The sequence below is a fragment of the Trachemys scripta genome, chromosome 6, assembly GCF_013100865.1.
Source record: "Trachemys scripta elegans isolate TJP31775 chromosome 6, CAS_Tse_1.0, whole genome shotgun sequence".
Lineage (NCBI taxonomy): Eukaryota > Metazoa > Chordata > Testudines > Emydidae > Trachemys > Trachemys scripta.
In genome coordinates this window covers 27123557-27190620 of record NC_048303.1, presented here as the reverse complement: position 1 = coordinate 27190620, position 67064 = coordinate 27123557, and the positions used below count along the sequence as shown (strand labels likewise).

Sequence of the window (67064 nt, the reverse complement as noted above, 5' to 3'; positions counted from 1 at the left end):
GGTCAAATGCAGTCCCACACACTAAGTTTATCTTTTTGGCTCTTTCCACTGTATAAGGGGTAGAAAGCTTTCCTTCCCACCCAAGACCATACTGCAGCTTTGGCTGCAATAATCCTTGCTACTGCAGTACTTACACTTAACATATTGTTGGATTTGTTCCTTCCTCCCATCTCATCTCAAACCTATTGTAAAATTCTTCACCAAGTTGACCACAATGTCACAATTGCTCCATAGCCACCAACTCAACAACAGATCGTTCTTACAGTAAATTCAATCAGTAGAGCACTATTTATCTGTAAAGTGGGGATAATGATAAAGTGACACAGTTTACAGCACACTCTGGATAAGAACTCTGTTTCTGAGTCCTAGTCCAATGCCATAAGCATAGAACCATCCTTCCTTTAAAACAAATATTCCTGGTATTTTAGAGAGAACAAAAATCCTACAAAGATTAATAATCCAAATTTGTATCCACAGATAGACTGCTGCAAAATAGCACCTGGTGTGAAATAAAACTAATTTATAGAACTGGCTTAAATTCAGGTATTTCAATTTGCAGGGGATTTCAGTATTTATGAATCTTTCTTTCCAATGTAGAATGAAAGAAAATTTGCAAAAATGTCATGGTGAACTGGAGATAACTGAAAATTTTGTCTTAGAAATACCAAAATATGGTGATCCTAAAACAAAATATGAAATGGACACTCTTGTCAATTTCATAGCTGCTTGTCACTGAATAGGTTCCCTCAGAGGACTGGTAGACTTCAGGGCAGGGAGCCTAACAGCCCAGAGAGTCCCGGCTCCAGCGTGGTTTCCAGGGCTGCTGTTGCAATGCAGGGACCTTTCAGTCCTGACTCTAGTCAGGGCTTCAAGGACTTCCTAGCTGGAGCTGTGGATCCTGAAATGCTGATAGTGTTTTGGCAGAAGGTTTGTTACTCTGTAATAGATTCAGAGAAACATTTTGCTACACCAAATTGGTAGTGTCTAAATTATGTTCATCAGAAAACTTCCAACCAGATCTATTATTTAGTCAGATGCATTTTTGTGTAGAAAAGTCCCAGATTGAAAAAGTATGTGGGGAAACGCTATTGGATTTTGATTACCTCCTGAACCACTTCCTTAGCACCATCCTTTCTCAGTCTCATCAAGCTATACCCTTTTTTTTTTTTTTTTTTGAGCTGTTACCCAATTCTTAATCTTTTTAACATGTGCTTTATCGATATTGTATAGAGCTAATTTTTTTTTTATCAGAATGTTGTATGGTACTAAGTCAAATGCTTTGCAAATGTCTTAAGTACACCCCTACCCCGATATAACGCGGTCCTCGGGAGATGAAAAATCTCACTGCATTATAGGTGAGACCGTGTTATATTGAACTTGCTTTGGCCCCCTTCTTCCCTGACCGCCCCCTCCAGAGACCCCTGTCCCTAATCACCCCCAGGACCCAACCCCCCTGCTCCCTGTCCCCTGACTGCTCTGACCCCTATCCACACCTCCCGTCCCCTGACAGGCACTCACCAGCAGCGGCAGGAAGCAGAGCAACATGGCCCCAGCCTGCTCCACTCCACCACCTCCCAGCCATGGCGCTCCGCTTCCTGCCGCCGGTGAGTGCGGGGAGGTTGGGGAAAGGATGCCCCCTGTATTCACCTGCTGCACTCCGCTTCCTACCACAGCTGGGAGCTGGCGGAGTAGAGCAGGCTGGGGCCGGGCTGCTCCACTTCCCGCTGTCGGTGAGTGCAGGGAGGTTGGGGAAAGGACGCCCTCTGCACTCACCGGCGACGGGAAGCGGAGCAACGTGGCCCCAGCCCGCTCCGCTTTCCTTGCCCCAGCCGTGTCACTTCGCGGGGGGGGGAGAGGGGTTGGGGAAAGGTCCCACACTCACCTGCGGCGCTCCGCTTCCCACCGCAGCTGGGAGCTGGCGGAGTGGAGCAGGGCTGCTCTGCTTCCGCCGCTGCTGGTGAGTGTGTGTGTGGGGGATCCCTTCCCCCAAGTCCCCTCCCCCAAGCGACACAGTTGGGGCCGAGGCGAGGGAAGCAGAGCGGGCTGCTCCCGGCCCCCTGCTAAATCCCCGGGCCACTCTGGGACTGCAGGGGCCCCCAAAATTGTCCCCCACGGCTCCTGCCTCCTAGATCCTGGAGGGGGATCCCCTGACTGCCCCTGAGACCCTCTGCCCTTTATCCAACCCCTCGGCCCTGGCCCGGCCCCCTTAACACGCTGCTCAGAGCAGCATGTCAGAGCTTTACTGCATTGTATGCGAACGTGTTATATCCGGTCGCGTTATATTGGGGTAGAGGTGTACATTACATCTCTGCAGTTACCTTTGTCAACCAAACTTTTAATCTCATTAACTAATGAAAATGGGTTTGTTTGACAAGACCTGCTTTCCAGGTTGAAAGGCATTAGTTATATTCCTGACCTTTACTTCTCTAGCAGTTGAATCTCTTTTCCATTATTTTGCCCAAGATTGATGTCAGGCTAGCCAGTTTATAGGTACTCAAGTCATCCCACTTTATCTTTGTAGAATATTGGCACAATATTAGCATGCTTACAGTCTTCTGGAATTTCCCTGGTATTCCAAGATTTATTAAAAATAACATTAAGTGGTCCAGAGCCCTTCTCAGCCATCTCTTTTAGGACTCTTGGGTACAAGTTATCTGGGCCTTCTGCTTTAAAAATATTTATCTCTGGTAGATAACATCCTTGTCAGCTACTAATGAACTAGAAAGTACTTCATCTTCATATGCTACAAGTTCATCATCCTACATCCTTTAAAATACAGAACATAAAAACTAGGGCTGTCAAGTGATTAAAAAAATTAATAGCGATTAATTATACTGTTAAACAACAATAGTATACTATTTATTTATATTTTTGGATGTTTTCTACATTTTCAAATGTATTGATTTCAATTACAACACAGAATACAAAGTGTATAGTGCTCACTTTATTTTTAATTACAAATATTTGCACTGTAAAAAATAAAATAGTATTTTTCACTTCACCTAATACAAGTACTGTAGTGCAATCTCTTTATCATGAAAGTTGAACTTACAAATTATGTACAAACAATAACAGCATTCAAAAATAAAACAATGTGAAACCTACAAGTCCTCTCAGTCCTACTTCAGCCAATTGGTCAGACAAACAAGTTTGGGTACAATTTGCAGGACATAATGCTGCCTGCTTCTTGTTAACAATGTCACATGAAAGTGAGAACAGGTGTTTGCATGGCACTGTTGTAGCCGGCATCACAAGATATTTATATGTCAGATCCGCTAAAGATTCATATGTCCCTCGATGATTCAACCACCATTCCAGAGGACATGCGTCCATGCTGATGACAGGTTCTGCTCAATAACTATTCAAAGCAGAGCGGACAACGCATGTTCATTTTCATCATCTGAGTCAGATGCCACCAGCAGAAGGTTGATTTTCTTTTTTGGTGGGTTGGGTTCTGTAGATTCCCCATCGAAGTGTTGCTCTTTTAAGACTTCTGAAAGCATGCTCCACATCTCATCCCTTAGATTTTGGATGGCACTTCAGATTCTTAAACCTTAGGTCGAATGCTGTAGCTATTTTTAGAAATCTCACATTGGTACCCATTTTGCGTTTTGTCAAATCTGCGGTGAAAGTGTTCTTAAAACGAACATTTGCTGGCTCATCATCCGAGACTGCTATAACATGAAATATGGCAGAATACGGGTAAAACAGAGCTGGGAACATACAATTCTCCCCCAAGGAGTTCAGTCACAAATTTAATGAACACATTATTTTTTAACGAGCATCATCAGCATGGAAGCATGTCCTCTAAATGGTGGCCGAAGCATGAAGGGGCATGCGAATGTTTTAGCATACCTCTACTCCAATATAATGCTGTCCTCGGGAGCCAAAAAAATCTTACCACATTATAGGTGAAACCACATTATATCAAACTTGCTTTGATCTGCCAGAGTGCGCAGCCCCGCCCCCGGAACGCTGCTTTACCGTGTTATATCCGAATTCATGTTATATCGGGTCGCGTTATATCGGGGTAGAGGTGTATCTGGCACATAAATACCTTGCAATGCCAGCTACAAAAGTGCCATGCAATTGCCTGTTCTCACTTTCAACTGATATTGTAAATAAGAAGCAGGCAGCAGTATCGCCCGTAAATGTAAACGAACTTTTGTCTTAGCAAATGGCTGAACAAGAAGTAGGACTGAGTGGACTTGTAGGCTATAAAGTTTTACGTTGTTTTGTTTTTGAGTGCAATTATGTAACAAAAATATCTATAGTTGTAAGTTACACTTTCATGATAAAGAGATTGTACCACAGTACTTGTATGAAGTGAATTGGAAAAAATATTATTTCTTCTGTTTATCATTTTTAAAGTGCAAATATTTGTAATAAAAAATATCACATGAGCTCTGTACACTTTGCATTCTGTGTTGTAATATAAATCAATATATTTGAAAATGTAGAAAAACATCCAAAATATTTAATACATTTCAATTGGTATTCTATTGTTTAACAGTGTGATTAATATTTTTGAGTTAATCACGTGAGTTAACTGCGATTAATCAATAATCCTAATAAAAACATATTGAACTTTTACCTTTTCAGCATCATTATTAAAAATTTTACCATCTCCACTTAGTAAGGGACATATACAATTTTTTTTTTTGGTTGGGGTTGTTTTTGTTGTTTGTGTGTTCCTAATGTACTTACACTACTTTATTGTGCTTAGCTGTGCCAGACATTTTCCCCCTGATGTCTTTAGCTTCCCCTGTCATTTTTATGTCATAATTTCCAATTTTTATATTGATTGCATTCTAATTCTATTCTCCTGTTTTCCATTTGTAATATACAGTATTGCTTTTTTGTTTCTAATTGCTGCCTTCTGAACCAGCATGGGCTTTTAGCCAGAGTTGTCCTTGATTATGGAATTGTAGGTTTTTGGCCATCTCATAAACTCTTCTTTAAGAACTCCCAATTTCATTCACAGTTTTTCTGTCTAAATTTTTATTCCAGTCAATTTGACTCATAATTTCTCAAAGCTAGGGAAAATTAGCTTTTTGAAGCATCAGGGTATATATGTTACTGGTTGGGACTTTCTTCTGTTTGACCAGATTCTGTATAATCAGGTCATGATCATTAGTCCCTATATATAATATATATAAACTAAGAATATTTTACTACTGGCTACATGAAACCTCTTGTATATGTCTCCCAAACTGAAGTTTTGCCCATCATGGCACAATTTTGCTTTCTATATATTAGACAGGTGCTTAAAAAATAACTCACCCTATTTGCTGGTCTGTAGCGGATCCAGAAACTAAGGTTTCCCCCTCCCAGCCTTAGCAACCCCTGTGATGTATCACTCAGCTGCCACCTTAAACCATTGAAATAGAGAGAAATTCAAGAAAGATATTGATAAACTGGAGAGGGTTAAGAGAAGAGCCACAAGAATGATTAAAGGATTAGATAACAAGCCTTATAGTGACCGATTCAAGCTCAATCTACTTATTTTAACAGCGAAGGTTAAGTAGAGACTTGATTACAATCTATAAGTACCTGCATGGGGAACCAATATTTAATAGTGGGCTCTTAAATCTAGCAGAAAAAGATATCCTGATCCTGGAAGTTGAAACTAGACAAATTAAATTGGAAATAAGGTAAAAAAAATTAATGGTGAGAGTAGTTAACCATTGGAGCGATTTATCAAAGGTGGTGGTGGATTCTATATCACGGACAATTTTAAAATCAAGATTGGATTTTTTTTTTAAATATGCTCTAGAAAATATTTTGGGAAAGTTCTAGAGCCTGTGCTACACAGGACAGATTAGATGATCACAATGGTCCTTTATGGGCTTAGACTAAAGGATGGTTCTGCAACTCCTACTGCAGCGATCGTGATGTTTAGTATCATCCCATCCCTAGCAGACACCTAGAGAACATGTTGATCAGTGACAATATTGACAACCAGGAGTGCTCAAAAAGCAGGCTGCCCCAAATATAAATATGCTTTAAAAATTATGATATATATATATGGTTCTTTTTACTTATATTCTGTTTAACACCTTTTTACACTCAGATCATGTGTTCAGGCTTTCCTATGCAAGCATGAGGGATAGAAGACTAATATTTTATAAAAAATGAAAGTATATAGTCACATGCCTTCAGGAGCTGGGGCTGTAAGAAATACACTGAATATTGGAATAATCCATTGATGTCACATCCATTACTGAAAAGTTGATTTGTAAACTCTGGTTCAGTTCATGTATCCCCAGTAATTTCTTTCATTTCAGAAATGGAGAGTTAGCACAATTGTGGAGAATATACTTGACTATAACAGCGTTTAAAAGAGAACTGGATAAATTCATGGTGGTTAAGTCCATTAATGGCTATTAGCCAGGATGGGTAAGGAATGGTGTCCCTAGCCTCTGTCTGTCAGAGGATGGAGATGGATGGCAGGAGAGATATCACTTGATCATTGCCTGTTAGGTCCACTCCCTCTGGGGCATCTGGCATTGGCCACTGTCGGTAGACAGGATACTGGGCTAGATGGACCTTTGGTCTGACCCGGTATGGCCGTTCTTATGCACTTTGCATAGGTGAGGCAGTGTTGAAAGCCTACCATTTCAGTTCTTTCTCTTTTGACATTTCTGCAGTAACAGCTTCTACTATTCTGCACTCTTTACAACTATTTTGATTATTTCACAGTAACCCATATCCATACCATATATGTAAAACAGCCAGACCCTGAAAGCTAGTTTTAGGAATAGTATAATTTCTATCAATGGGTGGACTAGGTCCAGTATCATTATATACAGACATGTCACATGCTGATGTCTTCAAGATCAGTCTTTTCTTACATGAGTAAAGTTCCTCCTGGGGTGTCCACTGTTGACCAGGGGTGTGATAGTATAAGAGAGGTAGTATGAGCAGAGGTGTAGGAACCTAGAACGGATGCATTTCCACTGCAACCATGTTCCATTCCCTGCTCCTGTTGTGCTCCCTCACACATTCAGCTACAGACAGTTCCTGCAGGAGGCTGCAGTGCCAGGCCTCAGCCCCATGCACCAAGCATGGCAGCTCTCTGCTCTCGCGCTGCTCAGCTCAGCCCTAAGCAGGGCTGGCTCCAAGCACCAGCTGGTGCTTGGGGCGGCAGATTGTTCAAGGCGGCATTCTGCCCAATCCTAGGGTGGCACGGCTGCTTTTTTTTTTTGTTCTGCTCTGGCTGCCCTGTAGGGGGCGGCACGCGGAGAACCAGAGCACCATGCAGAGCAGTCCTCTTCCTTCCCTCCCCGCTGACCGGAGCGGAGCCCTCGCAGCAGGAGGCGGCGCAGCGGGAGGGGCCGCATGGCAGCGCCGCTGCTGTAGCCCTGGCCGCCCCCTTCTCTCTCTCTCCTGCCCGCTCCCGCCCCCTCCCCAGCCGGTCCCCCTCCATCCGTGCTCCAGCCGCGCTGCAGGTGTGGTTTTTTTTTGCTTTGCTGTTCTGACGCCCCGTTTTTGGTTTTTTTGCTTGGGGCGGCCAAAAAGCCAGAGCGGGCCCTGGCCCTAAGAACCTACCCAATCCTGTTTTCCAGAGCCATCCCCAGTGTGCTAGAACAATTTTGACAGTTGGGATACTGAGAGCCATTGAATCAAATGGTAACCTTGTATTAGGGTAACCAGAGGTCCTGATTTTATAGGGACAGTCCTGATTTTTCATATATAGGCTCCTATTACTCCCCACCCCATCCCAATTTTTCACACTTACTGTGGGGTCATCCTACCCTGTATATAACTGAAATCACTTCAAGCCAGGGGGTGCAGCATTACGCTCTGCACCCCTATTTCAAGCAGCAATGGCCACGCCTGTAGCGACACCTCAGAGGAAGACAAGGGGAGCGAGCAAGCGGCAAACACTAGTAAGTGCAAAATGAAATGACCCCCCCAGGCGAAGGGACGGTAACGCCCCAGCGGCTGAACTAGGGCTACCATATGTCCGGATTTCACTGGACATGTCCGGCTTTTCGGTCTATAAATAGCCGGCCGGGGGGGATTTTTAAAAATCTAAAAATGTCCGGGATTTCCCCCCGGTCGGCTATTTATAGATAGAAAAGCAGTGGCCAAGCGGACCCGGCCCAGCTCGGGCCCCAGCAGTGCCATCCAGGCTCGGGCCCCAGCACCCTCGGCCCGGACCCGGCCCGGCTCGGGCCCCAGTACCCCTGGCCCGGACCCGGCCCGGCTCGGGCCCCAGCAGCGCCGGCCGAGCACCTCTGGCCCAGCCCCAAGCCCCACAACCCCGTCCGGAGCGCAGCCCGATTCCTGGGCTCTTTAAAGCTGGCCCTGGTCAGGAGACAGGGAGGGGGGGTTGGATGGATCGGGAGTTTGGGGGGGGGGCTGTCAGGGGCGCAAGGGTGTGGAGAGGGGTTGGGACAGTCAGGGACAGGGAGCGGGGGGCATTAGATGGGTCTGGGGGGGCTGTCAGGGGGGCAGGGGTGTGGAGAGGGGTTGGGACAGTCAGGGACAGGGAGCGGGGGGCATTAGATGGGTCTGGGGGGGCTGTCAGGGGGGCAGGGGTGTGGAGAGGGGTTGGGACAGTCAGGGACAGGGAGCGGGGGGCATTAGATGGGTCTGGGGGGGCTGTCAGGGGGGCAGGGGTGTGGAGAGGGGTTGGGACAGTCAGGGACAGGGAGCGGGGGGCATTAGATGGGTCTGGGGGGGCTGTCAGGGAGGCAGGCGTGTGGGGAGGGGTTGGGACAGTCAGGGACAGGGAGCAGGGGGGGTTAGATGGGTCTGGGGTTCTGGGGGGGCTGTCAGGGGGCAGGGATGTGGAGAGGGGTCGAGGCAGGTAGATAGCAGAGGGGGTTGGATGGGTCAGGAGTTCTGGGGGTCCTGTCGGGGGCAGGGAGCAGTTGGATAGGGCATGGGAGTCCCCGGGGGTCTGTCTGGGGGCAGGGATGTGAATATGGGGTGGGAGTGTGGATAAGGGTCGCGGCAGTCAGGGGACAGGTAGAGTCGTAGGGCATTCTCAGGAGGGGGCAGTCAGGGGACAAGAAGCAGGGGGGCTTAGATAAGCGGTGGGGTCCTAGGGGGCAGTTAGTGGCAGGGGTCCCAGGAGGGGGCAGTCAGGGGACAAGGAGCGGAGGGGCTGGGGGTTATGAGGGGGGCAAGCGGGGTGGGAAGTGGGAGGGAGTGGATGGGGTTGGGGCAGGAGCGGGGCTAGAGCAGGACTCCTCCCCCCCCCAGTGTCCTCTTTTTTGCTTGTAGAAATATGGTAACCCTAGGCTGAACAGGTCACAACGGGTCCGCGGCTTGCTCGCCGGCCTTCTCCCTGCGCGCGCCCAGCCGCAGAGCGAGCCGGCGGCACCACACAGGCAGGGCCGGGACAGCCTCCAGTGGCATTGATCGCGCACGAGAACCCCGCCATCCAGCGGGTGTGCAAGCCCCGCCCACTTCCGATAGCCCCGCCCGCTACACGACACCCCGCCCCCTCCTCGTCTCATTGGGCCCCAACTGCAGCCCGCCGGATCCGCCGCCGTTCGAGCGGGAGCCGCTGAGCCAGGCTCACTGGAACCCCGAGGCGCGGCGCTTCCCGCTCTGCTCCGGCTGCACGGTCTGAGGCAGCGCCCGGCCCTCCGCGCTGCTCGGCGCCCTTATGCGCAGCGGCGTGCGCCTGGGACGGGGGGCAGGGTTGTGGCTGGCCTGGGGGAGCTGTCCTTGACTCTGTGTGGCCCTGGGATGGGAATAATACAGCTAAACTCCCCCAAGTTCTGGGGCTGAAACGACTCCTGTAGAAAAGTGTGTTATTCTCCCCCCGGTATAGTGCCTGCGGAAAAGGCACAACGTAGCTCAGAAGCATTGTCAGTGCTCCTCTGTTGGCCTGATGATGTTGTGTACCAAGTGTTGTTAATAAGCAAATGCTAAGTGTGGTGAAACAAAAGGCACCTGAACTAAGTCCTACACAGAGCGTTTCAGCCTTGACAGTCAGCAGAATTAATTGCAGTTTCGATATTTACTTTCTTCCAGAACTGTTGATATTTGCCTTGGGACATACTGAATCTGTAAACGATACTTTAATACGGGGTGAGTATTTGTGTATTTATACATATAAAGTGGAGCTTATGCTGTTGGTTTTGTCTATGCATGCTATGTAAAGTAAAAACTTGCTGCACCGCCCCATGACGTGATAGATTTGTTAACTGTGGATCTACGAATTTACTGTAATCCTTTTTTATAGACCTGCTCCTGTTTCATTATTTGTACATGTGTATTAGGAAGACTACCCTTATAGCCTAAGTCTGTTGTTCCTTAATGTAGGCTCTCTTCGACATTTTCCTTTTACTGCAATGAAGCCTGAAAGTCTTATGATTCTTTATGAGGATGACTCTGTAGAGGTGCACTATATAGATGGATCCAGACTGCTTCTTTCTCCCTGTGGCTCTGAATTCCTTTTTGAAAAGGCACTTCCTGTCTCTGCCCATCCTCTGCAGCCAGCTGAAAGGATTCGCCAAAGGACTCAGTTTGTTATTAGTACCTACCGAGTACGTGAGTTAAATTTCTTTTTCTATTCTATCTCCAAATAGAGCAAAAATAAAGGAGAGGAGCAGGTGGGATAAGAAGGTAGTACCAAGGCATATTTTTATTCCTTCCATTGTAGCAGCAAACAACATAAAAATTTTATAAAAAAAGGTAGTTGAAATACTGAATGAACTGCCAGTGTTAGCAATCAAAGTAAACATTGTCAGTCAGCTAACATGTTCTTCTCAAATGTATAGAAGCCCATTGTGGATGGACAATATATCTGGCCCTTAGTATTCCGAAAGGCTATGTAGACACCTTAATGTTGATTGGTAGTTCATACAGTGCCTTTGCATTTGGTAGTTCATACAGTGCCTCTGCATTGTAGAGAAATTGTGCTGGCATTGTTGGTTATCAGTATACAAATGATGCTGAATTATAAATCACTATTTTCCTCTCAAAAAGAGGAGATAAAGCAACACTGAAATGTTCCCACTGCGTAGCCAGTTCTATGATAATATGTCTCATACCCTTTCCTCAGGAGCAACTTCTACGAGCAGTAGATTTCCGGAACCAGTTTTGTAGTTCCTTGTATTTACCTTCAAGTATCATACCTTCTGAAAGGAAAAATGTAAGTTTTACGTACCTGATAATATTTTTGCAAAATAAACTTCAGTGAGAGTCTGATTCAGTGATTTATTTTATTTATTTATTTTGTTTTACTTTCCTTGTATGTGGGGATTTTTTAAGTTCTGTAAAATGCAGTTTGGTTGGTAAATTAGGTTTAGAAAATTTTGATTTTCAAGTTACATAAGAAGAACATAAGAACGGCCATATTGGGTCAGACCAATGGTCCATCTAGCCCAGGGGTAGGCAACCTATGGCACGCGTGCCGAAGGCGGCACACGGGCTGATTTTCAGTGGCACTCACACTGCCTAGTCCTGGCCACGGGTCCGGGGGGCTCTGCATTTTAATTTAATTTTAAATGAAGCTTCTTAAACATTTTAATAACCTTATTTACTTTGCATACAACAATAGTTTAGTTCTATATTATAGACTTATAGAAAGAGACCTTCTAAAAATGTTAACATGTATTACTGGCACGCGAAACCTTAAATTAGAGTGAATAAATGAAGACTTGGCACACCACTCCTGAAAGGTTGCCGACCCCTGATCTAGCCCAATATCCTGTCTTCCGACAGTGGCCAATGCAAGGTGCTTCAGAGGGAATGAATAGAACAAGTAATCCATCCGGGAAATAAGGATGGAAACTATTTTATTTAATGTATTTGGTTTGGTAAAAGCACCCAATATTAAAATGATGGGCACAGTGGAAAAAGTTATACAAGAATGTAAATTGAAGCAAGTTGAAGAATGTAAGTTGTACTTGTATGTAGCTAGGTAGTTGAGGTGTAACTGATCTAACATCAAATTTTGACACCTTTTTTGCAAATAGGTTTAATAAGTATGGTTTCAGGTACCTCTGAAATGTGATACCATAAAAGGTCTAAATTCATTATTATATTTTAAAATTTCCTTCGGGAATATATTCTAGACACTTTCCAAAAGAGATCCACATCACTAAATCACCAAAGCTGCTCCCCTGTTGGTAAAATTGGAAGGATTAGATTTTTTTTTTTAAATGTTGATTTCACTGTACACAAACTGAAATAAACATTTCTATCAATCATAATTGAAATTTACAAAAGGCAAAGTTTAAAAAAAAATGCCACTTGAGAACTTTGATTAAAGGATAATTACTTTGTATATTTGACGTGATGTTGAAAAATGTGTTTTTAACGGTTAAAAAGCTTTAATTTTTTTGAGTCCCAGCATCTACTGTTATTAAATAACTATTGTCTGACCTCCCTCCCTATAATTTTGCACAATTGTGAAAATTTAAATGGATAAAAAATTGCTAAAAATTAACTAACTCTAGCCATTGAAATTATTTAAAAAAAAAAAAAATCAAATTCTGCCAAGCCTACTTGTTGGCAATCTCAACAGAGAGGACAAGGATTAAATGAGCCTGAGCATAGTAACTAAATTACTCCTTTAGCACTGAGTATGGTTCTGCTAGAACAGGTAGAGGCACACTTGAGAAGTGAAGTGAGATGTCTTATTTTATAGATAAATAGGAACATTCACTCTTCACCACTGTCACCTTTCAGAAGAACTAAATTCACTTAAAATAGATTCTACTACCTTCTGTTCATTTCCCTCTTTTTAGATTCTTCTCTCTGATATCTCAGAAATCAATTGGCCTAGCCCCAGTGTTACTGATGCAGCAGAATGTATGGATAATGGCAGTGTAAAAATCTCATCCTTAGATGGTCATGCTTATCTCTGCATGTCAGAACTGCAGCAAGAGTTTACAGTGGAGTTTTTATGCAAAGTAAGCCAAAAGTGTGCTGCGTCTTCATCTTTCTCTGAAAAAAACAGCAATAATCAAAACAAAGGTCAGCATGGAAAATCAAGCAGAAGTTTTATCTCAGAAATGTTTCCTAAACAAATGAGAATGGAGAATAAGAAAGAGGAACATTGCTGGACTATAAACAAATGCAGGGAACTGGACAAATCAAAAGGCTATTTAAACCAAATAAAAGGACAAGATGAGGCCCCATTGTCTCTTACATGCTGTTCATCTGAATACGTGTGGGTTATGCAGCGCTGGTCTGTTTCCTCATATCCAGAAGAATGGAAATACCCTTTGTCCTTGGCATTAATATTCCACCAATTGCACATTGATAACATATGTAAAACATATGTGGAGAATAAATGCACTAGAAATGGAACTGCAGGATCTGATGCTTTAAAGGAAAGTGAAAAAACAAAGGCAGTTTCTCATTTGCCTAGAGCTTTGCCACTCAGCTGTAGTGCACCACACCTACACAGGTAACAGGAAATTTGTTTGCTTTTTAGTTTTGTGCAATATATTTTACAGTTCCGAAGATCTGAATGTCAGCTCTTCAATAGCCTGATTGACTATTAACCATCATAAATGTCTATTTAAAATAAAATGTGTAACAAACACACTTTTCTTACGAACTTCATGAAATGTGGTGTTCATAAGACCAGCAATACATAAACTGGTGTAAGAAATTGTAATAGTAATCTGAAGAAAAATGCTAAGCTGTAATATTTGGTATATTGTGGAGAGAGAACCTCTAATTAGACAAATATGCAAGTAACAGTAATGGGGATATTGAAAAAACACATTACAACTACTTTGGGTTTTGGGAAAATAATGCTTGGGAAATTTGCCAGTGGCATGGGCTACTTTTTTTTAAAAACTGTATCTTCAGAAAAAGGAAGTGGATAAGGTGTGTGTGTTTTATGTTCGTTTGTACACATCCATTCTTGTTGTCTGTTCACAAAAACATGATTCATATTTGATTATAAGTGACTTGTTCCATATAAAGTATGAGAGGGAAAGTACAGCTATAACTTAGAAAGTCAGGTTAAATGGTAATAATTGAGCAGACTGAGTTTCCTTGAAACAAATTTTTTAAGGGTCACAAAGTTTGAACACTGTCTCTCACACCAGTTTACTCTGAGACCTTTCATTGACTGAAGAATAACTTCTTGGCTAGTTGGGTGGTTCTCAGTTCATCCATTTGCAGTTCCTGAATATGCGCTGCTTTTTTATGTGAGTTGAGTATTGCATTTTTATAATATTTTATCAAAAATTAAGCAAGTTATGCGAAGATTTCCCTGGCTGCTTTGAACAGTGCAAAATATTAATAATAATACTGATAAACTGCAAACTTACTGCAGCTTTTCTGTCTTTTACTTTTGCCCAGGTGGAGTTTCTGTGACTTCTTTCTACAGAGGAAGCAAGACAATGAACATAATTCATGCCCTCTACTAATAAAAATTGTTTGGTGCCAGGGTATTATTTACAGGTAAGAAACAAATAATTTGTTCACTTTTGGAAGCTTGTGCACTTCTATGGGAATTAGACTTTTAAAAAATTAAATTTCCAGATTCAAATATCTATTTTACATGTTTTTGCTGTATTTATCAGGGTTCATTACTCTGAAATAAAACTTCATAGACTGTGACTTGGCCATTGTGGTATTAGCTTGGGAGTAAACGTTTGTCACTGAATTGAAAAATGTTTTATTCAATCATTCTTTAATTACATGAACTTTAAAAAGGTGCTTCAGAATTTCTTGTCTTTGAAAATTCTGAGGTGGGTATATATTGTACAAATAAAGTTAGGACTCTGAAGCCACATTTAAAACTCCTAAATAAGAGGACTGTTTGGGTTTTTTTGGAGGGGGGAGTATTGAGCTCCTGTAGCTCCTATGGACAGCTGCCAGAGTTAAGGAGTTTGGCTCCTCTGAAAATTTATGCTGCTTGTTTAGGGCTAATTTCAGGCAGCCAAGTTTTAATATGTTGGTCCCAGTTTCTAAATGAATCCAGATTTCACAATCAGCCAAATTCTACTATGGATTAATTGTATAGCTATATATGCAAAACATTTAAAATAGGGCTGTCGATTAATCGCAGTCAACTCATGCGATTAACTAAAAAAAAAATCGCGATTTAAAAAATTAATCGTGATTGTTAAACAATAGAATACCAATTGAAATTTATTAAATATTTTGGATGTTTTTCTACATTTGAATATACATTGTATTCTGTGTTGTAATTGAAATCAAAGTGTATATTTGATTATAAATATTTGCACTGTAAAATGATAAACAAAAGAAATAATATTTTTCAATTCACCTCATACAAGTATTGTAGTGCAATCTTTTTTGTGAAAGTGCAACTTACAAATGTAGGTTGGGTTTTTTGTTACATAACCACTCAAAAACAAAACCATGTAAAACTTCAGAGCCTACAAGTCCTCAGTCCTACTTCTTGTTCAGCCAATTGCTAACACAAACAAGTTTGTTTACATTTACAGGAGATAATGCTGTGCTCTTCTTATTTACAATGTCACCAGAAAGTGAGAACAGGCATTCTCATGGCACTGTTGTAGCCAGCGTCGCAAGGTATTTATGTGCCAGATATGCTGAACATTCATTTGTCCCCTTCATGCTTTGGCCACCATCCCAGAGGACATGCATCCATGCTGATGATGCTTATTTAAAAAATAATGCATTAATTAAATTTGTGACTGAACTCCTTGGGGGAGAATTGTATGTTCCCAGCTCTGTTTTATCCACATTCTGCCATATATTTCATGTTATAGCAGCGCATGTTGTTCATTTTAAGAACACTTTCACTGCAGATTGGACAAAATGCAAAGAAGGCATCAGTGTGAGATTTCTAAAGATAGCTACAGCACTCGACCCAAGGCTTAAGAATCTGAAGTGCCTTCCAAAATCTGAGAGGGACGAGGTGTGGAGCATGCTTTCAGAGGTCTTAAAAGAACAACACTCCAATGCGGAAACTACGGAACCCAAACCACCTTCTGCTGGTGACATCTGACTCGGGTAATGAAAATCAACATGCGTCGGTCCGCACTGGTTTGGATTGTTATCAAGCAGAACCCTATGATGGTGGTTGAAGCACTAAGGGACATATGAATCTTTAGCACTTCTGGCATGTAAATATCTTGCAACGCTGGCTACAACAGTGCCATGTGAATGCCTGTTCTCACTTTCAGATGACATTGTAAACAAAAAGTGGGCAGCATTATCTCCTGCAAATGTAAATGAACTTGTTTGTCTGAGTGATTGGCTGAACAAGTAGGACTGAGTGGACTTGCAGACTCTAAAGTTTTACATTGGTTTATTTTAGAATACAGGGTTTTTTTGTACATAATTCTACATTTGTGAGTTCAACTTTCATGATAAAGAGATTGTACTGTAGTACTTGTATTAGGTAAATTGAAAAATACTATTTCTTTTGTTTTTTTTATAGTGTAAATACTTGTAATCAAAAATAAATATAAAGTGAGCACTGTACACTTTGTATTCTGTGTTGTAATTGAAATCAATATATTTGAAAATGTAGAAAACATCCAAACATATTTAAATGGTATCCTATTATTATTTATCAGTGTGATTAATCGCAATTAATTTTTTTTAATTGCTTGACAGCCCTAATTTTAAAGTAAGGGCTTGTCTACACTGGCAAGTTTTGTCACCACAACCTGCCTTTTGGTGACAAAACAGCAAGAGTGTACACACTACAGTGGGACTTTTGTCACAAAAAACATCCAGTTTTGGCGACAACAACTTCCACCCCTACGAGAGACTTTTCCCCTCTCGTTATTGTTGACAAAGAACCACTGTAGACACTGCTGATTTTGTCGACAGAACTGTCTTCCGCCAGTATCCCACAATCAGGGCCGGCTCCAGGCACCAGCACAGCAAGCAGGTGCTTGGGGCGGCCAAGGGGAAGGGGCTATTCGGTGGCGGGTCCCTCGGTCCCTCTCGGAGGGAAGGACCTGTCGCCGAAGTGCTGCCGAAGAAGAAAGCGGCGCGGTGGAGCTGCCGCCGAAGTGCGGCTGATCACGGCTCTCTTCCCCCTCATCCCCCCCCCCCCCCGGCCTGCTTGGGGTGGCAAAAACCCTGGAGCCGGCCCTGCCCACAATGCCTGCCTTGATTGCTCTCCTCAGTGTTTTGATCTCTGCTGCCCTGCAGGCGTGTGCCCCTCCCTTTCAAAGCTCCAGGAAGTATCTGTGTGCTGCTCCCTTTGGGGAACAAACAAAGAGCAAATTGCTGGAATGCTCCTGTTCTGCCCGGCACTAGGAACACAGCGGGGTAGGCAGACTGCTGCTGCGGGGGGGAGGGGTACAGACTGCTGTACTGCTTTGCCATTCTTCAGCATGGAGAGCTCACAGAGCTGCTCATGATGCTGCTCTCGGCAGCTGAGGGGGCTGTGACAGAACTGGGGGAGAATCCCAAGATGCATAGCGATCAGCTCTTCCTTCCCACAACACTGCACTGTGGGATACATACCCACGGTGCATTGCTCACCCTGTCGATGATGGTGTCTCCAATGTGGACGTGATCTGTCGACAGAGGGAGCAAGTGTGAACACCCTGTGGCAATTTTTGTTTTGTCGACTTTTGGGTGTCGACATAAGTTTTGTCAACAAACTTGATCGTGTAGACAAGCTCTTTGATTATTTAAATGCTTTCACATTTGCTGTTTAACTGTTTTGTTTGAAAATAGAACGACGAGTACTTGTGGTACCTTGGAGATTAGCCCACGAAAGCTTATGCTCAAATACATTTGTTAGTCTCTAAGGTGCCACATGTACTCCTCGTTCTTTTTGCTGATACAGACTAACACTGCTACCGCTCTGAAACTTGTTGGAAAAGGTTTCAGTTGTCATCAAGGCACTGAAATGAGAGAATTTGGTATTATGTCCTTCAGAGTAGTATAGTGGGAAAATACTATAAAGCTTCATTCTTTCTCTACAACATCTATTTGTCAAGTGACAGTGAGTGTGAAATATTTTTGAACTTTCCAAATGTTTAACCCACATGTGCAGACTGACTATTAAGACCCCAGTTCTGCAATTCATTCTAAATGTGTTTCCCCGTACCCATGTAAAGCCATTTGGACTTCAGTGGGGCTTTTTGTGGACAGAGTGCAGTGCCCACCCAGATTAAGTTGCAGGATTGGGCCCTGGTCTAGTCATAGATCACATAATATGTGATCATGTAATGAAAAATCCTGTATCATATCAAAATAACTATATGCAAGGAAGAGGTGGTAAGGTTGCTAAGTTAGCATTAAATCTGAGAACTTGTCTAAATGTGGATAAATGTAAAGTAATGCACATTGGAAAAAATAACCCCAACTATACATACAATATGATGGGGGCTAATTTAGCTACAACTAATCAGGAAAGAGATCTTGGATAGTTCTCTGAAGACGTCCATGCAGTGTGCAGCAGCAGTCAAAAAAGCAAACAGGAAGGATGTTAGGAATCATTTAAAAAAGGATAGATGAGGCCAATGAGAGCAGCGGGTAGCAGCGGCCAGTATGTCCCTCGGCCTGCGCCGCTTCCAGCAGCTCCCATTGGCCTGGAGCAGCGAACCGTGGCCAGTGGGAGCCGTGATCGGCTGGACCTGTGGACGCGGCATGTAAACAAACCGGCCCGGCCCACCAGGGACTTTCCCTACACAAGCGGCGTCCCAAGTTTGGGAAACACTGGGATAGAGAATAAGACAGAGAATATCTTATTGCCCTTATATAAATCCATGGTATGCCCACATCTTGAATGCTGCGTACAGACATGGTCTCCTCATCTCAAAAAAAATACACTGGCATTAGAAAAGGTTCAGAGAAGGGCAACTAAAATGACTAGGGGTTGGAATGGGTCCCATATGAGGGGAGATTAAAGAGGCTAGGACTTTTCAGCTTGGAAAAGAGGAGACTAAGGGGGGATATGATAGAGGTATATAAAATCATGAATGGTGTGGAGAAAGTAAATAAGGAAAAGTTATGTACTTGTTCCTATGATATAAGAACTAGGGGCCACCAAATGAAATTAATGGGCAGCAGGTTTAAAACAAATAAAAGGAAGTTCTTCTTCACACAGTGCACAGTCAACCTGTGGAACTGCTTGCCTGAGGAGGTTGTGAAGGCTAGGACTATAACAGGGTTTAAAAGAGAACTGGATAAATTCATGGAAGTTGAGTCCATTAAAAGCTATTAGCCAGGAGGGTAAGGAATGGTGTCCCTAGCCTCTGTTTGTCAGAGGGTGGAGATGGATGACAGGAGAGAGATCACTTGATCATTACCTGTTAGGTGCCCCAGAGGGAGTGAACCTGGCATTGGCCACTGTCAGCAGACAGGATACTGTGCTGGATGGACCCTTGGTCTGACCCAGTATGGCCGTTCTTATGTTCACTGCGCAGCTTTTAGCGACAAGTCTGTGTTGACACAGTCTTGTCGCTAAAAGTCAGCGAGTGTGAACGCTCTTTTACGGTATTTTGTCGGCACTTTTGCCGACAAACTACTTCCAGTCCTGAAAGCGGCATAAGCTTGCGTTCACACTGCCGCTTGCATCTGCAAAACTTTTGTCTTTTGCAGTGGGGCTTAAGTACCCACGAAAGACACAAGTTTTGGCGACAACTGTGCAGTGTAGACACACCCTGAATTTCCTGCCTCTTGCGGGGTTTAATCAGAACTTCCCCCTAATGTGGACATACATCTCACGCCTCCATCATTGCTATATTTCATTTCCAATACCTGTGGGTGAATTGTTTTTATGGGATAGCTACTTATATTTAGGGCTCTCTGTTTTTAAAATAATTGGATAGTTCTAAGCTTCCTTTTTAAAGGGAAAAATAAAAAAATAAGCAATAAGAATACTGTTTGGAGAAACAAGGAAATAACTTTTCACATGGAGTCTTTGGTGAAAGGATGTGTATTCACATCTAGTAAATTACCATTTTTTTCCCCTTTAACTGGCAATACTGATAGTTGTTAACTCCTTTTGTGTTCTGTCTTCTGATCTCTTAGGCTTATCCATGATATTGAAAACTTTATAGAAATTTATCCTGGAGATGGATCAGTTTTCAAGTCAGAAGGAGCATTTTTGGGAAACTATTTTACACATTATTCTGTTCACAAAGAAACAAGACAGGTGGGAATTGCACTACTTAAAAAACCCAAACTGTTTTACTACTTGAATGCTACTCTAATTTTCCATTTGAGGTTATCAGCATATTTCACTTGAAGACACTGCTATAACAGGACAGTTTGTACTAAGACATTGTTGTAGTTTAAGTCACACTTTAGTATTTTGCATAATAGCTTCTCTGAAGATTTTTCAATAATGTATTTTTATCACTTGTGAATTAGAGAAAAATCTGGTTAGAATATTTATCTCAAACTCAAGAAAGTAGGTATTGTGATCCCATATTCCCCATTTTTCTCTTAGAATTTTTCCCTTTTAAAAACTTCATTTTTGAAAGTGGTTTTTTTTTTTTAATGGCATCAAAGGTCCAGATGTCAGTTTTAAGTGGTAGCTCTCAGTTCTTAAGCTGTCTTACTACATTCTGATCTCCTTTAATAAAACAAGACAAATAAAAGAGGCAGTGTGGTGCAGTGGATGGGACCCAGCAGACCTGGGTTCTGCTCCTTGCTCTGCGACTGACCTAGTTAACTTTGGACAAGTCTCTTCACCTCTCTCTCTGTTTTCCCTCTCACCTTTTCTTTCTTATCTATTTATTTCATGCTCTTTGGGGCAGAGCCTGTCTCAAGTATTAGCACAATGGGTTTGGGGATATCCGGATTTTTAGCTGGTGCTACCATACTATAAATAACAAAGAACAGAAAATATAGGAAAATATAGCTTGTGTGTCTAGGATGGAGTTCAGTTGCTAATTGACCACAGGTGGCACAGCAAATTACTGAGTTGGCAACTGCAGACTCAGTAAAACCTCCATAGTGAATCAGTTTCTAAGATGGTCACAGCAGAGTGTTGCAAAGTGTAACTTGTTCTGGCTGTCTAAACCAGGCTCTTAAAATGAGGCACTTGAATGGGGGTGGGATGGAAATTGACTCAGAGGTGTGTGTGGATAACAACCTTATGTTCACATATTAAGAGTTGCTAAGAACACAGAACCAAACATAACTATTTCTAGGGCTATCTCCTTACTTGGTCTGGTCAGAATATCTTTCAAAATCAGATAGGGATTGCAACTACTTTGGAGGACAGGGTCATAATTCAAAATGATCTGGACAAATTGGAGAAATGGTCTGAGGTAAACAGGATGAAGTTTAACAAAGACAAATGCAAAGTGCTCCACTTAGGAAGGAAAAATCAATTTCACACATACAGAATGGGAAAAGACTGTCTAGGAAGGAGTACGGCAGAAAGGGATCTAGGGGTTATAGTGGACCACAAGCTAAATATGAGTCAACAGTGTGATGCTGTTGCAAAAAAAGCAAACATGATTCTGGGATGCATTAACAGGTGTGTTGTGAGCAAGACACGAGAAGTCATTCTTCCGCTCTACTCTGCTCTGGTTAGACCTCAGCTGGAGTATTGTGTCCAGTTCTGGGCGCCGCATTTTAAAAAAGATGTGGAGAAATTGGAAAGGGTCCAAAGAAGAGCAACAAGAATGATTAAAGGTCTTGAGAACATGACCTATGAAGGAAGGCTGAAAGAATTGGGTTTGTTTAGTTTGGAAAAGAGAAGACTGAGAGGGGACATGATAGCAGTTTTCAGGTATCTAAAAGGGTGTCATAAGGAGGAGGGAGAGAACCTGTTCACCTTAGCCTCTAAGGATAGAACCAGAAACAATGGGTTTAAACTGCAGCAAGGGAGGGCTAGGTTGGACATTAGGAAAAAGTTCCTAACTGTCAGGGTGGTTAAACACTGGAACAAATTGCCTAGGGAGGTTGTGGAATCTCCGTCTCTGGAGATATTTAAGAGTAGGTTAGATAAATGTCTATCAGGGATGGTCTAGACAGTATTTGGTCCTGCCATGCGGGCAGGGGACTGGACTCGATGACCTCTCGAGGTCCCTTCCAGTCCTATAATCTATGAATCTATGAATAATAGCATCACAGCTGGGCCTTGGTGAAAGGCCTTGGTTCAAGGGGATGACCATGACATGATATTTGTTTGAGGTGGGAGGAGGCATCACCACCACCATGCTGAATAAGATGTCTAGTGTGCCTCAAAAGAACCATTCAAAATATGGGCGGCAACCTTCAAAATCTTTTTATTCTATCAAAATACATTTCTAATGATCCATAGAGGGGATATGGCTTTGTTTTAAGATTTAGGTGCATTGTCATGATAGTTTTGTAACCTCACCAGATCAAGGTATATTCATTCACTTTGTTTATATTTTCTTTGACTGTTTCCTGTTTTCTCTCAACATTTTATTTAACATGTTGACAAGGTAAAATGACTCTCCTGCCATCTTTCAACCACTTTGGATAGTTTAAGTATTTAAAGCAGGGTAAAGTTCCACACAACAGGCCTCAAAACTGGTTTATTACTTGGATTAGCGTCACATTTACAGATAGTAGGCCAAAATCTGCCCTCTCATAAAAGTACTCCGTTCCTGTTTAGTCTGTGCAAGTTTTATACTTAGGTCTGAGTGTAGAATGTGGCCTAATGAATATGACTGCCCTTTAGCTTTGAAAGGATATTCTTATTCGTCCTTCAGCGCAAACATGCTGCTATAACAGTTCACTGGGCGAAGGAATGCCCAAAACTAGATATCTTGCTAGTTCTTAAATACCACAATATCTATAAATAACTCCTCTATTTTCTGTTATGTTCTAGAGAGAAGAAAAAATGTATTCAGCAAACAGTCTGCCTCCTGATACACCAGAAAGTCCATACTCCATCTGTTCCATTATTACCCAGGCAACCAGGTGAATTATTCATTTTTGTTATATTAATTGCTCTAGCCTTTGGAAGGGCATTCAGTAACAAAGATGACAAATAATGATTACCATGTTGTTCTAGTTAGACTTCAACTATAGCTGTGAGTATAAGAAATAAATCAGTTATTTATATCAACAGTATCAGAAAAATATATAAGCATAATGAAATAGGTTACAAAATAGACCCTTAACAATAACTGTGTAAATGAAGCTACGGCAAGTATTTGTGCAGTGCAGCATAATAATATAATAAAAATAATGTTTTCTGCATATGAGATGTATTTTTTTCCTTCTCAGAATTCTCCAATACTGTTACAAGACTAAACTTTCATTAACCCATAATTACAATATCTGCTGCTGGAGAATGGTATGTAACTGAAGACTTGTAATTATGTTAACACTTGAAATGTTAGCATGTGTTTAGTAGGGTCTATAGACAACAGCTTCTGGGAAAGAGAGACGTGATGTTGGAATTAGTAATATTTGAAATTAATAATATTGATATGGGAAACCACCAAACACTAATTTAGCCATAAATTCCTTTATTAAATCCAAAGGCCAAATGGTATTGATACCGTTGCTCTAAACATGCCTAAAAAGCCTAACTAATAAGCAACTTATATGTCACAGTATAAAACATCTATAAGCATTTGATCGAGATACTTACTTACAAATGAGCTAAACCTGTGGGTGCTTAGACGCATCTAGGTCAGCTTCAATGTGGTCAGGCAGGTATTAGCAATGAAGTAAGAGTTTACTTTTTATACCCTTTTTAACAAACAGGTAATGTCATTGTCAATTACTGACTTCAGCTAAAAACCAATCTGAGACAATTAACCCTTCTTTCCAGTCTTAATCCAGATAAGATCTACAGCCTCCTTTCTTCCCAAGGCCTTCCCTTTCGTAACTTCTCCCTCCCACCCCCAAGCAGAACTAAATGGCTAAATTTATGGGAAGATTTGGACTTGTTTCTTTTAAGACAGTTTTTCTTTGTCTTGTTACTACAGCTCTTTATTTTATTAGTTACTTTTGAAACCATACATCGGGGTGGGCAAACTTTTTGGCCCGAAGGCCACATCTGTATAGAAATTGTATGGCAGGTCATGAATGCTCACGACATTTGGATTGGGGTGTGGGAGAGGGTGAGGCTGGGGGTGCAAACTCAGGGCTGGGGCTGGGGATGAGGTGTTTGGGGTGCAGGAGGGTATTCTAGGCTAGGACAGAGGGGTTCAGGGCTGGGGAAGGGGGTTGGGCCACGGGGGGGGGGTGGCTCAGGGGTGCAGACTCCAGGTAGTGCTTACCTCAAGCAGCTCCTGGAAGCAGCTTCATGTCCCCCCTCCGGCTCCTACGCAGAGGTGTGGCCAGACAGCTCTGCTGCGTGCTGCCCTGTCTGCAGGCGCTGCCCCTGCAGCTCCCATTGGCCACAGTTCCTGGCCAATGGGAGCTGCGGGGGCGGTGCTTGGGGCAGGGCAGCGTGCGGAGTGGAGCCCCCCGTCTGCCCCTATGCATAAGAGTCGGAGGGGGGACATGCCACTGCTTCCAGGAGCCGAGTGGAGTGGCCCCCAGTCCTGCTCCCTGGCTGGAGCACTGGAGCGGGACAAGCCCCAGACCCCACTCCCCAGCGGGAGTTTGAGGGCCAGATTAAAACAGCTGGAAGGCCAGATGCGGCCCGCGGGCTGTATTTTGCCCACCCCGGTCATACATCCTTCCCACACTACAGTACTAATTATTATTCTCAAGGCCTTTTACTTGATGATTGGGGGCTTCTTTATAAGACACACACAGAGATATCTATATCTAGTGTTGAAGTCAGGATCATAATCTTTCTTTTACCTTCCTGATTGCTCATTTGTGAAGTGGTGCTCTGCTTCTCCATCCTTTGTTGGTTAAGTCACACCCTTAACCGAATTTAAGATAGCTTTAATTCTTTAATGTTACGTGTATCCTACAGGTGGGTGTAAACTAAGAACAAAGGACTAGCTGGTGGGGCCTGAACCCATTGAATGTAAGGGGATGTCAGCAAATCAGAGAGCAACAAGGCAGGGAAGCAGGTTGCTGGTGTCTCAATAAAAAAAGCTGCACTGTGAATCTGCATACAAATTAAATATTAGTAATGACACAACTTTAAATATAGTAAATTTTATTTTTTCTTGAACACTTGGTTCACATTAGATACCAGGGACAGATGGAAGAGAAATGCTGCCGGTTCCGTTGCATGAAACCGTTATTCCCAATGTGGGAAGACTTGTTGCATATTCAGATAATAAAGTCCATGCTCTGTTTTGTGATGGGATGACCTTGAATATGGTTTGGGATTTCAGCTCTTGCTATGGAAGAACACAGGTAATTCTCAGGAGCAGGGAAATATCTGTTTTTAAAATCTTTCTATCTGAAGGTGGTGTTAGTTAATAAATGTGAAGTCTAGGGAAAATTTTATACTTAGTTCTGATATCCATAAAAAGCAAATTGTGCAGTTGGGGAGCCTCCATCTGCCCTGGGTTTGTAAGTCACATTGGTTATATACTGTGGTTCACTGTCACAAGCTAGTAAATTGGTATTTCATCTAGTTGAAAATCTGATCTTTCCTTGTTTGCCACTGTTGATATATTGCCAATATTTTAACAAGGGGGCTCTCAGAAACTTTTTCTCCTTTATCCTGTAATGACAGCCCTTGTCTCATAACCATAACTAAGGAGAGAGGCACTGGTACTTATACATTTGTTTGCTATTATGTGAATTTTGTTGGAACTGTTTATCCTTGAAAAATATACTAAGTGTATTGGTAGTAAAAGAGAGTGCTCAATTTTTTTTTTTTTTGTAATTTGAAATGGGGGTTGTTGTCTCAGACAATTATCTCCTCTCAGAAAAAGTGTTAAAGTAAAAGGTGGGGTATAACTTCACTTACATTTACAAATTATGGAGTATTACCAACTTGACAAAAATGAGTAAATTACCAAGACTGACTTGAAGTCCTGTTTACACTGGACAAGGAAACCACATTAATTTCCTCTAGCAAGCCATACTTAAGCAAGCTTACTAGGCCAGTGCTGATCATATCTAAAGCATATGAGCTGTAGCTGGTTAGTTCTAGCTGAGAGCATCATTCTTGCTCCTCTAAGAAATTAACAAATATTAAACACATTTCCCAAGCTCACTTATCTTAATTCTTTCAAAAAGGAGAGTCAAAGCTTTTTAGATTAATTTTTGGCATTAAAGCCATCCTTTATCAGCAGATATTCTAATAATGCAATATATGCTTCCTCTGTGATAAGTGACCTGTGGAAATGGGATTCCATATTTATTTTGTAAATTGATTCAGTTTTCAAGTAAAAAAGACTTTTTTTTTTTTTTTTTCCTGAGTGCCAAGTTGCAAACTCAGAGTTGATGGTGGGAGTGAGAGTTGCTATGTGATTTCTAGTTCCAGCATTATTGCTGGTAATAAAAGACTTGCCATTGGAAGTTTAACAATTCCACAGATAATGCTTTAGCTTGGGGGAAGAATCCAACTCACCCTTCTGTAGCTCTGTTGTGTTAGAATGTTGACTGAACTAAAAAGTACTGGGTAGGGGAAGCATCAGCAGATGTGACTCAGTACATGCAGAGTAAGATTTGTTAAGAAATGATGTTTCATTTGTATGAAGTTGCTACTCTTAATAACAGAACTTGAGAATGAAAACAAATCTATAACCTCATTCTCCAGATGAAAGTAGAAGGAATTAAATATTCTGAAAGACTGGACATTTCTTCACATGAGGTCAGACAGGAAGTGAAGGGGTTGAATTTTTCATTATTCTCAGACAGCACATTGAAATCCGTGTTTGGGCAATGTTTGGCACCAGGAACTCCCAGTTGTTGTTTCTATGATCATGCTGCCAGACCACACCTTACATCTATACCAGATACAAATGTTTAAGTGAAGCATTTGCAGATATTTCTTTTTGAACTAGCATATGTTGTTGCTGTTATTTAAAGTAGGTCTACCTCTTTGATTCCACTGCAGAACAATGATGCTCTTTCGTCTTTCTCTTCCAAGATAAATCAAGGTGCTACCACAGGATGGTGTAAAGTAATTTCTCCTGATGGGGCACAGCAGCTAATCCAGATAAACCATCCTGGACTCTATGAAAGGTATAGTTGATACATGGAACAAATTTAACAAATTCAGGAATTCAGTAAAAGTTTTTTGTAAGAAATGTAAATAGTTTAATGTGTTTCTGTAAAATAGACTGTGAAAAAGGTTGTACCTGACTGGCTAGCAAAGATCCAGATTGCACAGCTCAGGGCTTCATCCAGTTAATTTGATGGGATATTCACTTATTAATTTAATCATTTTTCCATCATTCTGAATAATAGCTATTAGGAGTTGAAGCAGAGCCTGTCATCTGGGGGGTTCACTCAAGAGGGACTGGCAAGGGGTCTAACTGTGACGCTTTTAGTTGCCCTCTCTCCCCCTTTCTTTTTTTTTTTTTTTTTTTTTTTTTTTTTTCTCAAATAATGTATCCTAACCAAAAGGGCTAGGGAGAGCACTTGTTCTTTGCTTAGGTATACCCAATATCCACAACTACTTATAGGGTTCAAAAAAGTTGCTTAACTTAAATTCTCTATGAATTATTTTTGTACCAATATTAACGCAAATTTGATCAGATAGCAATTCTTGAATTATTTGAATGTTAATTTTCTTTCATCACTTCCATAAATTTCTTAAGGCTAATTCTACTCACCATGGTGACACAAGTAGTCTAATTCAGTGGTTCTCAAACTGTGGTCTGCAAGCTCCATTCGGGTGATCCACTCTAAGGTGCACACCTGCGCGGCCGCACACAAAAGAATGAAGGGCTACCCACCTAATTAGTGGAGCCGCACAGGTGTGCGGGAGTGGGTGGAATTTGGGACGTGCAGGGGTGCGGCGGCCAGAGAAAGAGGCGACTTTCCACAGCTCCAGGGCTACAGCTGACGGGGAGAGGGCCCTCCTTCCCAGCCTCAGCTCTGTGGCTGGGGAGAGACACCCCTCCTTCACAGCCCCAGCTCGGGGCTGCTGCGGTGGGGGGAGAGTGGGAGAGACACAACTCCCCTCCCCCTCCCTTCCCAGCCCCAGCTCAGGGGCTGCTGCGGCAGGGGAGAGAGGGCACATCCATCGCATTAGAAAGGTAAGACTACTGATATTAAAATATGAGTTGTGTGCTGTTATTTGTAGAACAAATATATGTTAATTATGAAGTTATTTTAATATAGCACTTTTATCCAAAGCACTTTTACAATAGTTAGCTAACGGTACAAACAATATTTGGAAATATCATTAAGTGGTCTGCCGAGACCCTCAGCAATATTCAAGTGGTCCACTGGGAAAAAAAGTTTGAGAACCACTGGTCTAATTGAAGTTAGTGGGACTGCTGTTGTGAGTATGCAAACGAGATAAGCAGGACTTAAGCCCTTAGTTTGCTCATTGGCAGACAGTTGTGTTAATGAAGCAGTTTAACAGAACGTTATTTTTCTAAAATAAAACTTATGTTCTTATCCATTGTTTCTTAGGCTAGATCTACACTATGGAGGGGGGGTCGACCTAAGATACGCAACTTCAGCAACGCGAATAGCATAGCTGAAGTTGCATATTTTAGGTCGACTTACCTGGGTGTGAGGACGGCGGCGAGTTGACCGCTGCTGTTCCCCCGCCGACTCCGCTTCCGCCTCTCGCTGCCGTGGAGTTCCGGAGTCAACGGCAGAGCGATCGGGGATTGATTTTATCGCGTCTACACTAGACGCGATAAATCGATCCCTGATAGATCGATCGCTACCCACTGATCCGACGGGTAGTAAAGACGTGCCCTTAGACAGCTGCTTAGGGTGTTCAGATGCTGTTATGTAATATCTTATATTTATGTAGCTCTTCTCATCATAAAAATTATCCAAGTAACTTGACAAACCGTGCACACCATATATTATACATAACTAACAGAGATTACTTGATCACTGCGATGCAACCAAGTGGACAGCTGGTGCACTTTGCAATATAGGAGTGGGGAAACTGTGGTCAAGGACAACGTATGGCCATAGGCGCCGACTTCCACTGTTCCTAGTGGGTGCTCGACCCCACCCCGGCCCCGCCCCTGCACTGCCCTCACCCCGACCCCATTCCACCCCTTCCCCCAAGTTCCCGCCCCTGCCCTGCCTCTTCTCCACCACCTCCCTTGAGCGCGCCGCATCCCCGCTTCCCCCCCCACCCCCCGGAAAGTCCTAAGAGCTGCCAAACAGCAGTTTGGTGGCGGGAAGCACTGGGAGGTAGGCAGAGGATCGGGGACATGGCACGCTGGGAGGGGGAGGAAGTGAGAGGTGGGGCAGAGCGGGTGGTTAGGGGAGCTTGGCTGCCGGTGGGTGCAGAGCATCTACTAATTATTCCCCGTGGGTGCTTCAGCCCCAGAGCACCCACGGAGTCGGTGCCTATGCCTGTGACAATCTGTATTCTTACAAAAATTCCTGTGGACTCTTTAATATCCATGCAGAGCAGACAGTACCTCAGTTTTAAAGTTGCATTCAAAACACATGCATATTAAAGTGAATGGAACTTCATAATATAGGAGTTCCATGAATTAAGTTTAAGGGCTGAGTTGACCATATAGCATTCAAAACTGGTTTTTGGTTCCAGTGCGTTTGGGCATATCAAATCTGATGCTTTAAACCACTAAGCTGTCTCCAGTATCTAATCTCCTCTTCTGTCACCTGAAACTCTAAAAAGTGCTTTACAAGCAATGCATTAAAAACCACAAGGAACATTACTTTGCATTTAAACATAATTAATATACTCAGTTGTACAGTAAGGTTTTTTCATTTATATGTGGGATTCATAAAAGGACAAATTTCTTCACTGGGTAATCGCTTATTGATTCTGGAGGGTTTCTGGTTTTCCTCTTTTATCAAATACACATAAGAATATCCTGGAGGTTAGCTCTATTCTGTTCCATTCCCTATTCCAGATTTATTGTTTAATGCTGTCAACTTTCTGTTCACATTTAATTAAGGGGTATTTGATCTGAATTATTTTCTTTTTTATGAATTGTATTCTTAATACAGGTACATCAAAACAGTAGTAGCATGGTGCAGAAGTTTGAATGATGATGAGGGAGAGACTCTTCCTGCAACTGAAAGAAACTGGTACTCATCACATATAACTTGCTATTCATAATATAGAAGGAAACCACCAAAGTTTTAAACTCTAAATATGACCTACTACACTTTTTTAAAGATGAAAAATTTAAACCCATTTATATTTTGTGACTCCACATATTTTTATTTTTTTTACAATATATTAAACTATACAAGCAGCTCGTGTTTAAACAGAGGCCTGTTTCCTCATATCTGTTTTCTGTTTCTGTATTGAAACCATAATGCTGAAGCTCTTGCCAAAGCAGAAGACAAAGTCAAAACACTGTTTAATATGTGTTGCAGGATCAAACACAGAAACTGGGCTATGAGAACATAAGAGGAGAATCATTATTAAAAAACAAAATACTTCCTTACTAGCATAGGAAATCCAGAAAATTCTAGTCCCAAAATATATGCTTCCTTGTGATGGTCTACTATAAAAATCTTATCATCAGAAGAACAATGTCGTTTCATATTTTAGATTCTGTGTACACTCCCATCATTTTGGGAAGTGCTCAGATAGCATAGGTAATAAGCACTAAGAACACAGATTATAAATATTTACTTTGAAGAATAGGTGCTGGCTTTGTACTCTTCCTGTTGCTAAAGTTTTTGTTCTAATAGCCGCTATTCTGACCCCACAGGAATGCATCTTGTGCTTCTACAGAATCTGTAACAGTAGTTAAAGGGACTATTTAATCATACTTCTGTCTGAATTATTTTTCTGAACTGTTACAAGTAACATCTAAAATTACTATCTCAGAGATCGTTAAGGAAAAAATCTTTTCTTGTTTGCTTTGAGCACGTCACAGGATTTTATATAAGCAATTTATGTACAGTTCTCCCTTTGTATGTGTGTCTTTTTTTTTTTTTTTTAATAGGGAAATGTGATCACAGCTCCACAGTAACTGGCAGAGGGCTTTAGGTGCAGGTGTAATACTTTGAAAGTACTTCCAACTGACATTTTAAATTAACTAGACTTTTAGCTGTGTCCTTTTTAATTAATATGTAAGCTATTCCATAGCACTGTGCTGATATTTAAGAATACTGGCACACCTATATAATTTGGCATTAAAAAGCTCTATATAGATTGAATTAAAATTGGCGGGGGAGAATATTCTCAAAATAGAGCTCTCATCCTGCAAACAATTGCACATATTTAACTTTATCCACATGAGCAGTTCCATTGACCTCAAAAATATGAAGGGGGAGGAAAAAGCAAATAATTCTTTTACTTGTACAGGCCATCTATAAAACTACATAAGGAAATAAAATCGTAAGGGCAAAAATACACATGAGAAATTTTTCATTATCCTGCTATATAAAAGTTTTAAATCTTCTTTTAACAGGTCTGTTGTTGCTGAACTTGAGAAAATACAAAGATTTAACTGTATCCTTTCAGCAAATATTTCTTTAGCATATTTTGAGTGTTTAATGACCGTGTCCTTTATTCCTTTTATTGTGTAGGTCTCTAATGGTTATTTCTTTTTATATATATATATATATATATTTATTTTTAGTTTCTGCCCAGTTATTTATCCTAGGCATGCTCCCCATGTCACACCACTGGGAACTCCAAAAAATTGGCAGAACATACAGAAATCCTCAGAAGGGAATAGTTCTGTTGTTCAAACTTCTATGTTGTATCTTTTTATTAACCTTTCCTTGTAAAGAGGAGTGATGTATATGCCTTTTGGGATAGATACAAAGTTATCAAGTGCCTCAATTTTGCTCCATTGTTAAGCCAGCTGCAAAAAAACCTGTTACTTCATATACTCAAAACACCATGTAATTACCCCTAAATTTATTTCAGTTTTTTAACATGCATTGTTAATTCCTTTAGACTGCACAATCTGACATCTTCCTTGATGGCTTTTCTTTTAAATACATTTTGATATATACAGGAAAATATTCATTTAATATAGAGATTTGATGGAAATAAGATGCGGAAATATTAAAGAACTTAAACTTATTAGATTTCATAGCTTTATTTATTGGTTGCAGTATGCAGTGGCAAACCACCTAATTGAGAACAATGGTTAAAATATTTTAAAATAATTTCTTTCATTATTAGAGGGGAGACAAAACAGAAATTTCCTTAACAAAGCAACTGCTAGTCTTACTGCAGAACAGCAATGTTCCAAATAAGACTTCGGCTATGAAAAATAATCCATCTCATATTACTGAAAGACGACCAGAAAACAGTTTACCGGAGGATATTGGTGAAAGGAGCATATCAGAGGCTTTGGAAAAAACTTCAAAAGTCATCCAAGATATTGAATCTCTCCTAGCCTCCTCTGGGAAGTGATGCTTGAACAAACACGTGAAAGACCAGCATTATTTAAATGTTTATGGGCTCTATCCTGCAGTCTTGTGTATCAAGTGGGATTTTTGGATGTGCAAGGAATGAAAGATCAGGCCCTAAGAGTTGGAAGCCTGTAATTTTTGTTCTGAATAATTGACACTCTCCTACTGTAACAAAAGAGTTCTAATAACCCATACAGACATACAAAGGATAGAACAGAAATTAGGTATATTTATGTAGTATGGTTCTATTTACAGGTAGTGCTTGAGTAAAAGTGCCACCTTTAATAGAAATTAAAATGACAATGCATGTTTGTAAATTCCAACATGTTTGATGTATATACAGAAATGCTTTAAGCAATTGAGTTACTGGTAAATAACTGACTAGGCTATCATAATCTGGTTAAGCAATTTTTAAATTTGAAAATCTTTTATTTTTAAGAGATCAAAGGAATATTCAAGATGGCCCCTCAACTATTTGTGCTCTATATTTTTACTGTAAAATAGTATTTTAAGAACATTTTGAAAATAAAAAAGTTTCACTAACCCTCATTTGTTTTTCATTTAATGAATATTGCCTTATAGTGCCCTACCTAAACAAAACTTATTTTCTTTTTAGGTTATCATACTTATACATACTATAGATAAAGAAAAAGTCTTCTAGATTATCTTGTCTTTTCCTAACCTTATCAGCCAAATACAGGATTATTCCCTCCAGAATATTCTCCGCTGCTTTATCTAGTCTTGTGTTAAATCACTAATGAAAAGAAGCTTGCACTACCAAAATTATTTCCAAAACCCACAAAACTCCAATAGTTCATAAAATGCTCTTTAACAATTTTCAGCATGAATAAGGTTTTTGTTTTTTTTTAACATTGATACTTTGGAGCATAATGTCTGTCTGAACAAACCCTTTAAAGACAGGCTATGCAAAATGTGGTCTGAATGGATGTGCTCGGGCATGGTGAAGTTGACAAAAGGCGGGAATCTTATGAAGCCCAAAATCCATCTGGTCGCCCAGTGGATCAAGAACACGTGGGTGTCCATTCCCTTGGAAATGATAGAAAAATCATTTCAGAAATGCTGTATCAGCAATGCACTCAACGGGTCAGAAGATGATTGATTACACACCAGTCTGATGATGGGAAGGAATCTGAGTCTGAAGACGACACTGCTGACATCTACGATGACAATACAGGTGCAGCTGTGACTGAAGCAGAGTTTAATAAACTGTTAGTGAATCAGAGACTGATTCAGTCAGAAGGATTTTAAGACTTTTTAAAGTCTCATATTGTTCTAAGTTACTTGTTTTAAATATCCATTTACTGATTTTAAATATTGACTAATTTTGAAGGTGAATACATATTCAGTTGTTATAACTACAATAGGTTTTTTGTTAGATTACATTAAAATAATTCTAGCAAAACTTTTGAATGTTTCTTGTGATGCCAACTTTTAAAATATAGCAGGGGTCGGAAAACTTTGACTCCCGGTCCGTCTGGGTAAGCTACTGGCGGGTCGAGACGTTTTGTTTACTTGGCGTGTCTGTAAGCACACAGCTCCTCAGCTTCCAGTGGCCACGGTTTGCCATTCTCAGCCACTGGGAGCTACGGGAAGTTTTGCTGTTCCCAGCCACTGGGAGCTGCCGGAAGTGGTGTCACTTCCCACAGGTCCTATTGGCTGGGAACAGCAAACCGCAGCCACTGGGAGCTGAGGGGCTCTGTGACTGTGAACGCTCCAGGTAAACAAAATGTCCAGGCCTGCTAGCGGCTTCCCCGAACAGGCCAGGAGCCAAAGTTTGGCAACCCCTGAAATATAGGGTTGGTTTATGAAAGGGTCATTCACTTTTTGCTATTTTTATCTATCCATTTTGGGGGGGTTGCTTATAAATGAATGGGCTAATGAACAAGTATATACAGTAATTTAATTTCAAGAAAGGAAAAAAACCCTTAACTTTGAAATATTAAACTTGGTGCGTGAAGCTTTTTTTTAGCTACTTGTGCTCAGCTGTAGATGATGTAAAGAAACTGGAAAAGATCCAGAGATGAGTGACGAAGATCAAGGGCCTAGAATACAAGCCCTATGACCAAAGGCAGAAGGAACTGGGTATGTTTAGTTTGAAAAAGAGCAGATGAAGTGGGGATAAGATACCAGTCTTTAAATACTGAAAAGGCTGCCATAAAAAAGGTGGAGAAAAGTTGCTCACTCCTCTTACAGAGTGCAGGCTAAGAGGCAATGGGTTTAAAGTGCAGCATCGCAGATTTAGATTACATCTCAGTTAAATTTTTCTTAAGTACAGTTGGACAATGGAACAAACTGCCCCGGGAAGTTAGGGACTCTCCTTCCTTGGAGGTTTTCAGGAGACTGGGATCCGCTGTCTGTCTTGGATGGTTTAGACAGGATAAATCCTACACCTTGGCAGTGGCTGGGATTAGACCATATGACCCTTACAGTCCTGTGTAACCCTATTGTTCTACGATGCTGATTTTCACAAGCTGCTGTTGCTTATCAGCCAGGTGGCTGCCTCCAGAGCAGAGTGTAGCATTATGTGGCTTTTAACTGCTGGCTGTAGTGCAGGCGGGGCGGGCTGGCGCTGGGATTACATTCCCTGACCTAGCCAGGCCGGCCGGCAGCGCTTATTTTCTGGGAAACGTTTTACAAGGGAACGCTGCATAATCAAATGACCATTTGCCCAAGGCTAACGGGGCTGGCCGGGCGAGGCCTGGGGGATCCGGCGCTGCCATCAGCGGGACGGAGGCCCTGTCTGCCTTGGCAGCTCCTCACAGCTTTCCCCGGGCCGCGGCAACAGTCACCGCCCCTCCCCCGCTGCGGTGAGAGCAGCCACAGCGCGGACAGGGCCCCCGCGAGGGGCGGCTCCTGGAGGTCTGTCCGCCAGCCGCTATCCCAGAGTGCTTTGTGCCTTTAGCGGCGGGCCGCCCGCTGCGTCGCTAGAGTGATCTGCGGGCCCTGCCTGTGGCCGCCGGCGGCAGCGCCTCCCCGTGGGCAGAGCCGGGCTCCGCAGGGAGCAGGAGCGTGCGCGCTGGGGCCGCCGGCTTGGGAAAGAGGCGGCAGCAGGAGCGGCTGGGACGAGAAAGGTCTGCGCGGGGCCCCGGCGTGAGCCGGGCTGGGGTCAGTTCGGGCGGGGAGTTAGGATGGGGAGAGGAGGGCTGGGCTGGGGCCCTGGTGTCAGTCCAGGCTGGGCTGGGCCGAGGCTCCGGTGTCAGTCCGGGCTGGGGCAGCGGAGGGAGCTGGCGCGTCTCTCCCCAGACGCTCTTGGCTGCGTGTCCTGAGGGACTCAGCACTGCGGAGTCCTGTGCTGCCTTAGGCTCCAGTGTCACCCGCCCTCGCTGGGATTAGGGCGGGTTCACACACGCCCCTTCCCTTGGCACCAGAAGCTGGGCTCCCTTCACTGCGTGCTCAGGCTTTGCTCGGAGCAGCCGAGAACCGAGCCCGCCTAGCCAGGGGTTTGGGGCAGAACAAGTGCCGAGCTGCTGCTTTGTCATCACCAGAGACTAACGGCCCCCGGGACAACTGGGCTTTAGCTCTGCTCTGTGGAGCCAGGTAGTAGTAGGTTTACTGACCGCTCTTCAGAACTGCCTCTGTCAGTAGGGTGACCAGATAGCAAGTGTGAACAATCGGGACAGGTGGTGGGGGGTAATAGGCCTCTATATAAGAAGAAGCCCCAAATATCGGGACTGTCCCTATAAAATCGGGACATCAGGTCACCCTCTCTGTCAGGCTGATAAATTCTTCCCCGTACGCCCAGCCCAGCCATCCCCTGTTTGCAATGGCTCTGCTACCTGACTTTAGGTGCCTAGAAAATCATAGGTTTCAGAGTAGCAACCGTGTTAGTCTGTATCCGCAAAAAGAACGGGAGTACTTGTGGCACCATAGAGACTAACAAATTTATTAGAGCATAAGCTTTCGTGGACTACAGCCCACTTCTTCGGATGCATACGAAAGCTTATGCTCTAATAAATTTGTTAGTCTCTAAGGTGCCACAAGTACTCCTGTTCTTTTTTTAGAAAATCATAGGAACAGCACTGTGATCCATAAAGCTGAGTTAGGCACCTAGGCTCCCCATACAATGGGGGGAGAGAGGCGTCTAACAATTTGATCCACAAAAGACTGAATTTTTGTTGGAGTTGAGGCGATCTCTGGTAATGTTATTAGCATGCATCACATGTAGGATCTTCTGTCGTCTTTAATATTTTTTTCTGTAGTGCTTTTACTTTAGGAATAAATGTACTTGGTTAGAGAGGGCTGGTGGTAACTTACAACTGTGGCAATTATGCTATTTGTAGCCTCTGAGGAGAAAATCAGAGCAGGCCTGCTTTGTCAGTCTGACTTTGCTGGGAAATTCACAGTATAGGCAGTAAATTGTGAAGCCTGGAAATAACCTGGTTAGGAGGCAAAGAGATGTGTGTGTCTCTGCCCAAGAGAAGTGACTATTGGGGAGCAAGAAGCTCAAGAGCAGACACTCTTGCTGGACCATAGAGGGAGAAAACAGTTGCCCAACAAATTGTGTTCATCTATATGTCTGACAATTTTATTCTTTACTATAGTTTCAACCACTTTGCCCGGTACTGAAGTCAGGGTTACTGGCCTGTAATTGGAGTCATATTAGTAATCCTCCAGTCATTTGGTACAGAAGCTGATTTAAATGATAGGTTACAGACTACAGTTAGTAGTTCTGCAATTTCACATTTGAGTTCCTTCAGAACTCTAGGGTGAATACCATCTGGTCCTGGTGACTTATTACTATTTAGTTTATCAATTTGTTCCAAAACCACCTCTGATGACACCTCAATCTGGGACAATTCCTCAGATTTGTCACCTAAAAAGAATGGCTCAGGTTTGGGAATTTCTCTCTCATTCTCAGCCATGAAGACCGATGCAAAGAATTCATTTAGTTTCTCCTCATTGGCCTTATCGTCCTTGAGTGCTCCTTTAGCACCTCGATCGTCCAGGGGCCTGATTGTTTAGCAGGCTTCCTGCTTCTGATGTACTTAAAATACTTTTTTTTTTTTTTTTTTTTTTTGCTATTACTTTTGTTGAGTTTTTGGTTAGCTGTTTTTCAAATTCTTTTTTGGCCTTCCTAATTATATTTTTACACTTCATTTGTCAGAGTTTATGCTCCTTTCTATTTTCCTCACTAGGATGCTTTTTTGCCTCTCACTGCTTCTTTAACTTTGTTGTTCAGCCACCATGGCACTTTTTTGGTTCTCTTATTATGTTTTTTAATTTGGGGTATACATTTAAGTTGAGCTTCTATTATGGAGTCTTTAAAAAGTTTCCATGCAGCTTGTAGAGATTTCACTTTTTGCGCTGTACCTTTTAGTTTCTGTTTAACTAACTTCCTCATTTTTGTGTAGTCCCCCTTTTTGAAATTAAATGCTACAGTGTTGGTCTTAATTACTACACTATTACCAAGCGGTCCAGCTATATTCACCGCACCATAGTAAGTCTAACTCAGGAACCAATCCATGTAACAAACCTCGATGCCAACTCTGCCCACATATCTACACCAGCGACACCATCACAGGACCTAACCAGATCAGCCACACCATCACCGGTTCATTCACCTGCACGTCCACCTATGTAATATACGCCATCATATGCCAACAATGCCTATGGCTAGCCAACTACAAAAGCAGTTTCTCCTCCCTTGGTGTTCACACCTCAACTGTTAGAAGAGGGCCTCATCCCTCCTGACTGAACTAACCTTGTTATCTCTAGCCTGACTCACTCTTGCTTGCATATTTATACCTGCCTCTGGGAAGTTCCACTACATGCATCCGACCATCTACTCCATGCTCCAATACATCTGTTAGTCTATAAGGTGCCACAGGACTCTTTGCTGCTTTTACAGATCCAGACTAAGATAGCTACCCCTCTGATACTTGACATTATTATAGAGTTTTTTATTTTAATAGCCTCTCTAATCTCCCTGTGCATTTCCCAGTCACTATCACCATCCTGGTTGGGTGGTCGGTAATATATCCCTACTGCTATATTCTTATTATTAAAGCCTGGAATTACTATCCATAGAGATTCTATGGTACAGTTTGGTTCATTTAAGATTTGTACTTCATTTGATTGTATGCTTTCTTTCATATATATAGTGCGACTCCCCCACCAGCATGACCTGGTCCGTCCTTCTGATATATTTTGTACCCTGGTATTACTGGGTCCCATTGATTATCCTCATTCCACCAAGTTTCTGTGATGCCTATTATATCATCCTCATTTAATATGAGGCACTCTAGTTCACCCATCTTATTATTTAGATTTCTAGCATTGGTATATAAGCACTTTAAGAACTTGTCACCTTTCAGCTGTCCGCCATTACATGACGTACTTATAGACTGGGATCGAGGCAGCTCTGCTACACTGGCAGAGTTTTGCCACTATAGCTCGCAAACCCTGCTAGTGCAGAAACAGTTAATACCAGCAGAAGAGTGCGGGTATATCTTATACCAGTTTCCTGAATGAAATAAGCTAAACTGGCAAAAACACTTCTTTGCTGGTATAACTGCATCTAGACCAAATTTTTAATTGTAGATCTGGTTTAAATCTTCTTTTCACACAATAACTAGATTGAGCTAATTAAGTAATGTATTTTGCAAGCCCTCTAATCGTTATTGTAGCTCTTCTCTGAAACCTCTCCAGTTTTTCAGTATCCTTTTTTAAAGTGTGGACACCAGAACTGGAGGCAGTATTCCAGTAGTGATCTCTTCAGTACCATATTCAGAGGTAATATCACCTCCCTACCCCAACTTGATATTCCCACTATGTGAAATGGAGTTTTCTTGTACTCTAATGCTGTGATGGATAGAGTGTATGTTGCTTTCATTGACATGTTACCAGAAGTGTCCTTTTTGGTACATTAGCATAATCTTAATTCTGATCTATATTTTGGGAGCCTATAGCTGCATGTTCTCAACCACTTTTGGGATAATACCTTTGTACACATAATACTTGTTTGTATATCTTCAGTAGATTCATAGATTCATAGATTCATAGATTATAGGACTGGAAGGGACCTCGAGAGGTCATCGAGTCCAGTCCCCTGCCCGCATGGCAGGACCAAATATTGCCTAGACCATCCCTAATAGACATTTATCTAACCTACTCTTAAATATCTCCAGAGACGGAGATTCCACAACCTCCCTAGGCAATTTGTTCCAGTGTTTAACCACCCTGACAGTTAGGAACTTATTCCTAATGTCCAATCTAGACCTCCCTTGCTGCAGTTTAAACCCATTGTTTCTGGTTCTATCCTTAGAGGCTAAGGTGAACAAGTTCTCTCCCTCCTCCTTATGACACCCTTTTAGATACCTGAAAACTGCTATCATGTCCCCTCTCAGTCTTCTCTTTTCCAAACTAAACAAACCCAATTCTTTCAGCCTTCCTTCATAGGTCATGTTCTCAAGACCTTTAATCATTCTTGTTGCTCTTCTTTGGACCCTTTCCAATTTCTCCACATCTTTTTTAAAATGCGGCGCCCAGAACTGGACACAATACTCCAGCTGAGGCCTAACCAGAGCAGAGTAGAGCGGAAGAATGACTTCTTGTGTCTTGCTCACAACACACCTGTTAATGCATCCCAGAATCATGTTTGCTTTTTTTGCAACAGCATCACACTGTTGACTCATATTTAGCTTGTGGTCCACTATAACCCCTAGATCCCTTTCTGCCGTACTCCTTCCTAGACAGTCTTTTCCCATTCTGTATGTGTGAAATTGATTTTTCCTTCCTAAGTGGAGCACTTTGCATTTGTCTTTGTTAAACTTCATCCTGTTTAACTCAGACCATTTCTCCAATTTGTCCAGATCATTTTGAATTATGACCCTGTCCTCCAAAGTAGTTGCAATCCCTCCCAGTTTGGTATCATCCGCAAACTTAATAAGCGTACTTTCTATGCCAATATCTAAGTCGTTGATGAAGATATTGAACAGAGCCGGTCCCAAAACAGACCCCTGCGGTACCCCACTCGTTACGCCTTTCCAGCAGGATTGGGAACCATTAATAACAACTCTCTGAGTACGGTTATCCAGCCAGTTATGCACCCACCTTATAGTAGCCCCATCTAATTTGTATTTGCCTAGTTTATCGATAAGAATATCATGCGAGACCGTATCAAATGCCTTACTAAAGTCTAGGTATACCACATCCACCGCTTCACCCTTATCCACAAGGCTCGTTATCCTATCAAAGAAAGCTATCAGTAATAGGATTTCGACTAGGTTTTTATTCCCTTTGCTGTGTTTGCAATAACCGCTTGGAAGGGAGGCCCAGATTTCATTTGTTATTTATTATCTAATAATTAGAGCAGTGATATGTCCTGTGGGGGTTCTGTAGCAAAGAAAGTCTACAACGTCATCTGGAGACAGCAGTCATTTTTGTCTTGTTCGATGGTGGTCCTGCAAGAGCAGGTAGTTTTAATAGAGCAGCTAGGTCACTCATGTTGAATAGGGTAAGTCCAAGGCTGCATCCCTGCCTTACTCATCATTCATGCGTGAAGACTTCTTTTTGCATGTTTTTTATCTCTCAGTTGGATTGTTAGGTTTATTTTAATTATATCAAATGCTTTCACACTAATTCCATTTAGTAGTAATTAAAATCCAGTAGTAGTTTAAATCTGAGGTTCTGTATTGACTCAATACTTTTTAAATAAAGTTTAGTTTCTTTCCTTGTCTTATGTTTTTATATATATGTTAAGTATGCGTAGTGTAAAGATGTGAGGCTTCTACAGAATTGTTTACTAATATTGATGCTGCCAATACAGCTGCCTATGTTGTTGCTTGGATGAGAGCATCTTTAGTTCTTTGTATTAGGATAATTAGTTTGTGACTACATCTCTGTTGATTGTCAGTGGAGGGTTAGGTTAAGCTGCATTTTCATAGTGGTATGGTTCAGAATATCAGTTAATATGTTATGGACAGCAAGTTTTCAGTTTCTGGAGGTTTTCTTTGCTTTTTTTGATATGGGGGTGGAGTGGGTAGTCTTTAATGGAATTTCCTAGTAGATGTGAAATTTAAGGTGGTGTTTTTCCCTGGTCTATGATTTTGGTATTTAGTTCCTTAAAAGTAAAGGGTTAGATGTGTTCTTTCAGACTTTACCATTCTGAATTGCTAGGTGTTTTTGTGGTTAGGTTTGATTCTTATGTATCAGAATTAGTGTCTTTTGCAGGAAAAAAATAAAATTAAGTCTGATTTTGTTTGTTTGTTTGTTTGTTTTTTTGTTGGAGCCTTGATTTATAGTTCCTTAGTATGATGGTGAAGGTGTGTAACCTGAAGAGCCCCTAAATGCCCACAGGCAGGTGGCCCACTATATTGTAATGCATATCAGACTTGACACACTCACTACACCCAACATATGTATCGTACTATGTACTTAAAAGGTATCATGTGAGGTATCCTATGTAAACAGGTAACATGCTGGTTCCAAAAATGATTGTGTGATGTATGTACATGTTGAGTACAAAGAGTTATGCATGTGGAAGGCAGTGCATAAACCCATCCTGCCCTAGACAAAGGAATATGGATTCTGTCTGGCTTGATTACAGGCAGAGGACAATGAAAGTACATTTACATATGTAAGCAGGGTCTGAATGAACTCTCCCCTGACAGCTACTTCGGGAGGGGGAGAGACTTCAGGAGCAAACTGTATTTACATGAACACACCTACTCTGCATAGGTATCTAGCAGACAGGAGTTGTGTAGCTCCAAGTGATCAGCTTTGGCTGGTATTGGGTTACAAATCACTTTAGTATGGCATGCAGGGGTAGTGAAATGTTATTAATGTTATCTTCATTGTATGCCTAAAAGGGAGCAGAACTGTGCTGAGCTTGTCCCGATTGAGGGGTCACCCTCAGCTGAAAGGAATTTGTAAGCCAGGGGCTTGAATGCCAGACCCCTGTGAAAGTAAGAGGGATGGGGATAGGTGTCCCAGCTAGGAGGTGTGAATTCTTCCTAAGGGTCCCCGGTCTGTTCCTCCCCACTGTTCAAAGATAGAGCTAAGTAGGCTTCATTAGAAGCCTTTATTATGTCAAAGTGCTTAAATCACCTCTGGTGGGGCAGTGTTTCTGCCCAGCCCGCAAAGAGCTGAAAATCACTAAGGCCTGGTCTACACTACGGGTTTAGGTCGACTTTAGCAGCGTTAAACCGAATTAAGCCTGGACACGTCCACACAACGAAGCCCTTTCTTTCGACTTAAAGGGCCCTTTAAACCGGTTTCTTTACACCACCTCTGACGAGGGGATTAGCGATAAAACCGGCCTTTGCGGGTCGGAATTGGGGTAGTGTGGACGGAATTCGATGTTATTGGCCTCCGGGAGCTATCCCACAGTGCTTCATTGTGACCGCTCTGGACAGCGCTCTCAACTCAGATGCACTGACCAGGTAGACAGGAAAAGACCCGCGAAGGTTTGAATTTCATTTCCTGTTTGCCCAGCGTGGAGAGCACAGGTGACCACGCAGAGCTCATCAGCACAGGTAACCGTGATGGAGTCCTCCCAGGATCGCAAAAGAGCTCCAGCATGGACCGAACGGGAGGTACGAGATCTGCTCGCCATATGGGGAGATGAAGCAGTGATAGCTGAACTCCGTAGCAGTAAAAGAAATGGAAAAGTATTAGAAAAGATCTCCAAGGCCATGAAGGACCGAGGCCATAACAGGGACACACAGCAGTGCCGCGTGAAAATTAAGGAGCTACGGCAAGCTTACCACAAAGCCAGAGAAGCAAACGGAAGGTCCAGGGCAGAGCCGCAAACTTGCCGCTACTACGCGGAGCTGCATGCGATCCTAGGGGGTGCAGCCACCACTACCCCAACCGTGTGCTATGACTCTCTCACTGGAGAAACACACAGGGAAGACGGTTCGGGGAACGAGGAAGATGACGATGGAGGTACTGTAGGTAGCTCACAGCAGCAAGGAAGCGGAGAAACCGGTTTCCCCAACAGCCAGGATATGTTTGTGACCCTGGACCTGGAACCAGTAACCCCCGAACTCACCCAAGACCCTCAGGGCACACAGGAGACCTCTGGTGAGTGTAACTTTGTAAATATTTGTAAACGTTACAAAAAAAAAGCAAGCAAGTCTGTTAACGTGTATGGGGATGGAGCGGAAATCCTCCAGGGACATCTCCAGAAAGCTCTCCTGGTTGAAATGGGGTGATTTTATTAAGGGGGACATTCAGAGGCGCCCGTTCCTGCTCTTCTGACCAGAAATGTTCCCCGCTGTTAACCACGCGGTGGGGGGAGGGGTGAAGTGATCATCCCAGAGAATCGTGTGTGTGTGTGTGGGGGGGGGTTTACTTGTGTTTGTGCCGCATGTTAACCGGGAAACCGCAGCCCCCTCCTTTTACATTGAAACCCCATTTTAAATGGACAACCCAATTCATCCTTGATATGGGAAATGCGCTGCTGTTTGCAACCTTTCCCGCATGTTAAGAAGGTTAAAAAAGCCAAAACACTGTGGCCTACGATGGCTGCCTGCAAGCCGAAATATGCGACCTTGTAATGAAAGAGTGTACCCATTGTTCCCTAAAATGTGTCTTTTTTAACCACCTCTCCCTTCTCCTCCGCCAGCTGCAAATGTTTCTCCTTCGCAGAGGCTCGTGAACATTAGAAAGAGAAAACGTAAGACGAGGGACGAGATGTTCACGGAGCTGCAGATGTCCGCCCAGGCTGATAGAGCACAGCAGAATGCGTGGAGGCAGTCAATGTCGGAGATGAGAAAAGCCCAATATGAACGAGAGGAGAGGTGGCGGGCTGAATCGCGGGAAGAACAGAGCAAGTGGCGGGCTGAAGACGATAGGTGGCGTCAGCTTGCAGACAGACGGCAAGAGGCAATGCTCCGTCTGCTGGAGCATCAAACTGATATGCTCGAGCGTATGGTTGAGTTGCAAGAAAGGCAGCAGGAGCAGAGACCGCCGCTACAGCCCCTGTGTAACCAACAGCCCTCCTCCCCAAGTTCCATAGCCTCCTCACCAAGACGCCCAAGAACACGGTGGGGGGACCTCCGTCCACCCAGTCACTCCACCCCAGATGATCGCCCAAGCATCAGAAGGCTGGCCTTCAATAAGAGTTAAAGTTTTAAAATGCAGTGTGTCCTTTTCCATCCCTCCTCCCCCACCCATCCCAGGCTACCTTGACAATTATCCCCCTACCTCTGTAAGGAACTAATAAAGAATGCATGAATGTGAAAAAACAATGACTTTATTGCCTCTGCAAGCGGGAGGGGAGGGTGGGGTGGGGTGGTTGGTTTACAGGGAAGTAGAGTGAACCGGGTCGGGGGGGGGGGGGTTGGAGGGTTCATCAAGGAGAAACAAACAGAAGTTTCACACAGTAGCCTGGCCAGTCACAAAACTCGTTTTCAAAGCTTCTCTGATGCGCACCGCGCCCTGCTGTGCTCCTCTAACCGCCCTGGTGTCTGGCTGCGCGTAATCAGCGGCCAGGCGAGTTGCCTCAACCTCCCACCCCGCCATAAATGTCTCCCCCTTACTCTCACAGATATTGTGGAGCGCACAGCAAGCAGCAATAACAATGGGGATATTCTTTTCGCTGAGGTCTGAGCGAGTCAGTAAGCTGCGCCAGCGCGCTTTTAAACGTCCAAATGCACATTCCACCACCATTCGGCACTTGCTCAGCCTGTAGTTGAACAGGTCCTGACTCCTGTCCAGGCTGCCTGTGTACGGCTTCATGAGCCATGGCATTAAGGGGTAGGCTGGGTCCCCAAGGATCACGATAGGCATTTCAACATCCCCAATGGTCACTTTCTGGTCCGGGAAGAAAGTCCCTTCCTCCAGCTTTCGAAACAGACCAGAGTTCCTGAAGACGCGAGCATCATGTACCTTTCCCGGCCATCCCACGTTGATGTTGGTGAAATGTCCCTTGTGATCCACCAGGGCTTGCAGCAGCATTGAAAAGTACCCCTTGCGGTTTACGTAGTCGGTGGCTTGGTGCTCCGGTGACAAGATAGGGATATGGGTTCCGTCTATGGCCCCGCCACAGTTTGGGAATCCCATTTCAGCAAAACCATCCGCTATTGACTGCACGTTTCCCAGAGTCACTACCCTTGCTATCACCAGGTCTTTCATTGCCCTGGCAAATTGGATCACAGCAGCCCCCACCGTAGATTTGCCCACTCCAAATTGATTCCCGACTGACCGGTAGCTGTCTGGCGTTGCAAGCTTCCACAGGGCTATCGCCACTCGCTTCTCAACTGTGAGGGCTGCTCTCATCTTGGTATCCTGGCGTTTCAGGGCAGGGGAAAGCAAGTCACAAAGTTCCATGAAAGTGGCCTTACGCATGCGAAAGTTTCGCAGCCACTGGGAATCGTCCCATACCTGCAGCATGATGCGATCCCACCAGTCTGTGCTTGTTTCCCGGGCCCAGAATCGGCGTTCCACGGCATGAACCTGCCCCAGTGACACCATGATTTCCACATTGCTGGGGCCTGTGCCTTGTGAGAGGTCTATGTCCATGTCAATTTCCTCATCACTCTCGTCACCGCGCTGCAATCGCCTCCTCGGCTGGTCCGGGTTTCGCCTTGGCATGTTCTGGCTCTGCATATACTCCAGGACAATGCGCGTGGTGTTCATAGTGCTCATAATTGCCGCGGTGATCTGAGCGGGCTCCATGATCCCAGTGCTAGCTATGGCGCCTGGTCAGAAAAAAGGCGCGAAAGTAGTATCTGATGGACCAGGAGAAGGAGGGCGGGAGGGAGGGAGGGAGGGAGGGCCGAGTGACGACATGGCATACAGGTACAGGAACAGGGAGAAACACAAACAACTGTCACACAGAATGGTCCCCCCAAAGATTAAACTGGAAACCCTGGGCTTAGCAGGCCGTTGATTTCACGGAGGAAGGGGAAGCAAATGAACACAGAACAAATCTATTTTTTACATCTTAAGGTGGCAGCCGACGGTGCAGCATGACTGACAGCCATACCAGTATGACGACGATGGGTACCAATCATAATATACCATCATCTGCCAAAAGGCAAGGGGCTGCTGCTGTGTAGCAATGCAGCCCCACGTCCGCCAGCACCCAGCATCGCCCTCGGCCTCTTCTGGGTGCTTAGCAGACAATACTGGGCAATTGGCAGAAAATAGTATATTACGACTGGTAACCATCATCATCAAAACAGTAGCATGTCTGCCCAGGTGGCCATGATTGACAGCCATACCAGTATGACGATGACGGGTACCAGTCATAATATACCATCGCCTGCAAGGGGCTGGTGCAATGCAGCCCTACGGCTGCCAGCCCCACGACTATCACTCATGCTACACCGTCTACCGCCAAAAGGCAGTTAGCAGCTGCTGCTGTGTAGCAATGCAGTCCCACGTCTGCTGGCACCCAGAGGACATATGGTGACGGTGAGCTCAGCTGAGCTGAGCGGGCTCCATGCTTGCCGTGGTATGTTGTCTGCACAGGTAACCCAGGTAAAAAGGCGCGAATGTATTGTCTGCCATTGCTGTGACGAGGGGGGAGGAGCCTGACGACATGTACCCAGAACCGCCCGCGACACTGTTTTGCATCATCCGGGCATTGGGATCTCAACCCAGAATTCAAAGAAAAGGCGCGAACCGCTTCTCGGCTCTCTGAGCTGTGGCGCAAACGTAGTATCTGACGGACTAGGGGAAGGAGGAAGGGGGGCCGAGTGACGACATGGCGTACAGGCACAGGGAATTAAAATAAAGAACGGTGGCTGTGCATCAGGGAGAGACACAAACAACTGTCACAGACTGGTCCCCCCCAAAGATTAAACTGAAAACCCTGGGTTTAGCAGGCCGTTGATTTGACGGAGGGAGGGGGAAGCAAATGAATACAGAGCAAATCTATTTTTTACATCTTAAGACGACGGTGCAGCGTGACTGATAGCCCTCGGCATCTTTCTGGGTGCTTGGCAGCAAATACGGGGCGGTGTATGACGATGGTCTTCAGGCCTATTGCACAATCGGCTGCTCAGGGAAGACTCTGCTAACGTACGATGACCCGACTTGTAATAGGATGGCTAACAGTCGTAATACACCATTTACTGCCAAAAGGCAAGCCCCACGGCTGCCAGCACCCAGATCGCCGATGAAGGCTACCAGTCTACTGCACCGTCTACCGCCAAAAGGCAGTTAGCAGCTGCTGCTGTGTAGCAATGCAGTCCCACGTCTGCCGGCACCCAGAGGACATATGGTGACGGTGAGCTCAGCTGAGCTGAGCAGGCTCCATGTTGTCTGCACAGGTAACCCAGGTAAAAAGGCGCGAATCTATTGTCTGCCGTTGCTGTGACGGGGGAGGGAGGGGCCTGACGACATGTACCCAGAACCGTCCGCGACACTGTTTTGCATCATCCGGGCATTGGGATCTCAACCCAGAATTCCAAGGGGCGGCAGAGACTGCGGGAACTGTGGGATAGCTACCCATAGTGCAATGCTCCGGAAGTCGACGCTAGCCTCGTACTGTGGACGCGGTCCGCCGACTAGAGCACCTAGAGCATTTTATTGTGTGGACACACACAATCGGCTGTATACAACCGATTTCAATAAAACCGGCTTCTATAAATTTGAACTAATTTCGTAGTGTAGACATACCCTAAGAGACTGATGAGCAGAGGTCACAGCAGAGAATCAGGAGTCAGAAGAAGGTGACTGACAGTTGGCCGGTGAACAAACTGCTGATGAGGCAGTGAGCTGAATGAGCCGCTGGCGAGGCGGCCAGTGGAGAGGAACCACGGCTGGTGGGACAGCCGGTGGAGAGGAACTGTGGCTGCAAGGCGGCCAGCCAGACCAAGTGTTCAGATGGTGGAGCAAGCAAGGTGCCTTCTTCCCCGGGTGAGAGGTGAATTCACACAGATGCACCTTTGAGCCCAGGATCTTTACTGATCAAGGACAACCACTGTGAGTGGGGTACGGTGAAGGAGCAGAGAAGGACACAGAAAAAGAACTTTTGGTTGTAGAACTCAAGAACATGAGACGGAAGGCACTGCCCCACTTACTCTGGGGTGGGTGTCCTGCTCACAGTTTTATGATTATGAATCCTGCTTGTGGCATTTTCCCTAATTAATGTCAGATAACTTCCTTCCTTTCATTAAAAGTTTCTTTTCTACACTCAGACTCTGTGCTTGTGAGTGGGGAAGTATTGTCTCTCAGAGGCGCCATGGGGTGGTGTGTAATTTTCCCAGGTAACTGGGTGGGGGCTTGAGCCACTTCTGTGTTGTATTGTTGAAGAGGAACCCCTAGATATTGAACCCGGCCCTGGTTGCTGCTGGCTCCACCTGTCAGAAGGGTTACACATATAAGGTAAACAAAGCAATCAAGTTAACAAGAAATGGAGGAAGGAGCTTACTGAGATCACTGGGGGCCAAGTCTGCACCCCTAGGAAGTCTTCCTGGCTCTTGAGACAGAGATAATGAACTCTAGAAAATATAAAAAGAAGCATAAAGAGGTTCTAGTTGTTTGTAACCAGACCTGTCTCTTTCGCTCTTGCTTAGTATCACTGAAATTCTGTTCTTCATTAATAAATTTATTCTACTTTTATTACAAAACGGTCTCATTGCTGTGTATTAAAGTGAAGTGTGAGTCTTCAGCTAACCAACAGACTAGTGTGTACACTGTCTCTTTGGAGTGAGTGAATTTAATAATTTCTTTGTGTGTCACAGTCAGAGGGACTGGACACTGCAGAGAGATGTCTCTCAGGAACTGGTGTTCACTGATTATCACCTTCAGAGGGGTAGCCATGTTAGTCTGGATCCGTAAAAAGCAACAGAGAGTCCTGTGGCACCTTTAAGACTAACAGATGTATTGGAGCATAAGCTTTAGTGCGTGAATGCCCACTTCGTCGGATGCCACAGGACTCTCTGTTGATTATCACCTATAAGGCAAGGTTTCAACTGGCAGAGTCTTGGAGTTTGCTCATGAGGTAGACAGTCAGCTACCCCACGGTCTAATCTCCAGCAAAACTCTCACCTGCTGAGGTGGAGGGGTGACACACTGGCTTACAGTTCTGGATGTTATGAATAGAATATAATAAGGTGTCAAATGGGCACCTGTGTTTTAAATGGGAGGGTTTCCTCTGTAGCAAGTTATCTGTTTTCCTGAGTGCTGTTTTAACATTTTTTGTAGCTGATTGTTAAAGATAATTTTGTTGATCTCCAGAGTCTCTTTCATAGGTCATCTGTGGTCTAGTTGATGTCATTTCTCATTTGGTCATAAGTTCCTAAACAAATATTATCAGGTAAAGATTTGGTGAATGGGGATGTTGGGTTTCTTCCATATTTTGATTTTCTGTCCTGTGCTCATATATATTTTGTAAGACATTTGTAAAGCTTCTGTGCTATGTGGGTGCTTACTATTACTTAGTTTGATTTGTGCAAAGACAGGACGAACCGTCGTTGCTGACTGGGGTTGGACTGTTTATGTATTTCCTTACCTCTGTAGACAAAAGTAGGAAGTGTGAATATTCCAAAATGATTAGAGTTCAGCAAGAAGGTGCAAATGCTATAATCTGTGGACTGTACGCCAAATTTGCTATTGAAGTAAGCTGATACAACTGCAATGAAGTAAATAGAGATATGTCAACTTACTCCAACTGTGCATGCATTCATATGTATGTATGTACAAAGAACTCTTAATGTCTCTTAATGAGCTTTTCCCAAACAGAAATCCTGTGCAGGGTATGTTGTGAGCTGAGACAACATCCAATCTGACATGGAAATCAAGTAGAAGTGATCTTCTTTTTAACTATATTTCTCCAGTTTTCCAGCTCTCCTTCTCGCCCCCCCCCCCCCCCGCGCGCTGCACCAACCACTTCTTTAATAAGTGCTGCTACTTGGTTGGCTAGGAAAAGGTGTTTGAGATGCTGGGGTCACTTGTTTCTTAAACTGGAAAAAAAACCTGGAATTTAATTCTTCAAAATGTGATATTTTAAATTATGAATAATCTTAAGAAAAGTACAAAGACTAATGCTGCAAAAAATGGTTCATGTTATATGATTACTCTGAAGGGGTACAGTCGGTTAACAGGCTCTAAATTTGACCTACTTTTTGTCATCTCTATGCAAAGTTCATGTATTCATTCTTTTTTCTTTTTCAAATGAATGCTTCAATGGACAGCTGACATTCATTATAAAAGAAAAAAGTTCAACATATGAAGCACTTTTGTACAACCCTTCAATACACCTGCATGTGCTTAGGATGGAAGAAATATTTAAGAAAATTTATTTCAGTTTAAAATTTTGTACGGTTTATAATAAAGAACTTTTTTACAATCATGAAAAATTTCATAAGTGTCTTTCAAAAAATCATTTTTAAGGGCACCACTTAACATGAGTGTGAAAATAAATTCTTATTCAATTAAAAAAAATTATTTACCAAAAAGTAATGTAAAAGAAAGGACTTTGTGCTTATCAAAGCTTTACTGCATTATAAGGAGATAGCAACCATCATGTAAAGAGAGCATATTTTCTATTTAAAATGCATTGAAACTAATCTGTTCCCACAGATTTTTGAAATAACGCAGGAGCATAACTATCAGATGTTTAGAACAGAGATTGTGTTCTGAGAGGCAGTTTTTCAGTTTTGCATACAACACTTACAGAGCTAGGGAATAGAACAAATTTCACCAGCTACACAAGGTAAGGGGCGTTCTTCATATTAGTATTTGTTTAATGTTATGTTCCATCCTTGTGATAACAGGATCTAATTATTGTATGTGGTTTTGAGATGTTGTTTTAATGAGTCATTAAGGAGATTTAGTTGTTCCCAAGGGTGCAGTACCCTTGCAGCAAAAAGCTTTGCAACAACTTCAAAGTGTAAATGATTTGATAAAGATTTTTTCTAAATGATAGAAAGCAATTGTCACTAATAATATGATTTCCCTTTTACGAATTTTTGATCCCATAGTTCAACGTGAAAAGTAGAATTACTTGGGTTAGCCCAGCATTCTCAAGAACTGCAAAGGTGACTTAATAGATTGAGGGAATGTGCTGGAAACAGCAGTAGAGGTTGCTGCTGAGTGCTAATTAGAGCAGCATATTTAGATTTCCTCTGAAAGGAGTCAAGTTCTCCTCAGTTCTCTTTGACTGAACTATATTGGCTTCATGATGCTATCTATCCTGAATATTGCGGGAAAATCCTCTCAGATTTTGTTTTATGAAATTGGAAATGTCAAAAGATAAGAATCACAGCATGATTAAGTGTTTATTCTCATTAAAACAGCACAAAAATTTTGATTCAGAGCCATACTGTTTGGGTCAATGAATTAAGTTAATTATATTTAATATTTCTGGAGAATCTTAGATTTTGTGCAATGAATTTTCTATTAGGATATGTTTTATTACAGCTGCAGATATAGTTGGGTTTGACAAGTATTTAGTGCTAGCTGACACACTTCTTCATTAAGACTTTTCTCTTTGATAATTTACAGAATGACTGAAGATTAAAAGGACAATGGGCTGCGTGTATCCTGATGGCATCTTGTGTACAGTGACAAGTTACTTGCTATGGCATCTGAGACTGAAAAGGCTCATGCTCTTCTCCAAACTTTCAGCACAGCTTCAGTTATTTCCAGTTTAGGATTGGGAATATTCTGCTTCATAGCAGACCGACTTCTGCAGTTCTCTTTCATTCAGCAACACGACTGGGTCCGAGCTCTCTCTGATAATGCAGTGCATGGTGTGGTGGGAATATGGTCCTGGGTGATAGTGATTGGGCTCAGGAAGAAGAGTGACTTTAGTGAAGTCATTTTAGCTGGTTTCCTCTCTTCTGTCATTGATGTGGACCATTTTTTTCTAGCTCGCTCCCTTTCACTACAGGTAAGCAAAGTAGATCAAAGTTCACTTTATTTTCTTAACTATTTTTGCATTTCCACCTACTTCTAAACTCTATATCAGCTCTTGGAGCCTAAACTTTGCAGTCCAATGTCTCAGTGCCTTGATGTATTTAATTGGTTACAAAATGTTTTTAAAACATATATAAAAAGCTATAGTTTGTGTAAAAATTCATTTACATCTCACTGCAATTTTAAGTATAAAAGCCCTACGTGGCATTTTTTTCTGTCTTTTAAAAAATGTGTAGTATTAGATGTAGATATTTAAGTTCTAGAGACTCTAGGCATATAGCTCCTAACATTTGTATATCACTCGCTTTGTTAGCCAAGTTACATTTCTGTGTGTAGCTTCATATACTTTGTTCCTTTTTTTTCTTTTAGAATAAGTGGTAAAAGCAGCCAGATGATAGAATGTCCAACTGTTATTTAGTTTAAATAAGATTAGGCATTGACAGATTGAAAATTAAGCTTAGCGAGGGCTCTGTTTTGCACCAGCAGAAGGAGGAGGTGGTGGTGGTAAATAATTACAGGCGTAATTTTAGGATCACAGCTATTCGTCGGCAACATTTAAAGTCACTTGTATGTTGCAATTATTTGTGCTTGCAAATATGGTGGAAAAATGGAGACCAGCCTTTGAAAAATCTCACTTCTAATCAACAATTTGATGTTCGTAGCCAACTACCATTAGGAGGTACTCAAGAAGGATTTGACACTAGGTTGATTTTCTTTGGATTAATAAGGAGGAAATATGACACCAATATTAAGGAATGTGTATGTATAATAGATAGTGATCTTTTTGCAGGGCTGTTTCTGTCAGAACAAAGTTTTTGTGCCAGCCTTGTTGGAGAGAACCAAATTTGAGTGTTCTATGTAACACATTAGTTAAATCTAATAGAAAGTAAAGTACAATATAAAAATGTTTCAACTTGGGAAAATGGAATTTTCTAAATTAAATTTGTAAGGAACTTTTTGTGTAAAAGTTACTATTATTTGTAACAGATTTTAAAATCACACTTGTGCTTGAAAATGTTGTACTTCCTATTGTTGCAAGATACACCTACAATTGCTATAAATCAGGCCTGCACAACATGCGGCCCGGGGGCCACATGCAGCCCGCGTGGGCTCATTGTGCAGCCCGTGGGGGTTGAGTAGATAGGCTCACTGTGCGGCCCGCGGGAAGAGGGGGGGTGAGTAGACAAGCGGCGGGTGAGGGAGGGGGGCTGAGTAGGTGAGCGAGCGGGCAGTGGCAGGAAATGAGTAGGCGATCCGGGAGGGTGGAGGGCTGAGGAGGCGAGTGAGCGGGCAGTGGCGGGGGGTGAGCAGGCGAGCCGGGGCAAGGGAGCTGAGGAGGCGAGTGGTGAGTCGGTTGCTGACCTGTTCTACTGATCTGGTCTTGCTTCCATCCCCTCTCCCAGGGCCAGCTCCAGGCACCAGCAAAACAAGCAGGTGCTTGGGGCGGCACATTTCTAGGGGTGGCATTCTGGCGCCGGCCATCATAGATGCCGACTCCGGGGCATGGGAAAAAAGTGCCCTCGCTGCCCCAGCTCGCCGCCTCCACCTGCTCCCCTGAGCGTGCAGCCACCGCTCCGCTTCTTCTCCCTCCCTACCAGGCTTGCTGTGCGCGAAACAGCTGTTTTGCGCAGCAAGGCTGGGAGGGAGGAGAAGCCAAGCGGCGGGGCGCTCGGGGGAGGCGGCGGAGGTGAGCTGGAGCGGGGAGTGGTTCCTCTACCCCCCTCCCCGTTACTTCTTGCACCCTCCCCCCACCTTAGCTCACCTCCGCTCTGCCTACTCCCCTGAATGCGCCGCTGCTCCGCTTCTCCCCCCTCCCTCCCAGGCTTGCCACGTGCGAAACCGCTATTTCGCACAGCAAGGCTGGGAGGGAGGAGAAGCCGAGCGATGGGCGCTCGGGGGAGGCGGTGGTGGTGGAGCGGAGGTGAGCTGGAGTGGGGAGCGGTTCCTCTAACCCCCCCATTACTTCCTGCGCCCCCCCACCCTAGCTCACCTCTGCTCCGCTTCCTCCCCTGAATGCGCTGCTGCTCCGCTTCTCCACTCTCCCTCGCCTGAGAGGGACGGGGGAGAAGCAGAGCGGCGGCATGCCCGGGGGAGCAGGCGGAGTGGAGGTGAGCTAGGGCGGGACGTCACGGGGGGCCCGTAGGAAGCAATGGGGGTGAGAAATGCAGCACGTCAGGGGAGGAGGCGGTGCTGGGGATTTGGGGAAGGGGTGGAGTTGGGGTGGGGCCGGGGGCATGAGAAAGAAAGGGGAGGCGGCCAAAAATTTTTTTGCTTGGGGCGGCAAAAATCCTAGAGCTGGCCCTGCCCTCTCCAAGCGTTGCAGCTGTCCAGAGGTGCCTGCCTTCCACGCCTTCCTCATTCACACCTCATTCATTCAACAGGGCAATCGATTACAAAGTGGGGGGGAAGATCTTATTCTACTTTTAGCAAAAAGACATTTTTCTTTTACCTTAATTATACTGCCTTAGGGGTCGCTATAACATATTACCGAGGTTCAATACTGCTGTTTCGGTGGGGCAGCGCTGGGGAAGAGGGTTTAATTCCGTGGAGCAGATGGCGCGCGGGGAGGGGGTGGTTCGGCGGCGCTGGGGAGGTTGTTTCTGTGGGGTGGGCGGTGCTGGGGGGTGTGTGTTGTGTTTCGGGGGGGTTGGGTGGCGCTGGGGGGGGGATTGGCGGCGCTTGGGGGGTTTTGGCCCACAGTTGTTTTCTTTGGAGTAATATGGCCCTCGCCGCTTTACGAGTTGTGCAGGCCTGCTATAAATGAAAGATTAGAGAGGGAAATTCTCAATTCTTTCAGTTTGTGTACTTTGTGTATTTGACTGTACTCTTTGGATGTCCGTTTCCCTGTTTGTTTGTGTGGGACTTTCATATCACAGAAAAGGCAGAACACTTTTGATTTTTAAATAGAAAAATATTGTAAAATCACAAAATTGTCAGAGGATACTTAACTCATTATTTGAAACTGGGACGTGGACAACCTGAAATCTAGTCAAACGGTTTAAATAGAATTTATTTTAGATCTTACTTTAATGGACACTTGTCATCTGTACATCCACTTACTTTTTAAAATCTGCTTTGTATATGTGAATCACTAAATACTAATTGTTTTAAAAACCTAGTTTTTTTTTTTTTTTTTTTTTTTAAAGAATCTATTTGCTATCCTGAGCTTTTTTCCCCTCAAACAGGAATATTCTGAAAATAAGTCTTTTCTTAACTATTTCCAGTAAATGGCAAACTTCACTAATAGTGACAGGTTTCAGAGTAGCAGCCGTGTTAGTCTGTATCTGCAAAAAGAACAGGAGTACTTGTGGCACCTTAGAGACTAACAGATTTATTTGAGCATATGTTAGTCTCTAAGGTGCCACAAGTACTCCTGTTCTTTTCACCAATAGTATATGTCAGTGCAGAAAGGATAATATTTGCATGTACAATACTCTAGCTTGTACTATCATTCCTGTTTACAACTAGAGTACTCTGCTTGAACCTACTTTTGGAATGATTATACTTTATTTATTTTTAAATTTCCTTGCTGTTAGTTTGTAGTCTAGTAAAAGAGTATTTGTTTTTTTTTTTCAAATTCCAACTCTGACAGTCATTATATATTATGAAAATTCAACACCCAGTATTACAATAGTTAATGAAAAACAGTATGCTTATGAAAGGATTGTGACAAGAACAATTCTTTCATTAGCTGAAGTATAGAGGAACTATATTGAGACTTTTCACCTCAAGATTTGAGTAATGAAAAGTACCTCCACTAATGAAGAAAGGAATAAAGAATAACATCCTCTGACACCGGTCAGATGTCATATTGTTAATTTCTTTCTTCAACATAAATCTGTAGGATCTAATAGTACACTTGAAGTCAGTGGTCACTTTACCATTAACTTCAGCAGTAGCATGATAATGTATTTTCTTCTCTATTAGAAGTGGGCACTCCTGAAGTACCTAAAAGTATCTAAGAAAACCTTTTACTCATTCTTGAGAGGGAGAAATGAATAAAGATAATAGGAAAAACAGTTTTTATTTGCACTTCTATGGGAAACAAATGGTTTCTGTTCACTTTATATTTCATCTGTAAACATCCGAGAAGCATTTTTACCTTGTCATGATGGTGTTGGTCGCCAACTGTATTTTTCCTTTCCACAGGCTGCTCTGACTCTTCCGCAAAGACCACTTCTTCATTGTTCTACTGTGATTCCTGTTGTGGCTGTGACATTAAAGTTTATTATGCACCTTTTCAGGCTGAAGGACTCATGGTGCTTTCTTCCCTGGATGTTGTGTATATCCTGGACTTCTCACCATGTCCGTGATGGAATTCGTCATGGCCTCTGGATCTGTCCATTTGGAAAAACTGCTCCCTTGCCATACTGGTTTTATGTGGCAATCACAGCATCTTTACCTCATCTGTGTTCATTTGTTATGTATTTAACAGGTACTGGAGAACTAATGTCTATAAAACATGGAATTCACATTGATGTCTAAGGATGATAGTCCTTGAAAGTCACTTGTTTTGAAGATTATAGTGAAGTTGATCCCTGTGCATTCCTCATGATTTCTAATTTAGGCAATTTGAAGCCATTTATAATTCCAGAATTGATTATTTGTGGCTACAGAAATCTGTTGTCTGAATGATGTTGATGTAATTTCCAGGCATCCTCTTTATGACATCTGTAGCCTTCAATGTCAGTTCTGTAATAGCTAATTAATATATAAAATTCAGTCATTCCTAAATATTTAAATTTCCTCCTCCTCCTATTATCTCTGCTATAATAGTGCCATTCCTCTGGTCACCCTCCACTTAGGGAAATATATTCTCCCTTTGAGCACCCACTTTTTTTCCTATAATTAACATTTGCACAGTACTTTGAAGATGCAAAGCACTACAAAAGTGCTAAGTATTAGAATTCAGTGCTGTATATCCCTTCTGAGAAATATCTAACAGCTGTTTTTGTAACTTGTTAGTTTACCCCATTTGAGTCTAACTTCTTGTACTCAAATGGCTGGAAAAATAATGCTGCTTGTTTTTTCAGGATGTGCTACTGATTGTCTTGGGAACACTTAACAGTGACTGCTATTTAGTAAAATGTATTCCAAGCACTGCTCTTGCATAGTTGCCTGATACTCAATTTCCAAAAACCTCTTATCTGGGATTTTTGTTTAGAAAAGAGAAAACAATTAGTTTAGGAGGATTGTGTCTGTGAAATTACAGAAGGTTTGCATTATTTAATACTAATAAATATTTATTTTATCTAATATTTAAACAATTGTGTTAAAGGCTTATTTGCTGCAGGAAAGTTTAAAGAATAAGCTTTAAAGAATTTTCAGTTAAATCCTAAGAAAATTGAAACGACTCCAGAAATATAGCTATTGTATTAAGAGTTTACTACTGTATCTATTACCTGTTACTGTGAAGCTTTTTTTAGCTGCAGCAGCTTCTACTAAATATAATATTGTTCCTCTACTTAAAAACAAAAGCACCTCATTATACTGAAATGTTATTTTATGCTGGTAAAATCCAACTTTGTGCGTGTGGCAAATTCATGAAAATGGCAGGAATGTGCACCATGAGCTTATTCAAAGTAACCTTTTTCATTCTGTAGAAATCTCTCAGAAAATCCCCAAAATAGAACTCTGTGTGTTAGGTTTTAGTGGGTAGCATTATAAGTTGTGAAATATTTTGCTTCAACCTCTTCCTTAAAAACTCTTAAAACAACAAATTCCAATTTATTTATAGGTGTAAAGAGCCAGATTCTTGGCTGGTGTAAGCTAGTGACTTCAGTGGAGCTATGCCAACTTACACCACCTGAAGATCTAGCCTGAGATGTTGTTTTTATGGAAGAGAAACTGCAGAGTTGGATTTGTTTAAAATAATCGGAACGATCAGTAAAGAACAACTTCTGTATTTTCTGCATTTTAGAGCTCCCTAAATTTACCTCTGCTATTGCTGACTCATGGGGGCTGCATAGACCTTCTGTGCTATGCAGCTGTGCATACTGCACCCTATTCTGAAAAGTTACTTCCCGCCAATCTTCTCTCAGAAGCAGAAGACTCAGCACCACTTGAGTATAATATGGTAATTAGGCTTGTGAGAAGAATGTTGAGGCAGTTAGTCTGCTTAGCATGAAACCTAAAAGTCTTAAAGTTCCCTCCTTGGAAAGAAAATTTGAGGGAGCAGTATGGCATGAAAAGAGGAAGCTTCTTTAGGAGTGCTTTGCACAGCATGTGAATCTTTCCCTTTTATGTGCAACAAATGCTGCAATGGACAGTGGGTATCAAAGTCGGGGAGGCTGAGCTTCCGCAAACAGCCTTGCGTGGCCCTGCCCAGGCTCCACCTCCAGGTCCCCTCCTGCTTCCTGGCGCTGCGCTGCGGTGGGCTCTTCCCCTGTGGCCGGGGCCCCAGGCTGGGACTAATGGGGGCTGGCCTGCAGCCAGGGACTCCACCTGGCGCTCCGGGCCTGGGGAGTGGGGCTGGGAGCTGGTGGGCAGGGCCTCAGGCAGAAGGGGTGGGCGGGGCTGGGGGCTAGCCTCCCTAAGCCCGGGGTTCACCCACTGCCCAGGAATGCAGCCCAGAATGCAACACCACACGCATTTCAAATTGTATAGTGCCTTTTTTTTATTAAAACAATAAATAAAATCCCTACCCTATTCGGAGAATAAAAGTCTGTTTTCTCCTCTTAACGTTTATTTAAAAATATAGGCTACCAAATGTTTAGTTATTAAAACCCGTGCATGAAGAAAATCCATATAGGAAAGTTTGTTCTGTTCTTGTTTCATAGTACAGTATTATCTGTAATTTATTTTTATTCAAAGACTATTATGATAAAACTGAAATGAAACTCTCACAAATGGGGGAAAGGGGACTAAAGATTCTTAAAGATAATTAAATTTTCAGGTTGTAATCACAGCATTTTTGTACCAGATACATTTCTGCCAATTTTCCTTAAGACTAGTACTATAAAAAAAGTTTGGTTCTTCCTTGAGAAATGTTCCTATGAGTGCTCCACTCCTGGTGCACATGTGCCCAATACATCCTTGATTGGAGATTTTCATTAGCAGTGTTCACTTGGCCTGCACATGTGCTGTTGGTATCCTTTGCCTTGCACTGAGGCTATATCAGGCTGTGTGGGTGAACCTCCCCCTCGGTTCCTTCTCAACCACCTCAGCTTGAGACGGAGCTAGCATGTTTATTTCTCGCCTACTTTGGGCATTTATGGAGCTTCTCTTTAGCTTAGTTAACTGGTTTGTTAGTTGTAGTTAGCTTAGTGTTTAAAACAAAACAACACTCTCCTTTTGGTTAGGAATACTTGTTCTGTTCCCGTCAGGGAAATTCTCCCTGTGAGGCACGTGCCTGGTTCACTGGAGTTTAAATGCTGCCTCTTGTGTAAAGAGGCCGTCCCAGCTGGTGACAGGCTTTCACTGCCTGGGCAAGTCCTACATGCCGCAGAAGTGCAACTTCCATCTAGCCCTGAAATCTAGGGTTTGGAATAACTAAGAAATCAAACTTCAACTCCTCATGATTAAGTGTTCCCTCTGCCCTCCTTTGGAACCAGGTCAGGACCCCTCTGAATATCAGTCTCCAGGAGTTTCTAGTGTCCCATCCACCTTGGTGCAATATTTTCCTAGCAAGAAGAAATGCTCAGAGCCCTCCTCCCAAATCCTCTCAGAAGAGGAGATCTAGTTCCTCTCCCAGGGATTCTCCTTCAAAAAGACCTCTGTCTCCAGCCAGATCTACAGCCTCGAAAAGGTCTTCCTTGAGGCTCAATACTGTAGAGAGGAAAGGTCCCTCTCAGGGGGATGTTGGAAAACACAGCTCTAAGGCTAAACAGGGCTCTAGGAAGATCCTGGCACCCTTGGCTGGGGACAGCACCGAACATAGAAGATCTATACTGTCAACTCTGACTCATCTCTCAATGCCCTTACCAAGTGTTTCAATATCATGTAAGCCTCCAACCTCTTCGAAGCCAGCTTGAAAGCACCTTATGCTTCTGGTACCATTGGACAAAGACAAACAGCACCACTGAGTACCACAGGACTTCAGATATTAGAGAGACTTGGCAGTGACTGTTCAACCAGAGTCTCCATTGCTGGTAGGTAGTGAACATCTTTTGCTACCTAGAACCTCTTGGTCTCTGGATCTTTTTGCATCCCCGGTTCCATTGCCACCCTTTTCTGTAGGAATTCCCCCATTAGAAAAAGAGGATGTTGATGATGACCTACCCACTGCTGCTTCCATTTCAGTGCAGGGTTCTCCAGTACACCCTTACGCTAACCCCTTCTCCCGAAGGGGCAGGGAAGATACTCTGGGATCTCATCATTCCTGGTGAGAGCAACCCTGGATGCCAAACCCTCCCCTGTATGGCCATGCTGGGACCCCTATTATCACCTGTTTTCTAGGGCCTGATCTTATCCCGTTGGGATGATAGGGAGAACTAAGCTTCCCCCCAGCAACAGAGGAAACATTTGAGGAGGAGGAGGCCAGAGTGGACAAAGAAGCCATGTCTCAAACCACCATCTCATCCTCTTTGCCAGATGAGGCCCTGATGCTTCCTCTTCCTTCAATAGCCAATCCAGGACCTTGTTAAGTGGGTGGCAGACTCTCTGCAGATACCCCTTGAGGAGGTTGGAGAACCCCCACAAGCTGTTGGACATTCTACATTCCAACACCATCTAGAGTTAACCTCTCTATTAATGAGATTCTACTGGAACATGCTATCTGGCAAACCCTGGGTACATTGCACCCACTTGTAAGAGGTCCCACAAAAAATAGTCTATCCCCACCAAGAACTCTGAATTCCTCATCTCCCACTCACCTCCCAATTCTCCAGTTGTCGATGCGGTTACCGAGTGGGGCAAACAACGCCATTATAAAGTCATTCTATATGACAGAGACCAAAACCACCTGGACCTCCTGGGAAGGAAGGCTTACTCATTGGCTATGCTGCAATTACTAATTACAAATTACTAAGCATTGATGGGCAAGTACAACTTCACCAGCTACATGAAATATGGGTCATTTATTGAACATCTTCCTCTAGATCAAAGGGAACAATTTGAGGCCAGTATTGCTGAGGGACAGTTATTGGGAAGAACACTGCTGCAGGCAGCACTCAATACTGCAGACACCAAAGCTTATTCTGTTTCTTGGCGGTGGTGAGTTGGGCTTCCTGGCTACAGTCGTCTGGCTTCCCAGTCAAGGATCTCCCATTTGATGGATGGAAGTTGTTTTCAGAGAACACAGATGAGTCGTTACATATTTTCCAGGGTTACATTACACTTGTTAGGCATCTGTACTCCTGCAAACCAATTTAAGTTCAGCAGATCACAAATGATACTAAGATCCCACCCTGTACAACTCTCCAGATTCCAGAGACCCGCAGAACCTCAGGAAGAAAGGCAGGTTCCAGAGGAAGAGACAGTATAATCCATCTGACATGGCTTCATAACAAGTGTCATCATTAAAGCATTAGTTTTGATGGGACAGTTGAAGGTTCGAATTCCCTCCCTCATTAGCCTGCCAGTTTCATTGTTTTGCTCATCTTCCCCCATTTGGAAACACACTCCCGTTTCCAGCCTGCCTGGGACTGTATCACCTCAGACAAATGGGTGCTGGAAGTAATATCATCGGGCTACACCATCCACATTACCTTCCTTCCTTCCTCCCTCCTCATTCCCCTTCCCCGTCCCTTTTCAGGGACCCCTCTCACAAGCCCCTGCTAAGGCAGAAAATAAACTCTTCTGTAAGGTGCAATAGAACTGGTACCTGCTCAGTACAGGGGAAAGGTTTTCTATTCAGACTATTTCCTTATATCAAAGAAGAATGGAGGGTGGCAACCAATTCTAGATGTCTAAACAAATTTATGAAATCCCAGAGGTTCAGGCAGGTGACCCTGGTGGCTAAAATTCCATCTCTAGATTCAGGGGATTGTTATTTGGCTCTCAACCTCCAGGACGTACTTCCATATAGCAATGCACCCATCTCACAAGAGATTCCTCCAATTAGAGTAGACCAGGATCATTTTCAGTATTGTGTGCTCCTTGTTCTCAGCTCCGAGAATGTTTTTGAAGGTTCTATCGGTAGTGGCTGCGTATCTATGTCGTCAGGCTATTGTGATATTCTCTTAACTTGAGGATAGGCTACTCAAGTCTCAATCTTACCAACAGGTGTCCATATTCCACAAAGATAGGGTGTCCTTATGGCCACATCCCAGATTTCTCCCTAAAGTAACTTCCAAATTTCACCTGAATCAGACCATATACATGCCAGTTTTCTTTCCAAAACTGCATACTTCTAACCAGGAGACTGTTCTCCCCACTGTAGATGAGAGGAGGACATTATCCCTCTATCTGGAGAGAACTAAGCTATTTTGTAAATCCAATAGACAGTTTGTTTTGATTGCAGGCAGGTCAAAGGGCTCTGCTATTTCTACCCAGGGGCTCTCTAAATGGATTTCTGAGTGTATTATAGTTTCCTATCAGGTTGTCGATGTTTCATCAGCTTTTTGGTGCACTCGACTAGAGCGTGATCTACATCTATGGCTTTCCTTAGAAATGTTCCATTTCAGAAATCTGCAGAGTTACTACATGGTCTTTACTACATACCTTCTCTAGACACTGCCCTGGTCAATGTCTCCAGATACGATGCTGCAGTTGGCAATGCAGTTCTCTCTTCTATGATGGACTCCATTCCAAAGTCCCCCTCCTACTGGGGACACTACTCAGGAGTCACCAAGAATGGAGCACTCATAGGGACACTACTCGAAGGTTACTCACCTGTGCAGTAACTGTGGTTCTTCTAGATGTGTGTTCCTGCAAGTGCTTCAGTACCTACCCTCTTTCCCCTCTTCTTTGGAATTTCCTCCGAGATTCAATAGTGCAGAAGGAACTAAGAGAGTGGTTTCCCGTACGGCCTTGGTGCAAGGCAAAAGGATACCACTGGTGCATGTGTGGGCTGAATGGACACTGCTAATGAAAATCTCCAATCAAGGCACATGCACCAAGAGTGGAACACCCATAGGGTGAGTAACCTCTTCTCACCTCTTGGAAATTGGCCATCCTGATTATCACTACAAAAGGTTTTTTTCTCCTGCTGATAATAGCCCACCTTAACTGATTACTCTCGTTATAGTTAGTATGACAACACCCATTTTTTTCATGTCCCCTGTGTGTGTGTGTGTGTGTGTGTATATATATATATAAATATCTTCCTACTGTATTTTCCACTGCATGCATCCGATGAAGTGGGTTTTAGCCCACGAAAGCTTATGCTCAAATAAATTTGTTAGTCTCTAAGGTGCCACAAGTATTCCTCGTTCTCTTCTTCTGTGTTAAACTGCTAGAGAGAGAAATCACTTAACAATGTCATTTTAGTTTTAACCATGGACATCTTAAATGTTTAAAAAATGGTGAACTTGTTTTCACAGCTGCAAAAGTGCATTAAGCGACATAAATATCTGTCACATGTGACTCTTTCTAGTCTCCCTGTCCCCAGGAATTTTAAAAAATTTAAATATGTTATATGTACATATCACTATCTCTTTGTATTAGCAAAGGTAAAGTCAGAAAAGCTCTCCTTTCACTTGGACATGGAAAGTGATGGGGATTGTGGTTGTTTTTAGACCCAGCAAGAGTTTGTTTCACAGTTCCTAAGAAAGATCTATCTCCTGCACAAACAGACTTTTCCTTTGTGGTAGATAAATCCGTTTTGCTGAGGAAAAGAGTTGTCAATCATGCTTCTTATTTGGAGCTATAGGCAACAATTTAGGTAACTTGGACTCAGGCCATTGCAAGCTTTGAAGATAAGAATCAATCCCTTGAATTTGACATTGTATTCTATGGGTAGACAATGTAGAGAGAAGAGGACAGGTTTGTGCTTGTGGTATGCCAGGCTGCTAAGAAGGTAGGATGTCACCTTCAATTCTGTACTAGTTGTCATTTCTTGAGGGCTGACTGCTTTATGTGCAGGTAGATTGCAGTGATGTAGTCCAGCCAGATGGTGACAAAGGCCTTTCTGACTGCATTAACTATTTGAAAGTGTTTCACTCTATAAGTAACTTAATGTATTTGAATGCAGTGTTGTTGTAGCCTTGTCAGTCCCAGAATATTAGAGAGACAAGGTGGGTGACGTAATTAATGTATTTGAAATTTACTGCACTCTTTACAGTAAAAGTAAGTATAAATGTGTAGAGTGCACCAGTCTTAAACTCACTGAAAATAGTATAGCAAATGCAGAATAATAGCTTGATTTAAAATGGGGGATACTTACCACTAAGGTTTTCCCAGGTGTTAGTCTAACAGTTACGTTAGTGTACAAAGAATCATCACAGGTTATCATAAATGCTAAAATTCCTGGTTGTATTTTTCAAGTGCAGAAATATTTATTTCCCCCCAGATAAACTGTTTTGGGGGGTATATGCTGTTTCTCTATTTTGGTAACTTGCTCTTTTGTTTAAATATATATTCAGTTTTACAACTATTTAAAAAAAATGCAACAAAACTGTGTAAATAGGACATAACAATTGTTTTACTTATCCAATGGCCTTATTAGAAAATAAGACAGATATCCCCACAAAAATCACATGGCTACTCTATTTTAAAATGCAATTGATTATTTTTTTATGGGTTCTGGTACAATTTTTGCTTTAAAGAACTTTAATACTGATTGTGCCTTAAATTAATCTGTGATAAATTATGACAGTTCACTGATCATTGCCTTTCCCAAAGCTGTGTCTTCATGTACTGAGTTAAATTGAATTAAGTATATTGTTAACTATCCAGGCTCAGGCATTCATCAGTTATTGAAATAACATTCCCTTTGACGATGAAAAAGCTACTTCGTGTTCTTACCTGGAAACAAAAAAGCGGTTGAGGAGAGGGGAACCATGTGTTAAAATACTTTTAAAGAGAATTTAATTGTGTTGAAATTGTCAAGGTTAGAGCCAAGGCCGTCCTTAGGCGTATGCGGCTGCATAGGGCACCTGAAAATTTGGGGCATCCCTGGGATCCTAGTGTCCACCCTCCCGCCTCTTCTTATCCCTGTTCTGACCCTTCCTGCAGGCTCCCACCACAGCTGGCTGCTGCAGCCAGGTGAGTCTTCCTCCGGAGGGGATCTAGTACTTAGGTCTGGCAGGCTGGAGGCTTTTTCACTCTTATTAGCACATCATTGAAACTGTTAAAGAGCCATTCAAGTGGTAATGAAGCCATTTAACAGGCATTTGTCAACCCCAAGCTATATCCTATCAGTTTCTGAATTTACTGACAAAAGCAGTTGTGCATTATTATAATATTGACTCAGAACATGTTAGTCTACAGGACCTTAGTTTAAAATTTGCTTTAAAAATATTTCATTAGTGTGTTGCTGAAGATTATAAAATCACATTTCTAAAAAAAACCTTGCATAGATCTTTAGATGCACAATCTGAGTATTCATCTTTAGCATTAAATGCTTGGATCTTCAGACATACCGTTTTTAAAATAAATCCTTAAAAAGTCCACCCTTATCTAAAATACACATGCGAGCCTGGGCTGCCATCAGGCATAGGGGCACCAGTTTAATAATAGTGCATAGGGCCCCATAAATCCTAAGGACGGCCCTGGTTGGAGCTTGTAAATGTGCATTTGCATTGTAATCATTCCCTGAAATAAAAATGAAATTATGAGCAACATAAATACATCAAAGAGAGCCTTCAGTTATCAGCAGCTAATAGAATCAGCCTAAAATTCTCCTTTTTATGTAAATTATACTCACCATAAGCCAAATTCTATTCTGTTAGTAAAAAGAAGAACAGGAGTACTTGTGGCACCTTAGAGACTAACAAATTTATTAGAGCATAAGCTTTCGTGGACTACAGCCCGAAGACTATGCATCCGAAGAAGTGGGCTGTAGTCNGTTTCAGAGTAACAGCCGTGTTAGTCTGTATCCGCAAAAAGAAGAACAGGAGTACTTGTGGCACCTTAGAGACTAACAAATTTATTAGAGCATAAGCTTTCGTGGACTACAGCCCGAAGACTATGCATCCGAAGAAGTGGGCTGTAGTCCACGAAAGCTTATGCTCTAATAAATTTGTTAGTCTCTAAGGTGCCACAAGTACTCCTGTTCTTCTTTTTGCGGATACAGACTAACACGGCTGTTACTCTGAAACTATTCTGTTAGTATTACCTTACTTGGAATTTACACCTGTGCAGCAGAGAGTAGAATTTGGTTTTAAGGGCACCATCTTGCTCCCTTTTTTCAGGCAAAACTTGAATTGAAAACAGTCAGTATGAGTTTTAGAGAGACAGAGTAGATGAGGTAATATCTTTTATTGGACCAGCTTCTGCTGGTGAGAAAGAGAAGCTTTTGAGCTACACATAGCTCTTCTTAAGATCTGGGTAAAATATTCCCAGCATCTCAGCAAAATGCAAGGTGGAACAGATTGTTTAGCATAAGTAGTTAGGGTATATTGTAAGGGACCATTGAAGGTAGAGTTTTGTCAGGTTAAAATGTGCTGAATCAATCTCTTAAATGTGTTGCATCTTTTCCCATTCACTTTATCACCATCCTAATGGCATTTACAGAATCCTGTTGTTTGCATTCTTTAAGTGGAGGAAATCTGTAATTATAGGATTTTCTTTAAGTATTACACTGGTATCTGTTAACTGTTGTCAACTTTGGTTTTAAGTCCTCTAAATTGTCCAAAAGAGTGAATACTGTACTGCAAGACAGTTTTATTTTACTTGTAACACTATTGAAACATTAAAGATGTTTGACAAAAGTAATGATGATTGTGCTTGCTTATTACACTCAGCCCTCTTGTATTTCTTGGAGGCTTGATACTCAAGTTATCACTTTCCATCTGTTTTCTTTATGCATACATACATTATATTTTTAATTGACTATGTACACATCAACTACACTACATGTACTTTCGGGGTGTGGATTAACTTGTCAGACCTGGGCTCATCTGATGTCACGGTTTCTC

At 42.8% G+C, this 67064-nt stretch overlaps 2 protein-coding genes across 5 annotated transcripts; both read left to right on the top strand.

Annotated features, from left to right (window-relative positions):
- Positions 1-9471: 9471 nt before the first annotated feature.
- Positions 9472-32814, top strand: C6H5orf34 (chromosome 6 C5orf34 homolog). Of its 4 annotated transcripts, none has more exons than XM_034774647.1 (14): positions 9472-9768; positions 9997-10053; positions 10288-10511; positions 11030-11119; positions 12720-13384; positions 14293-14394; positions 19933-20056; positions 22718-22809; positions 23119-23188; positions 24994-25164; positions 26822-26949; positions 29887-29967; positions 31308-31348; positions 32076-32814. In XM_034774647.1, the coding sequence occupies exons 3-14, from the start codon at positions 10317-10319 to the stop codon at positions 32264-32266; spliced, it is 1950 nt and encodes a 649-aa protein (XP_034630538.1). In that variant the 5' UTR covers positions 9472-9768; positions 9997-10053; positions 10288-10316; the 3' UTR covers positions 32267-32814. The 4 variants fall into 4 exon arrangements, with proteins under 4 accessions (XP_034630538.1, XP_034630539.1, XP_034630537.1 ...); XM_034774648.1 differs by having other exon boundaries at positions 9477-9583; XM_034774646.1 differs by lacking the exon at positions 9472-9768 and having other exon boundaries at positions 9777-10053; positions 26855-26949.
- A 2403-nt stretch (positions 32815-35217) lies between these two features.
- On the top strand, positions 35218-63243 carry TMEM267 (transmembrane protein 267). The gene is made up of 3 exons (XM_034774344.1): positions 35218-35357; positions 51691-52078; positions 56254-63243. The coding sequence occupies exons 2-3, from the start codon at positions 51767-51769 to the stop codon at positions 56587-56589; spliced, it is 648 nt and encodes a 215-aa protein (XP_034630235.1). The 5' UTR covers positions 35218-35357; positions 51691-51766; the 3' UTR covers positions 56590-63243.
- The last annotated feature ends 3821 nt before the right edge of the window (positions 63244-67064 follow it).

Coding starts and splice junctions, on each gene's coding strand:
- C6H5orf34 (XM_034774645.1), top strand. CDS start 9,888: ATGCTAAGTGTGGTGAAACAAAAGGCACCTGAACTAAGTCCTACACAG. Junction 26,950..29,886: donor CATCCTGGACTCTATGAAAG/GTATAGTTGATA, acceptor TTCTTAATACAG/GTACATCAAAACAGTAGTAG. Junction 29,968..31,307: donor CCTGCAACTGAAAGAAACTG/GTACTCATCACA, acceptor TTCTTTTAACAG/GTCTGTTGTTGCTGAACTTG.
- TMEM267 (XM_034774344.1), top strand. CDS start 51,767: ATGGCATCTGAGACTGAAAAGGCTCATGCTCTTCTCCAAACTTTCAGC. Junction 52,079..56,253: donor CTCGCTCCCTTTCACTACAG/GTAAGCAAAGTA, acceptor TCCTTTCCACAG/GCTGCTCTGACTCTTCCGCA.